The following is a 70,849-nucleotide window of genomic DNA, read 5'->3' on the forward strand; positions in this document are numbered from 1 at the left end:
TCCCCCCAAAAACTCTACTTACAAAAACAAACAGCTGGCCCACCTTCCTTTTAGAGTTGGACATCTGAGGTTCCCAGAAGGAACTTGCCTAACTCCTGTCTAGCAGGCAGTGGAGGCAGATGTGCTGGCTCCAGAGCCCTTTCCACCCCTCCCAGCCTTGCTGTGTGCCTTGCTCCGCTGACACTAAAGAAAGCCCCCCAGCCTTGCAGTTCAGTTCCAAGGGGAGGCACAAGTGGAGATCAGAGCGCAGAGGAGAAGGGAGGGGAAGAGCTCAGATATAAATTCACCAGCTGTTCAGACTGTCACAGCTCCTGGCGGGACTTCTCCATGCACATTACTCTCTCCAGTGTCAGAGAATTGCTTCTGCTGCTTCTCCTTTCAGCCCAGAAAAAACAATTACTGACCCCCGCCTCCACCCCAACTAGCTAGGAGTACTGCACTGTCTGAAGGGTTAGTCACTCAGAATGCAAATCAAAACCACAAAGAGGGCTTCCCGGGTGGCGCAGTGGTTGAGAGTCCGCCTGCCAATGCAGGGGACACGGGTTCGTGCCCCGGTCCGGGAAGATCCCACATGCCGCGGAGCGGCTAGGCCCGTGAGCCACGGCCGCTGAGCCTGCGCGTCCGGAGCCTGTGCTCCGCAACGGGAGAGGCCACAACAGTGAGAGGCCCGTGTACCGCCAAAAAAAAAAACAAAAACAAAAACAAAATTTTTTTACATAGTGACTTTGTAACAGATATATATAAATCCCCTGGTCATTAACTGGAGAGAAATATTACCTTGATAAGGGAGACTAGTAAAGAGTCTTGGTTTAAGATTATCTACGTTGACGACGTGCCTAGAATTTTTAGAGGCTCTTATTTGAGAGGCACGTGTCCTAGATTTAAATGAAAGGGCATTAGAACAGTTAACTTCAACCCTTTCCATGAAGTATACACATTTAACGTGGCTTTGGAAGTAACCACTAGCCTACTCATGTAGAATTGATTCCTCCTGGATGAATGGAAACGTTGGTTTCTTCATTTATATCATTAGTGCTTAAAATACACATGCACTGTGCACACATACAAGCAACAAAATTGCCTGGCTGATACCATTTTGTCCTTATTTACAAAACTAATATGAAAAATGTAGCTGTGCTCACACATGAATCTGTGCAAAGTATGTCGATTAACATAAACGTGGGAAATACAGGAAAATGCATGTGCTATGGTTCAGGCTAAGCCCTGCCACTGACTACTTAGATGACCTTGGATAGTTACTTAAAGCTTAGCCTCAGTTTCATAATTCACATGAATTGCAAATTCATAAGGATTTTCAAAGCTAGTTATTGTCTGAGGTCTCTTACACAAATCAAGAAAATCGGGAAGCAAAATTGCTTGGCTCCTCCTTAATTAAAACAGAGCTCAAACTGATTATTCTTACCTAGGCTTTGATTTTTTTCTCAGTAACCATTTTATTTTGGTCCTCAGCTTCCCCTTAAATATTGTCAAAGGACCTAAAAAATGGAACTGGGCTTTTCAATTCAGGGCTTTGTTCAGAGTCACTTATAATGATTTTGTAATCTGTATTTATGCCCTTAAATTAAGAAGATTATATTAATTTATACGAGTTTATTTTAACAAATGTTTATTGTGTGCTTGCTTCACGAACAATGCAAAGCCAGTGCAGTCTCAGATAATTTATTGTCGATTAAGGGAGCCAGGAGCCAATCACTGTGATGCTGGGGAGAAGAATGTTTGTCTGGGGAGAGATGGATTGTTCTGGGAATGACAGAAGAAGGATGGAGAATCCATCCACCTGTCTGCAGGGCTGGAGTGGCCTCCGAGCGAGGTCCTGGAAAATTGGTAGGGTTTAGATGCAGGCTCCCAATTGAGAAACATTATTTAAAAGTATTAAGGTTTGGAAGTGATACTCTCATGCTGTTTCTCTTCAAATAGATCAGCCTTCTAAATTGGGTTTTGTGAATATCCAGAGACAAAGCTGATTTCCAGGAAAAACAGCTGCATGCCTCTGTTTCCAGGATTAAATGCAATACATTTGTTGATGTTGAGCTGTGCTGTCACTGGTGGCTAGATTGTCAACAGTTTGATTCCATAGGTTTATGATAAAGAAGTCCAAGTCTCTAAAATAGGCCTTACTGTTCAGGAGCCCTTGTTTAGATTTCCTTTGCCAGGCGTTGCTAAACATCTTAGACAAAAATGGCTGCATTAAATCGTAGAATTTTATTTATTTTATGAATCCTTTTTTAAAAGAATTAATAAAAGGCATTTTGTAGTTTAGATGATTCTAGTTAAACTATCTTATTTTTTTAAAAGGAAGGAACTGAGTTCCATGGAACTTCGGTGCCCTGCCCAAAGTCACAAAGGTTTTTAGCACATTGTTAATGTGCTCCTTTTGTGATGAACAGAAGTTCTAAGCAAAGAATCAAAGACTACAAATTATTAGAAAATAAGGGAGTCAGGTTTCTATTTTGTTCCGTTGGTATGTGCCTTTTCTTGTAATGATGCCTTATGTCTGTATATAAGATTATAAAATAATCAGATAATAATGGGGGTCATATATTTTTTCCTTTTTCTTTCTTAAATGAATTCAGATAAATAAAAATAAAAAGAAACTTTAAACTCACAAATCATCAGCTTTTTCTTTACACATCATTTTCTTTTTTTTTTTTGGTACCAGCACAGCAGTAAAATGATAGAACATGAAGATGGAATTTCCTAGTACTTTATTTGTGATTTCAGAGTTATATGCTGTTTCAGTCAAGTGTTCCTTGAGTTTGGCAATAAAATCTAAAAATTTAGAAAAGAGCGTAGCTTTTAGAAGGAAAAAATAAGATCGAAACACAGAGAATTATGAGTGGGGGCAGCTCCCTTCTTACTGAGAGTGAGCTCCTATCCAGCCCTGTTCTGGATAGGACAGAACCCCCTGTTCCTCAGGAAGTGTTATGACACTGCTGGTCTTTAATGCTCCGTATATGATTTTCCTCTCTGAGCTTTTATTTTTCTGTCTTATCATACGTGGTCTTTTCCATCCTGACGTTTTGGATGTATATTTACCTCCAACTTAAACCTGACCCCTGTGGTTAGGTACTGCCCCCGCCATCTCCGAGCACCCGTCTCTATTGGAGGCAGGATTATTTCACCTATCTCATCGGAACATCAAATGAGGGAATGGAAATGAAAAGTACTACACAAGCACAGTTATTAAAGACAATTCAATCAGCAGGTAAAAGGCTTGTTTTAATACTTTATTTAACCTGGAATCAATATCTTGCACTCAGTAGACACTCTTAAAATATTTGCTTAATTGAATGTCATTTTAAAGAGCAATTCCTTTTTTTTTTTTAAAGATTTTGTTGTTGTTGTTGTGGATCTTTTTTTTTTTTTTTTTTTTTTTGTGGTACCGTGGGCCTCTCACTGTTGTGGCCTCTCCCGTTGCGGAGCACAGGCTCCGGACACGCAGGCCCAGTGCCCATGGCTCACGGGCCTAGCTGCTTTGCGGCATGTGGGATCTTCCCGGACTGGGGCACGAACCCGTTTCCCCTGCATCAGCAGGCGGACTGTCAACCACTGCACCACCAGGGAATCCCGTCGTGGATCATTTTTAAAGTCTTTATTGAATTTGTTACAATACTGCTCCTGTTTTATGTTTTGGTTTTTGGCCACGAGGCATGTGGGATCTTGGCTTCCTGACCAACCAGGGATCAAACCTGCACCCCCTGCATTGGAAGGTGAAGTCTTAACCACTGGATGGCCAGGGATGTCCCAAATGAGCAATTTCTTTCTAAGGAAGGAAGAAACCAGGAATATGATAGTGCCCAGCAACTTCACCAAGTGTTTGTCTTCAAAGCTGAGTGAAAAAGAGTTCTGGAGAGTATCACTTTGTAACTTCCCTGCTCCTACAGAGGCTTTCTTGGTTAAGAAAGAATGAAAAAAGAAAGAGAAAACCTCAACAGCAAGACAACAAACCACCTTAGTTTGAGCTGATTGCACTGCTTAACGTCCTAAACCGAGATTCTTTTGGAGAGAGGGTGAGCATGGTTTTGGCCGTAAGAGGGATGGTTGCATTACATCAGGTGGAAGCCTGATTTTACCCTTGACTTCATTTGGAAGTTGATTATGGTTAAAAAGAGGTGTATGTATATATGTGGGTGCCAGGTTGACAGGGGTGGACTGTAGTGGATTCACATGTCAGCTTTGCTAAGTTAGATCTCTGTATGCAGCTTGGGCCACAAGGGACAATTTGCACAAGATCTGGAAGGAAGAAGTGAAGTAGCAGCTGCATTCTTTTCACACTCAGAAAGTCAGTGCAGGGGCATCGAGCTCATGGTCCTGACCTGCTGGCTTCCCTTGTTGGCAGGGACAACAGCTCCTCCAACACCCACGGGTCTTACTGCTCTATGTTGTTTGCAAGCTCTGACTTTTGTATTGGCAGGTCTCCTGCTACCATATCCAACAGCCAATCTAGTACTGGATGTGGTGATGCTCTTCCTTTATCTTGGAATTGAAGTAATTCGACTATTTTTTGGTGAGTGTTGTCCAGAGAGTATTTCCATTCCTTATGAGACGAGCTGGTATCTGTAACCTGATTAACAAGGAAAAGTTTCAATACATAACCTAGGCTCACCATAAGAGATTGGATCTGGTGGTATATCCCGTTACCCCCTCTCTGAAGTTTCAAGCTGCTTCATATTTTGGGTCAGGATTTATCTGTCTGTTGCTCTGCAGGGCCAGAAGTAGGTGGTGACATGAGATATTAGATAATTCCTTCCCAGTTGTCTGACTGCTACAGGAGTTCCTGGTTCCTCTCACTGGTTTGCTTGGGAGAATAGGTTCAGTTGTAACTCCATGTCCAGGGCAGTAGACGCCTATCCAGGGCAGTAAACGCCTGCACAGGTCAGCACTAAGATCCCCTCCACTTCTCTGAATAAGGATTTCTCTAGGACAAGTTTTATATCCCCAGAAATATAGAGCAAGCCCTTATTAGGTAGAATATCTCATCCTTGAAAACGGTGTTAAAACACACACTGAGGGGAAAAAAATAGTTTCAACACATATAACAAAGGATAAAGAAGGCTCACATAAAGTGCTAAGAAAAAAACCTAGTTTTAAAAATTAGCAAGGGGTCGGGGGGGCTTCCCTGGTGGCGCAGTGGTTGAGAGTCCACCTGCCGATGCATTTAGGTTGTTACCTAACATTGAGCAGAGTTCCCTGTGCTACACAGTAGATCCTTGTTGGTTATCCATTTTATGTTATTGTATTTTTCTATTTTTTCAATTTTCTCTATAGTTTACTAATAAGTCAAAAGAAAAAAAATTTTTTTTTAAATAGAAGCATCATAAAACTTTTCCCTCTCCTAGTTCCTGGGTCTTTTTTTTTTTTTCCACACACACACTGTATTTTATTTTTACAAGAGATAGACTGACACCAATTTGTAAATGGATGACCACAACAAAAGCAACAATGATCTGCACGTTGTTTTTGCTCAAAACTCCAAAACGAAAGGCCTGTCTCCTGACACTGAGCACACAGGCAATTAGGTAGGCCAGGGCCACCACAGTGTGACTACAGTGTAATTGTTCCCTCCCCCAGAGTAGGGGGAGCCTGGCTTATTTGCTGCTTTTGCTAAAAAAGGTTCTGAACCCTTGGCCCTGGGCTCCTCAGATGTGGCATAACCCACTGTGTGCACACCACTGGGGCTCACTGTGTCACTCATAGGACTTGGGTACTGGGGAAGCAGGCTGCCATGATGATGCTCCTGCTGTTTGCTGTGCTATGAGTAGTTCAATCTTATTGCCTACTTGTAGCACCTGTGGAGTTGTGGCAGGTTAACCCTTGCCATCCACTACGACAGGGGTCAGCAAAGTTTTTCTTAAAGGGCCAGATGGTAAGTATTTAAGCCCATGGGCCCTACAGTCTCTGTTGCAACTATTTAACTTAGCATGAAAGCCTATAGCATGAATGCAGCTGTATACAAAATGTAAATCTGTGGGTGTGCCTGTGTTCCCCCCAAAAACTCTACTTACAAAAACAAACAGCTGGCCCACCTTCCTTTTAGAGTTGGACATCTGAGGTTCCCAGAAGGAACTTGCCTAACTCCTGTCTAGCAGGCAGTGGAGGCAGATGTGCTGGCTCCAGAGCCCTTTCCACCCCTCCCAGCCTTGCTGTGTGCCTTGCTCCGCTGACACTAAAGAAAGCCCCCCAGCCTTGCAGTTCAGTTCCAAGGGGAGGCACAAGTGGAGATCAGAGCGCAGAGGAGAAGGGAGGGGAAGAGCTCAGATATAAATTCACCAGCTGTTCAGACTGTCACAGCTCCTGGCGGGACTTCTCCATGCACATTACTCTCTCCAGTGTCAGAGAATTGCTTCTGCTGCTTCTCCTTTCAGCCCAGAAAAAACAATTACTGACCCCCGCCTCCACCCCAACTAGCTAGGAGTACTGCACTGTCTGAAGGGTTAGTCACTCAGAATGCAAATCAAAACCACAAAGAGGGCTTCCCGGGTGGCGCAGTGGTTGAGAGTCCGCCTGCCAATGCAGGGGACACGGGTTCGTGCCCCGGTCCGGGAAGATCCCACATGCCGCGGAGCGGCTAGGCCCGTGAGCCACGGCCGCTGAGCCTGCGCGTCCGGAGCCTGTGCTCCGCAACGGGAGAGGCCACAACAGTGAGAGGCCCGTGTACCGCCAAAAAAAAAAACAAAAACAAAAACAAAATTTTTTTACATAGTGACTTTGTAACAGATATATATAAATCCCCTGGTCATTAACTGGAGAGAAATATTACCTTGATAAGGGAGACTAGTAAAGAGTCTTGGTTTAAGATTATCTACGTTGACGACGTGCCTAGAATTTTTAGAGGCTCTTATTTGAGAGGCACGTGTCCTAGATTTAAATGAAAGGGCATTAGAACAGTTAACTTCAACCCTTTCCATGAAGTATACACATTTAACGTGGCTTTGGAAGTAACCACTAGCCTACTCATGTAGAATTGATTCCTCCTGGATGAATGGAAACGTTGGTTTCTTCATTTATATCATTAGTGCTTAAAATACACATGCACTGTGCACACATACAAGCAACAAAATTGCCTGGCTGATACCATTTTGTCCTTATTTACAAAACTAATATGAAAAATGTAGCTGTGCTCACACATGAATCTGTGCAAAGTATGTCGATTAACATAAACGTGGGAAATACAGGAAAATGCATGTGCTATGGTTCAGGCTAAGCCCTGCCACTGACTACTTAGATGACCTTGGATAGTTACTTAAAGCTTAGCCTCAGTTTCATAATTCACATGAATTGCAAATTCATAAGGATTTTCAAAGCTAGTTATTGTCTGAGGTCTCTTACACAAATCAAGAAAATCGGGAAGCAAAATTGCTTGGCTCCTCCTTAATTAAAACAGAGCTCAAACTGATTATTCTTACCTAGGCTTTGATTTTTTTCTCAGTAACCATTTTATTTTGGTCCTCAGCTTCCCCTTAAATATTGTCAAAGGACCTAAAAAATGGAACTGGGCTTTTCAATTCAGGGCTTTGTTCAGAGTCACTTATAATGATTTTGTAATCTGTATTTATGCCCTTAAATTAAGAAGATTATATTAATTTATACGAGTTTATTTTAACAAATGTTTATTGTGTGCTTGCTTCACGAACAATGCAAAGCCAGTGCAGTCTCAGATAATTTATTGTCGATTAAGGGAGCCAGGAGCCAATCACTGTGATGCTGGGGAGAAGAATGTTTGTCTGGGGAGAGATGGATTGTTCTGGGAATGACAGAAGAAGGATGGAGAATCCATCCACCTGTCTGCAGGGCTGGAGTGGCCTCCGAGCGAGGTCCTGGAAAATTGGTAGGGTTTAGATGCAGGCTCCCAATTGAGAAACATTATTTAAAAGTATTAAGGTTTGGAAGTGATACTCTCATGCTGTTTCTCTTCAAATAGATCAGCCTTCTAAATTGGGTTTTGTGAATATCCAGAGACAAAGCTGATTTCCAGGAAAAACAGCTGCATGCCTCTGTTTCCAGGATTAAATGCAATACATTTGTTGATGTTGAGCTGTGCTGTCACTGGTGGCTAGATTGTCAACAGTTTGATTCCATAGGTTTATGATAAAGAAGTCCAAGTCTCTAAAATAGGCCTTACTGTTCAGGAGCCCTTGTTTAGATTTCCTTTGCCAGGCGTTGCTAAACATCTTAGACAAAAATGGCTGCATTAAATCGTAGAATTTTATTTATTTTATGAATCCTTTTTTAAAAGAATTAATAAAAGGCATTTTGTAGTTTAGATGATTCTAGTTAAACTATCTTATTTTTTTAAAAGGAAGGAACTGAGTTCCATGGAACTTCGGTGCCCTGCCCAAAGTCACAAAGGTTTTTAGCACATTGTTAATGTGCTCCTTTTGTGATGAACAGAAGTTCTAAGCAAAGAATCAAAGACTACAAATTATTAGAAAATAAGGGAGTCAGGTTTCTATTTTGTTCCGTTGGTATGTGCCTTTTCTTGTAATGATGCCTTATGTCTGTATATAAGATTATAAAATAATCAGATAATAATGGGGGTCATATATTTTTTCCTTTTTCTTTCTTAAATGAATTCAGATAAATAAAAATAAAAAGAAACTTTAAACTCACAAATCATCAGCTTTTTCTTTACACATCATTTTCTTTTTTTTTTTTGGTACCAGCACAGCAGTAAAATGATAGAACATGAAGATGGAATTTCCTAGTACTTTATTTGTGATTTCAGAGTTATATGCTGTTTCAGTCAAGTGTTCCTTGAGTTTGGCAATAAAATCTAAAAATTTAGAAAAGAGCGTAGCTTTTAGAAGGAAAAAATAAGATCGAAACACAGAGAATTATGAGTGGGGGCAGCTCCCTTCTTACTGAGAGTGAGCTCCTATCCAGCCCTGTTCTGGATAGGACAGAACCCCCTGTTCCTCAGGAAGTGTTATGACACTGCTGGTCTTTAATGCTCCGTATATGATTTTCCTCTCTGAGCTTTTATTTTTCTGTCTTATCATACGTGGTCTTTTCCATCCTGACGTTTTGGATGTATATTTACCTCCAACTTAAACCTGACCCCTGTGGTTAGGTACTGCCCCCGCCATCTCCGAGCACCCGTCTCTATTGGAGGCAGGATTATTTCACCTATCTCATCGGAACATCAAATGAGGGAATGGAAATGAAAAGTACTACACAAGCACAGTTATTAAAGACAATTCAATCAGCAGGTAAAAGGCTTGTTTTAATACTTTATTTAACCTGGAATCAATATCTTGCACTCAGTAGACACTCTTAAAATATTTGCTTAATTGAATGTCATTTTAAAGAGCAATTCCTTTTTTTTTTTTAAAGATTTTGTTGTTGTTGTTGTGGATCTTTTTTTTTTTTTTTTTTTTTTTGTGGTACCGTGGGCCTCTCACTGTTGTGGCCTCTCCCGTTGCGGAGCACAGGCTCCGGACACGCAGGCCCAGTGCCCATGGCTCACGGGCCTAGCTGCTTTGCGGCATGTGGGATCTTCCCGGACTGGGGCACGAACCCGTTTCCCCTGCATCAGCAGGCGGACTGTCAACCACTGCACCACCAGGGAATCCCGTCGTGGATCATTTTTAAAGTCTTTATTGAATTTGTTACAATACTGCTCCTGTTTTATGTTTTGGTTTTTGGCCACGAGGCATGTGGGATCTTGGCTTCCTGACCAACCAGGGATCAAACCTGCACCCCCTGCATTGGAAGGTGAAGTCTTAACCACTGGATGGCCAGGGATGTCCCAAATGAGCAATTTCTTTCTAAGGAAGGAAGAAACCAGGAATATGATAGTGCCCAGCAACTTCACCAAGTGTTTGTCTTCAAAGCTGAGTGAAAAAGAGTTCTGGAGAGTATCACTTTGTAACTTCCCTGCTCCTACAGAGGCTTTCTTGGTTAAGAAAGAATGAAAAAAGAAAGAGAAAACCTCAACAGCAAGACAACAAACCACCTTAGTTTGAGCTGATTGCACTGCTTAACGTCCTAAACCGAGATTCTTTTGGAGAGAGGGTGAGCATGGTTTTGGCCGTAAGAGGGATGGTTGCATTACATCAGGTGGAAGCCTGATTTTACCCTTGACTTCATTTGGAAGTTGATTATGGTTAAAAAGAGGTGTATGTATATATGTGGGTGCCAGGTTGACAGGGGTGGACTGTAGTGGATTCACATGTCAGCTTTGCTAAGTTAGATCTCTGTATGCAGCTTGGGCCACAAGGGACAATTTGCACAAGATCTGGAAGGAAGAAGTGAAGTAGCAGCTGCATTCTTTTCACACTCAGAAAGTCAGTGCAGGGGCATCGAGCTCATGGTCCTGACCTGCTGGCTTCCCTTGTTGGCAGGGACAACAGCTCCTCCAACACCCACGGGTCTTTGGTTGGTCCTCCCATCTGCATCCGTGATGAACAGCTTCTCTCTGTCTTCATCCAAGCTATCCACCAAATGATAATCTAACTTACAAATAGGTCAGAATCAGGTATACAGCACCATGTACTGTCTAGGGTGGCAGACTGCAGATATCCTGGTATAAGAGTAGAGGAAGCGAACATTTCCTGAGTGTTTACTACATGCCAGGCATTTCCCATACATTATTTAATTCTCAAAATAATCCTGCAAGCTCGTAACTTTTACTGCTCCAGTTTTACAAACGAGTAAACTGGGGCACAGAGAGTGTTAAGTAACACGTAGTTTTAAGGTGGTAAAATTAGTACCTAAAGCCAGAGAGCCTGATGCTAGAACCCATGTTCTCAGGTTCCAGAGGAGTGTGCACCTCTCCAGAGCCCGTTCTTCAGAGCCATCATCTGTGATCCTTTCGGCCACACTCTCTGGGTGTGGTTGTTGGGCCATTTCCCTTTGAACAGACCCTTGTATAATGCCTGTATGTGCCAGTCCTGGTTCTAAGCACATTGTGTGTATTTGCTTGTGTAATCCTCAGAACAACCCTGTCAAGGAGGTGCTATTTTCATGTCCTTTCAGATTAAGACGCTGAGGCACAAAGAGGTTAAGTCATTTGCTTAAGACTCCACAGGCTGCATGTAGAGGAACTGGGGTCTGAACCCAAGCAGCTTGGCGTTGGAGTCTGTGAGCTGAAATGGAACATACATACTGTTGTCGTTTATCAAGAATGACTTCGGTGAGAAGCTGTTGAGGGTTCCTCCGTCTTGTATGTGGAGATGATTTGTCCTCAACATGGAATCTTGCAGATTTAGCTCTGCAGTAAATGAGCGTACTGGCCAACTCGTTTGGAATTAAATTCCAAGCAGCTGTAAACAATAAATATTTTGTTTCCAGTTATTTTTGTAGCAATATCAGGAGAAGAGAATTAAGGACCAAAACTTATGGGAGTTTTAAATATTTTTTGCTAAGTCTTTATTTGTGATTTATGGGAAAATGACTTCCTGGGAGACAATTTTTTTTCATTAAAAAGAAAACACCATGTCCGGAGCCTGTGCTCCGCAACGGGAGAGGCCACAGCAGTGAGAGGCCCGCATACCGCAAAAAAAAATAAAATAAAATTAGCAAGGGGGTGCTTCCCTGGCGGCGCAGTGGTTGAGAGTCCGCCTGCCAATGCAGGGGACACGGGTTCGAGCCCCGGTCCGGGAAGATCCCACATGCCGCGGAGCGGCTGGGCCCGTGAGCCACGGCCGCTGGGCCTGCGCGTCCGGAGCCTGTGCTCCGCAACGGGAGGGGCCGCGACAGTGAGAGGCCCGCGCACCGCGATGAAGAGTGGCCCCCACTCGCCGCAACTAGAGAAAGCCCTCGCACAGAAACGAAGACCCAACACAGCCAAAAATAATAAATCAATTAATTTAAAAATTAGCAAGGGGATTGACATATATATACTATTGATACTGTGTATAAAATAGATAACTAATGAGAACCTACTGTATAGCACAGGGAACTCTACTCAATGCTCTGTGGTGACCTAAATGGGAGGAAGATCCAAAAAAGAGGCCGTATATGTAGAGCCGATTCACTTTGCTGTACAGCAGAAACTAACACAACATTATAAAGTAACTAGACTCCAGTAAAAATTTTTTAAAAAATTATCACTAGGAAAAAAAAAAAAATTAGCAAGGGACGCTAATGGGCAATTCACATAAGAATAATGACAAAGGACCAAATACACGTGATAAAGTGCCCGGACTCGCTAACAGAAAGCAGATTGCAAAAACAAGGTAACCTTTTCACCCATCGGATTAAAAAGGTTTCCAGGTTCCCAGTATTCGAATGGCTGTGAGGAACAGGTCTCTATGGTCTCACACTCTTGTGGGTATTTACATTCCCACACCCTTTGGGAATATAAATTAGTACAACCTTTTTGCTAATAGTTTTACCAGGTAAAATTCGTATTCTTAGACCTAACGATTTCCCTTCCAAAACTGGTTGAAAAAGACAGATACTTCTACAGATATGCTAAGATATCTCTATGAGAACGTTTATTGCCATGTATTTTTTAAAATAAATTTATTATTTTTTAAATTTTATTTATTTTTGGCTGTGTTGGGTCTTCGTTGCTGCGCGCGGGCTTTCTCTAGTTGGCAGCGAGCGGGGGCTACCCTGCGTTGCGGTGCGCGGGCTTCTCAATGCGGTGGCTTCCCTTTGTTGTGGAGCACGGGCTCTAGGTGCGCGGGCTTCAGTAGTTGTGGCACATGGGCACAGTAGTCGTGGTTCACGGGCTCTAGAGCACAGGCTCAGTAGCTGTGGCGCATGGGCTTAGTTGCTCCGCGGCACGTGGGATCTTCCGAGACCAGGGCTCGAACCCATGTCCCCTGCATTGGCAGGCGGATTCTTAACCACTGCGCCACCAGGGAAGCCCCTGCCGTGTATTTTTTAACATCAAAACATTAGAAACAACCTAAACATCTATCAGTACAGGATTAGTTAAATAAATTATGGCATTGGTTCAGTGAAATTGTTAATAGCCATTAAAAAAGGGTAAGGTAGTTATGTGTGGAAAGATGTCTAACTATGTTAAATGGTTAAATAAGTTGCAAAACAGTATGCAGGGTATGATTCTATTTTTAGAATAATAAATAGCAATGTGTGACCATACACATAAAAAAGTCTGAAACAGTATACCTCATTCTGTAATAACGGCTGTCTCTAAGGGCTGAGTCATGTGGTCTTTTAGTTTCTATATTTTCTAAAATGATTTTTTATATATTTTTTTCTATTTTTTGCCTGCCCCGTATGGCCTGTGGGATCTTAGTTCCCCAACCAGGCATCAAACCCATGCTCCCTGCAGTGGAAGCCTGGAGTCTTAACCACTGGACTGCCAGGGAAGTCCGTATTTTCTATATTAATTGAAAAGTTTTCAATGATTATATATTATTTTTATGATTTACAAAATTTTTTCTCAAATAAAGAGCCCATTGTCCCTTGACTGGGAGCCAGACTGGAAGGAGGACCTTTCGGCAAATGACTGCAATCCTTTAGCTGCTCCAAAGCCTCTAGTTTTTAACACAGTGGGACCGCATTTATAAATCTGCACACCCCCATTCAGGAGCATTTTCCTCTGCTTGCCAGTCCGTCCCATCCCACCCGCCTTTCCTCTGAGGCCAAGGAAAGCAGGCCACTTGGAGGTGACTCCATGGGCTGTGTCTGACAGGTACAAAGGGAAACCTCTGCCAACGAAAGATGCCGCTTGGTATTAGCATGGCCTTGACCTTCCCGTCTGCCATGATGGCCTCCTACTACCTGCTGCTGCAGACCTACGTGCTCCGCCTGGAAGCCATCCTGAGCGGCATCTTGCTCTTCTTCTGTGGCTCAGAGCTGCTGCTTGAGGTGCTCACCCTGGCTGCTTTCTCCAGGTACTGCTGCTGAGGGACCATTTCCTATCACCTGAGGGTTGGATTCCCATCCCAGGGGGGGGATTCATTGTTCATCTAAAGCCTGAGGGGTCTAGAGGATTTTTAAGGGCAAAAAGGGTGCCCGTGGGACTGCCTTTCCCACTTAGGGTAGATATGCTCCTCGTTCTTTGGGGCCAAGAGGCTTGGACTATAGAACAGTTCCAGCCAGCTGCTCTTATTCACTGGTCTTTTAACATTTTGTTTCTTTCTTTCTTTCTGCCATCAGTCTGGACAGGATTTGAAGTACAAAAATTTCAGCCAGCAGCCCTCACAGGCTGAGAACACACATACCTCTGGTACTTTAGCCATACCAGTGAGAAACGGTGGGTCAAGTCCTGGGAAAGGTTGCAGCTTTTCCTCAGCACAGACACCTTGGGGAACAAACCGAGCATAAGGCCACTGGGCACCATCTTCTAAACCAGGATCATCAGTTCAAGAGACTCTTCTGCACTCCGGTATAGGGAGGGGCAAGGCTGTCGCCATCCTGGCCCTTCTCAGAACCAGTTAATTCCCTTCTGACCTCAAGTTTTCCTCTTTGATCTTCGTGGCCAGAGCATCTTGTGCGGACCGCGTAGGCTCCTTGGGCTTCCAGCAGGACCTGAGCTGCACACTCCCTGTGTGTGCCGTGGCCCACGTCCTGCAGGAGCACGAGGCACCTCAGCAGGGTGTGCTCCCAGAGTGATGCAGAAGCCGCTCATCCCATTTCTCAGAGACTGAGCTCCAGAACTTTCTCTCGAGCTCATAGTGTTATTTTTCTACTCTCATCATGAAACAAAACATTATTTTATAATAAAGATGTATTTTCTGTGGCGGAGGTTGTAGTAGCCTTTTCCTCACGGCACCCGTCCCTAGAATTTCTTCCACTTTAAGAGGAGGTAGAGACTATCCCAGTGGTTTGTTCTCGGCTGTGCTTGGTGATTCAGTGCGGACACAGAGGCTGTGATGAAGGTGTCGCACTGAGTTTCTTCCCACAGCTCCAGCCTCAGTTAATCCCTAAAGGCCCTGCCAGCTTCTGTGTCTTCTTCAGATCTGTCATCCTGACTGCTCACATTCTTCACCTCTGCCCCAAAGCCAGCATCTTGTCTCTCATTCCTCTTACAGATAATTGTCATCTTTCCAGGGTGAGGCATGAGTAATTGGAAGAAACATATTCTAAACTTACCAATATTTTTTGGTCGTTTGTTTTAAAATTTCAAGTTAATATAAAAGGAACACATACTTTTATTCTTTAAGCTGGAGGCATGTTGCCCTAAGTGAGTGAATCATTCCCTTCTCCAAGTAACCGTCTTTAAAACTATTTCTCATCTTGCATGATAGCAGCCAATTTTTTAGCGCCAAGAAGCCATAACAGAAGCCACTTTAGGAAACCTTGAGCCATAAGGCCCATCTGCTATCAGGTGAACCCTAGAATATCTGCTCTTACTCAAAGTAAAAAGTAATTGGCCTTTAAGAATGTCATGCTGGTTTTTAACTGCTTATTTCCTGTGATCAGGCTCATTCTCCTCCTATGTAGGTCTCCACTTTCCAGAGCACTGATGCTTTTTCTTATCTCCTAACCCTCCGTGTCCTTGCCTAAGAGCTGCCTTTGGGGTCCATCCAAAGACTATTAATAGGTCTGATTAAGCATGAAACGGTAACAAAAAACCCAATAGGAACTTCCCTGACATTTCAAACACATATGCCACTAATACCTTAATTTTCTGCTGCTTCTCACACTGCTCGTTTGCCTAGCCCTGCTTTGACGAAATCGCTGGCATCAAACTGGAGAACTCATTCTCCGTGGCCTCTCTATTTCATTTAGAGTTTCGCTGGTTAAGGTCCCCCTCCCAGCAACACAGAAAAATGAATGGGAGGCTCAGTTGAAAGTTTAGAGGTGGCTTATAATTCCAAGGGGCTTTAGAGATCAACTTAATCTCATCCCCAGCTTGGCAGGTTTAGAGATGAGGAAGTAACATAGCCAAGCATCATACAACTGGTTACTAATTGGTTAGAAACTTTGTCTTACGTGTCTCAATCTGGATCAAGTAAATTCCATTCCTGAACAGGTACCACGTGAGTATAAGAATGAATGATTGAAACTGGGGCTAAGATTAGAACAGGAAGTGCTCACATTTTCTTCATGGGTATCTGGAAGCTTAGCGCGTTGTGTTTCCCAGGCGTGGCTCCATAGATGCTCATTCTTCTTATTTTTATTATTATTTTTTTGGCCGCGCCGTGCAGCTTGCGGGATCTTGGTTCCCTGACCAGGGATCGAACCCGTGCCCCCCTGCAGTGGAAGCGCGGAGTCTTAACCACTGGACCGCCAGGGAAGTCCCATAAATGCTCATTCTTCTTGATGCTTGTTGGAGCCAGCTGTGTGGATGCAGTTAGTCACACCAGAGTAGAACATCATGCAACAGAAACTGAGGCAGGGGAGGATGGGAATCAGCACAGCTGGTCTTTCAGGGTTAACGTGTCAGAGGCTGTACTCACTGTAGTGTCAAGGGAAGCCACCATACCCCATACGCACCTGAAGGACTAACATTCTGGGACAGCGAGAGGACTGAGCCGAGGAGCAGGCCCTGGTCACGAGAGCGGGCAGAGGCCTGCTAGGATAGCCACATTCATGCCCAGAACTGTCAGGTGACTGCAGTGGTGGTCTCTAGGGGCTGAGGTCTGGCTCATTTCAGGAAGTACTCAGGAACACAGAGGTGACCCAAAGGCCATTCCCTTCCTATACTGCCATGGTAACCCCTAGGAGAAACCGAGGAACGTATTTGCTTCCCTAAACTAGCAGTCCTCACGCTTTAGTTTATGTAAGTCATCTGGAGCATAAAGAGTAGATTTCTAGACTTCAGGGATTGATGCAGCCAGGAAGGCATTTTAGCAAGCATGGCGCATAACTGAGATGCAGGCAACCGTGGAACTCAACTTGAGAACACTGGTTTAAGTTCTGAGAGGCACTCCAACTATTTTTTTTTTTCCTTCAAGTTTTATAACATCATAGACCCTCAGGGAATTTCCCTTCTACTAAGGGTTACTTGTTTTTATACTGCTCTTACCTTTACTGGTCTCAGCAACACGTTATATGTCATCTGGTTGCTGGTTCATCTTTTTATGCTAACTCTCCTCTTGTTCACCCGACTTTTTAAAAAGCCAGCTTTCAGGAATCCCAAGGATTACCCCGCCAACACTTTGCTAAGCTTTCCAATCTGTACTTCCTTGTATTTAGATAGCACTGCAGTCTACATAACACGGTCACGTTTGTTATCTGATTCTTCAGACGTCCCAATGTGGAAGGCAGACAGCTATCATTTTCATCTTACAGACGAAAGAGACTGAGGTTGTGCTGCTCGTCCCTGGTTAGACAGATTTAGATGTGAAGGAGACCCTAGCCAGCATATCTTCTAACGCCTAGCAGAGGACTCTTCCCTTTATGAACTTGATGACATCGGAACTGAACTGTACAAGGTAGGACATTTAAAAAAATAAAATAAAATTAGCAAGGGGGTGCTTCCCTGGCGGCGCAGTGGTTGAGAGTCCGCCTGCCAATGCAGGGGACACGGGTTCGAGCCCCGGTCCGGGAAGATCCCACATGCCGCGGAGCGGCTGGGCCCGTGAGCCACGGCCGCTGGGCCTGCGCGTCCGGAGCCTGTGCTCCGCAACGGGAGGGGCCGCGACAGTGAGAGGCCCGCGCACCGCGATGAAGAGTGGCCCCCACTCGCCGCAACTAGAGAAAGCCCTCGCACAGAAACGAAGACCCAACACAGCCAAAAATAATAAATCAATTAATTTAAAAATTAGCAAGGGGATTGACATATATATACTATTGATACTGTGTATAAAATAGATAACTAATGAGAACCTACTGTATAGCACAGGGAACTCTACTCAATGCTCTGTGGTGACCTAAATGGGAGGAAGATCCAAAAAAGAGGCCGTATATGTAGAGCCGATTCACTTTGCTGTACAGCAGAAACTAACACAACATTATAAAGTAACTAGACTCCAGTAAAAATTTTTTAAAAAATTATCACTAGGAAAAAAAAAAAAATTAGCAAGGGACGCTAATGGGCAATTCACATAAGAATAATGACAAAGGACCAAATACACGTGATAAAGTGCCCGGACTCGCTAACAGAAAGCAGATTGCAAAAACAAGGTAACCTTTTCACCCATCGGATTAAAAAGGTTTCCAGGTTCCCAGTATTCGAATGGCTGTGAGGAACAGGTCTCTATGGTCTCACACTCTTGTGGGTATTTACATTCCCACACCCTTTGGGAATATAAATTAGTACAACCTTTTTGCTAATAGTTTTACCAGGTAAAATTCGTATTCTTAGACCTAACGATTTCCCTTCCAAAACTGGTTGAAAAAGACAGATACTTCTACAGATATGCTAAGATATCTCTATGAGAACGTTTATTGCCATGTATTTTTTAAAATAAATTTATTATTTTTTAAATTTTATTTATTTTTGGCTGTGTTGGGTCTTCGTTGCTGCGCGCGGGCTTTCTCTAGTTGGCAGCGAGCGGGGGCTACCCTGCGTTGCGGTGCGCGGGCTTCTCAATGCGGTGGCTTCCCTTTGTTGTGGAGCACGGGCTCTAGGTGCGCGGGCTTCAGTAGTTGTGGCACATGGGCACAGTAGTCGTGGTTCACGGGCTCTAGAGCACAGGCTCAGTAGCTGTGGCGCATGGGCTTAGTTGCTCCGCGGCACGTGGGATCTTCCGAGACCAGGGCTCGAACCCATGTCCCCTGCATTGGCAGGCGGATTCTTAACCACTGCGCCACCAGGGAAGCCCCTGCCGTGTATTTTTTAACATCAAAACATTAGAAACAACCTAAACATCTATCAGTACAGGATTAGTTAAATAAATTATGGCATTGGTTCAGTGAAATTGTTAATAGCCATTAAAAAAGGGTAAGGTAGTTATGTGTGGAAAGATGTCTAACTATGTTAAATGGTTAAATAAGTTGCAAAACAGTATGCAGGGTATGATTCTATTTTTAGAATAATAAATAGCAATGTGTGACCATACACATAAAAAAGTCTGAAACAGTATACCTCATTCTGTAATAACGGCTGTCTCTAAGGGCTGAGTCATGTGGTCTTTTAGTTTCTATATTTTCTAAAATGATTTTTTATATATTTTTTTCTATTTTTTGCCTGCCCCGTATGGCCTGTGGGATCTTAGTTCCCCAACCAGGCATCAAACCCATGCTCCCTGCAGTGGAAGCCTGGAGTCTTAACCACTGGACTGCCAGGGAAGTCCGTATTTTCTATATTAATTGAAAAGTTTTCAATGATTATATATTATTTTTATGATTTACAAAATTTTTTCTCAAATAAAGAGCCCATTGTCCCTTGACTGGGAGCCAGACTGGAAGGAGGACCTTTCGGCAAATGACTGCAATCCTTTAGCTGCTCCAAAGCCTCTAGTTTTTAACACAGTGGGACCGCATTTATAAATCTGCACACCCCCATTCAGGAGCATTTTCCTCTGCTTGCCAGTCCGTCCCATCCCACCCGCCTTTCCTCTGAGGCCAAGGAAAGCAGGCCACTTGGAGGTGACTCCATGGGCTGTGTCTGACAGGTACAAAGGGAAACCTCTGCCAACGAAAGATGCCGCTTGGTATTAGCATGGCCTTGACCTTCCCGTCTGCCATGATGGCCTCCTACTACCTGCTGCTGCAGACCTACGTGCTCCGCCTGGAAGCCATCCTGAGCGGCATCTTGCTCTTCTTCTGTGGCTCAGAGCTGCTGCTTGAGGTGCTCACCCTGGCTGCTTTCTCCAGGTACTGCTGCTGAGGGACCATTTCCTATCACCTGAGGGTTGGATTCCCATCCCAGGGGGGGGATTCATTGTTCATCTAAAGCCTGAGGGGTCTAGAGGATTTTTAAGGGCAAAAAGGGTGCCCGTGGGACTGCCTTTCCCACTTAGGGTAGATATGCTCCTCGTTCTTTGGGGCCAAGAGGCTTGGACTATAGAACAGTTCCAGCCAGCTGCTCTTATTCACTGGTCTTTTAACATTTTGTTTCTTTCTTTCTTTCTGCCATCAGTCTGGACAGGATTTGAAGTACAAAAATTTCAGCCAGCAGCCCTCACAGGCTGAGAACACACATACCTCTGGTACTTTAGCCATACCAGTGAGAAACGGTGGGTCAAGTCCTGGGAAAGGTTGCAGCTTTTCCTCAGCACAGACACCTTGGGGAACAAACCGAGCATAAGGCCACTGGGCACCATCTTCTAAACCAGGATCATCAGTTCAAGAGACTCTTCTGCACTCCGGTATAGGGAGGGGCAAGGCTGTCGCCATCCTGGCCCTTCTCAGAACCAGTTAATTCCCTTCTGACCTCAAGTTTTCCTCTTTGATCTTCGTGGCCAGAGCATCTTGTGCGGACCGCGTAGGCTCCTTGGGCTTCCAGCAGGACCTGAGCTGCACACTCCCTGTGTGTGCCGTGGCCCACGTCCTGCAGGAGCACGAGGCACCTCAGCAGGGTGTGCTCCCAGAGTGATGCAGAAGCCGCTCATCCCATTTCTCAGAGACTGAGCTCCAGAACTTTCTCTCGAGCTCATAGTGTTATTTTTCTACTCTCATCATGAAACAAAACATTATTTTATAATAAAGATGTATTTTCTGTGGCGGAGGTTGTAGTAGCCTTTTCCTCACGGCACCCGTCCCTAGAATTTCTTCCACTTTAAGAGGAGGTAGAGACTATCCCAGTGGTTTGTTCTCGGCTGTGCTTGGTGATTCAGTGCGGACACAGAGGCTGTGATGAAGGTGTCGCACTGAGTTTCTTCCCACAGCTCCAGCCTCAGTTAATCCCTAAAGGCCCTGCCAGCTTCTGTGTCTTCTTCAGATCTGTCATCCTGACTGCTCACATTCTTCACCTCTGCCCCAAAGCCAGCATCTTGTCTCTCATTCCTCTTACAGATAATTGTCATCTTTCCAGGGTGAGGCATGAGTAATTGGAAGAAACATATTCTAAACTTACCAATATTTTTTGGTCGTTTGTTTTAAAATTTCAAGTTAATATAAAAGGAACACATACTTTTATTCTTTAAGCTGGAGGCATGTTGCCCTAAGTGAGTGAATCATTCCCTTCTCCAAGTAACCGTCTTTAAAACTATTTCTCATCTTGCATGATAGCAGCCAATTTTTTAGCGCCAAGAAGCCATAACAGAAGCCACTTTAGGAAACCTTGAGCCATAAGGCCCATCTGCTATCAGGTGAACCCTAGAATATCTGCTCTTACTCAAAGTAAAAAGTAATTGGCCTTTAAGAATGTCATGCTGGTTTTTAACTGCTTATTTCCTGTGATCAGGCTCATTCTCCTCCTATGTAGGTCTCCACTTTCCAGAGCACTGATGCTTTTTCTTATCTCCTAACCCTCCGTGTCCTTGCCTAAGAGCTGCCTTTGGGGTCCATCCAAAGACTATTAATAGGTCTGATTAAGCATGAAACGGTAACAAAAAACCCAATAGGAACTTCCCTGACATTTCAAACACATATGCCACTAATACCTTAATTTTCTGCTGCTTCTCACACTGCTCGTTTGCCTAGCCCTGCTTTGACGAAATCGCTGGCATCAAACTGGAGAACTCATTCTCCGTGGCCTCTCTATTTCATTTAGAGTTTCGCTGGTTAAGGTCCCCCTCCCAGCAACACAGAAAAATGAATGGGAGGCTCAGTTGAAAGTTTAGAGGTGGCTTATAATTCCAAGGGGCTTTAGAGATCAACTTAATCTCATCCCCAGCTTGGCAGGTTTAGAGATGAGGAAGTAACATAGCCAAGCATCATACAACTGGTTACTAATTGGTTAGAAACTTTGTCTTACGTGTCTCAATCTGGATCAAGTAAATTCCATTCCTGAACAGGTACCACGTGAGTATAAGAATGAATGATTGAAACTGGGGCTAAGATTAGAACAGGAAGTGCTCACATTTTCTTCATGGGTATCTGGAAGCTTAGCGCGTTGTGTTTCCCAGGCGTGGCTCCATAGATGCTCATTCTTCTTATTTTTATTATTATTTTTTTGGCCGCGCCGTGCAGCTTGCGGGATCTTGGTTCCCTGACCAGGGATCGAACCCGTGCCCCCCTGCAGTGGAAGCGCGGAGTCTTAACCACTGGACCGCCAGGGAAGTCCCATAAATGCTCATTCTTCTTGATGCTTGTTGGAGCCAGCTGTGTGGATGCAGTTAGTCACACCAGAGTAGAACATCATGCAACAGAAACTGAGGCAGGGGAGGATGGGAATCAGCACAGCTGGTCTTTCAGGGTTAACGTGTCAGAGGCTGTACTCACTGTAGTGTCAAGGGAAGCCACCATACCCCATACGCACCTGAAGGACTAACATTCTGGGACAGCGAGAGGACTGAGCCGAGGAGCAGGCCCTGGTCACGAGAGCGGGCAGAGGCCTGCTAGGATAGCCACATTCATGCCCAGAACTGTCAGGTGACTGCAGTGGTGGTCTCTAGGGGCTGAGGTCTGGCTCATTTCAGGAAGTACTCAGGAACACAGAGGTGACCCAAAGGCCATTCCCTTCCTATACTGCCATGGTAACCCCTAGGAGAAACCGAGGAACGTATTTGCTTCCCTAAACTAGCAGTCCTCACGCTTTAGTTTATGTAAGTCATCTGGAGCATAAAGAGTAGATTTCTAGACTTCAGGGATTGATGCAGCCAGGAAGGCATTTTAGCAAGCATGGCGCATAACTGAGATGCAGGCAACCGTGGAACTCAACTTGAGAACACTGGTTTAAGTTCTGAGAGGCACTCCAACTATTTTTTTTTTTCCTTCAAGTTTTATAACATCATAGACCCTCAGGGAATTTCCCTTCTACTAAGGGTTACTTGTTTTTATACTGCTCTTACCTTTACTGGTCTCAGCAACACGTTATATGTCATCTGGTTGCTGGTTCATCTTTTTATGCTAACTCTCCTCTTGTTCACCCGACTTTTTAAAAAGCCAGCTTTCAGGAATCCCAAGGATTACCCCGCCAACACTTTGCTAAGCTTTCCAATCTGTACTTCCTTGTATTTAGATAGCACTGCAGTCTACATAACACGGTCACGTTTGTTATCTGATTCTTCAGACGTCCCAATGTGGAAGGCAGACAGCTATCATTTTCATCTTACAGACGAAAGAGACTGAGGTTGTGCTGCTCGTCCCTGGTTAGACAGATTTAGATGTGAAGGAGACCCTAGCCAGCATATCTTCTAACGCCTAGCAGAGGACTCTTCCCTTTATGAACTTGATGACATCGGAACTGAACTGTACAAGGTAGGACATTTTATTCTGAGAATAAATCTTAGGAACCTGGAAGGATAAAAGATGACTTGGAATTAACTAGGCTGTTTCGACGGCTAAGGAAAAAAGCTAAACCTCAAGGGGCACCTCCAAAGGTTCGCACGAGGTCTCCTAGGAGGTGTGCCACACGCACTACACACGCCCACCATGCAATTCCAGCTGAGAACTCAGGGATTCACTCCCCTCCCAAAGCCTCTACATCAGCCCGCACCCATGTCCCAGACACCTCAACAAATCTATTCAATGCAGAATCCGTGAAACAGCTCACACCCCATTTATTATTTAAAAATATTTTGTTACAAAAGGAAAAAAATACAATGCAGTATAAAAGATTGACAGTGTCATCAAGTTTATTACACAATTTTCAACCTATCAGAAAGACAAACAAATCACCAACAACAGGGGGACGGGGCCTTGGCCTTTTTGAGGGTTGGGTTTTTTTCCTTTTGCTATCAGGAAATAAAACTAAAAATTGTGTCACTGAGTAAAAACAAAACAAAAATGGGGAGAAAAAAATTCTCCGGGTAAACGGCTTTTCTGGTATTCTATATATTTTTTTCTCCTTAAACTGTCACCTTACTTGGTTTTCTCTACATTAAAAAGACACCCGGAGCTGCTCTTGAGGATAAGCACATCACTTAACGCTTGGCCGGCTGGGCGGGGTGCCATATTCTGAAGTGGAGGTGGGGATGGGGTTGGGGGACAGGGGGAAAAAAGCTACAAACCTGTAGCCTCTGTCCCAAGGGAATGTGCCTCTCCAACCCTGGGGGACTCCCTCAGTGACTGAGCAAGGGCTATGTCAGAAACGTGCAGGGAACAGAGCAAGGCTTCGGTCCAGCTGTCTCTCCCCTCTGAGCCAGAAGGGTCTCCAGCGACCCTACATCCCACGTGCCACGTTTCCTGTTCGATGTCACGTGCCCTACAGACGCACCCGGAAGCAGCATCTGTCGCCCCATGGGTACCGCAGGACCCTGTTGCTGCTGCTTCTTTCAGCAGCAGTCGCCTCACAATTTGGATGTTCTGGGAAAAGCAATTCCATTTGCCTGTGTAGAAAACAGCCCCCAGAGTGGTGGTCCTTAGAATTCTGAGCTGAGCTCATTAAAGTCAGGCCCCACTTCCTCCTTGCTCCTTATCAGAGGCAGCAAGTACCTCCAGGCAGAGCGAGGGGAGCTATTAAGTCAAAATTCAAAAGGTGAAAAAATACCAAATTTGTGACTCTACCTACTAGTGCCAGGTTATCCCACAGTAAGTATAAGTATGTACCTGGAGGATGCAAGCCCATGCTCACATCAAACCTGAAAAAAGAAAAGCCTATGGAAGTAGGCCATATCCTGCCCAACTTGCCTCCCTCCCCACTCCTAGTATTTCACAAGGGTTCTTCACTGCTGAGGTCCGATGTCCCCGACTCCCAACGGCAGTACCTTCCTCTAAAACAAGGAAGCAGCCTTCTTGGGGTTAGGGCTCCACATGTGAAATGGAAAAGCCCCAGGGAAAGGGAACATCTAGTGGAGCTGGTTAGAGCAAGAGGCAACCAAGCAAGAAGCAGTAGAGGGTGGTAATTGGCTCTGCCAGGCTCCCCAGCAGAAAGCAACCTCACGGGCCTTCTCTGCTTAGGAGGGGCAAGACCACTGAGCAGGCTGGGCAGCAGGGAGTTAAAAGGGCTTTAGCCCACTGGGAGGTCAGGGAAACAAACCGTCAATAAGTAAGAGGGAAAAGCAAGAACAGGAGAAGCTTTCCATAAAGTAATTTCTGTTCTCATGGTCCCTCCTCAAAGGGCTGGGCAGGTAAAGTAGTTAAAGAAGTGGTATGTTAGCAAGGGGTTTGGACCCTCTTCGCCCCATCAAACCTAGTGCTGAGGGCAGGACCCTGGGCATATTTTGGCACACCCAGTCACTCTTCTAGATCCCACAGGTAGGATCCGTTTTCTCTGGGAAGGATGTCTTCCCATCAACCTCACCACTGAACTGCTCCTGGAGAATCAGAAACTCATACGTTTCCTTGAACAAAGCACCGTTCTCTATGGAGACCAGGGACCTGGACATGGTTTCTTCCTGTCTGCCGCCCTCCCAACCACATGAAGTCTTTAGGTTCTTTACCCTGGCAAACAGGAGTGGGACTGGGAGGGCTGCCAGGCAATCTTCAATCTTGTAGGGCAGAGGGTATTCCCTGTGGGTGTCTGGAAGGGGTTAGGGGCTTGGAGGAAGGGGAAGGGGTGGAGCGGCCTCCGTCCTTTAGTCCTGATCAAGGTGAGGAGATGCAAGTCCATTAAAAAAACATTTGCTTCCAACCAGACTCCTGCAATGAGAACATCAGAAGAGAAGAAAGAAAATACAAATTAGAGGTTACTTTCTGATTAACAGGGGCTTACATAAATTATACTGGCATTTTCTAAACTTAAAACGTATGAAGTAGGGGATGCAGAGAGAGAGAATGCAAGCCTGGGAAAGTAAAAGACAGCAGAACTGTCTGGGAGTGTGTGGCACTGTGAGTAGTGAGGGAATGGCTGGAGGAGAACAGAGGAAAGAGGAGTGACACTTTACTTGAAGGTTAGGGGGAAAAACATAGACAATGAAATGAGGCATCAAAGCAGTTTGACTGAAAAGGAGACTTTGGCTGGAAACTACTACATTTCAAGAAAAGTTGCTCTAAGGGAGCATGGTGAGTTTAAGTACTGTTTCAGAAAATCTATTCTGAGCAAGTCATAGCTTACCTTAAGGGGAAGGGGAAAAATCTGGAAATGGGAAGTACACTGGTAAGAAAACAAGTGTGTATATAACCAAATCCATTAACCCCCAAATACCCAACAGGCCCTTGCAGGGAGCATGTATTTACACAAGAAAACTAAACTTTTTTCCTTCTTTTAAAGAAGCATACACATACACATAGAGCGAGAGATGTTCCAAGTACCACCACTCAAGAGATTCTCAGTCCTCCCCAGATGACAGGTGTGGGTGAGGGGCCAAGAAGCATACTAACACCAAGCAGGAGTGATGTGGTCAGGCCAGAGCAGAAAGCAGAGCACGGAGGTCAAAGAAGATAATCAGCAGTCACCATCCAAGAACACTAAAGGCGCGGTTCAGAACTTCTGCTGAGCAGTGAAGGACTGTTAAGCCCCTTGTCACATCTCGACCTAACTTAAGGCCCCCGGTACACTCAGCCCTCTTTCCAACGTTGTAACATCAATCTGCAGGGGGTGGCCTGGTCAATCTCACCACACAAAATAGAACTGATAGCGAAAAGGAAAAGGGGGAATTAAATTCAGGCTTAGGGTTTCTACTAATGCCCAAATTGGCAACATGGCCTATACATAAATGCTCACCTTTAATGTATGCACTTCTGTAACCTGGAGGAGCTATGCGAGAAAAAATACATCCATAAGCTGCCTGATCCTTCTACACTCTGAAATGGCACCATTTCACCCTGGGGTCCTCAGAATCTGTCATGGCCTCTGGTTTCTCTAAACATCTATGCAGGCAGGTATCTTTCTCATTTTCTATAAGAGGAAACTAAAGCCCTCAGTGGCTCCTCAATTTCATACCATTTGGGTTTCCGAATCTTTGCATTAGATCAAAATTGAACAGAATGCTCAGTTTTCACTGGACCAGGAGGATAGCAATGAGGTGAGAATGACTATATTTCAAGCAGGATAATGTCCGAAAATAATGAGACAACAGCCAACAACTACAAAAAGTCGAAGCCACAGACAACCTAAGAATATCCGCAAACTCCAAAGCGTACACACATATACCACAAAAGAGATGTAATTTGGGAACTGTTGCTTCAAAACAAGACTCAGAGGATAACTAATGCATCAGAAGTAAACTACAGTTGACCCTTGAAAAATACAGGCTCGAACTGCGTTGGTTCACTTATATGCGGATTTTTTTCAATAAATACGTCCTACAGTACAACAGAATCTGAGGTTGGTTGAATGTGTAGATGGAGAACCGCAGAAATGGAGGGCTGACTATAAAGTTACACTCGAATTTTTGACTACGCAGAGGTCAGCTCCCCTAACCCCTACACTGCTCAAGGGTCAACTGAACAGCACCTAATTCTTAGAGGTTATGGCTCCATTTTGGAGGTAATGTTTGAATTGTAGACAGAGGACAAAGTGGGTCAATCAGACTTCAGGTCCCAGAGGTCGTGCCCATCCTGAGGAAGGATGGACACAAAAGGCTGCTGTTTTTTGCTGCCCCTAGATGGAACATACCCTTTGCTCTCAGGGAACAGCCCTCTGTATAGTATAAATACTAGTATTTTCTAACTAAAAGGTATTGTACTCAGAGCTTGCAAAGTTATCAAGGTAAATGAGGCCCAGGCGCCATCTCCTCAACATGACATCTCTAAGTCACAACTTGGTAACTGCAGATGAAGTTAAGAATCCCAGGATGAGAATGTGAGAAATGGACATTTTTGGGGGGTCAAATTCAGTTCTTTTGGACTAATTAACCAGAAGGAATAACCAACATATCTAAAGGGGTGACTCGGAAAAGTGGGGAACTGGAAAACCTGCCTCAAGAGTTAATTTTCCTCATTTGTCATAGGCCTGCACCAGCCAAATGACTGTTTTCTGGGAACTACTGGATTATAGGATTTTTCAGTTTTTCAAATTGAATCATCCTCATAATGGAAGAAAAGTCCCATTTTACAGGTGGAAAAAAAATGAAGCAAGATGACAGCTAAAGTCTCAGGTTCAGATGTTCAATCCCCAAGGTTCTGATGATCAGAGGATCTCACAATTTTTCTACCAAAAGGCTGTTAGGAGCAAAGCCGCCAACAACAGTGACATGCAGTTACATGTTACGACTACTAACCTATGTGGCCCCAGAGACTATAATTCATGCTTTGCACAGACCAAGTACTACCTCCTTGGTCACTCTTATCCTAGTCAGCTCCAAAGGACACAACACGGTGGGCTGCAGGATTGGACGAGGGGGGTGACTGATAGTGAACCTACAAGCAACACTAGCAACTGTGCTAGCTCAAATGAGGGAAATGCTGCTACTGCTACAGGAGGGATGAGATCCATCACAGACCCACGCTACCCACCCTCCCGCCCACTCCCTGAGACTCGGTTAGGCCAAAGCTGTTTAAAACTCCGCTTAAGTTAATGGCAGATGACAAACAACAAAGTAGAGGGCAGTAGGCAAACATAACAAGACTCCTTTCTTATTTGTTTAGTAGGTTGTCACTAGGCAACAGTTTACAGTCCAGCTACTGCTTGTGAACTACAGGCACTCACAAGAAGGGGGGAGGGTTTCTTTTCCTTTCTGCATCCAGTCATCCATCTATCCACCCCAAAGATACCAAGCAGAACTATTCCTACTCACCGTCCACAATTACCATTACTTCAGACCAAGCAAATCAGCCAAACACCAAGGACATTATCCTAATTTACTTGATGTGAAGCCACAAAATTGAGAAGAGACCCCAAAGTCACCTGGGTCATGCAATAGCTTCGGGAACCACAAACATACCATCCCCCCCAGAGTCTCGACTACTTTTACAGATCTCCAAAGAAACAGAGTCAACAACTGCTCTTGCTTGCTTATATACTAGAAACAATCTTTGTTAGAAGCTTGTTTTCAGTTGGGATTGCCAAGCTGGTGGGATGTAACCTGGAGCCTGAGAATGAAAATAACAGAGCTGAAGCCCCGGAACCAGCCAAGCCTAACTCAACTTTTCAGTTACTTAGGTTAATGTAGTTCCCCACCCCTAACTCTCCTGCCTTTGTTTTGCTTTATAAAAAAAAAAAAAAAAAAAAAAATCACTGTTAGTTAAGTTTTTCCAAAACAAATATATCCTGCCATTGAAATATCCTCTACAGTCTCTAAAGCTTTAAAGATAATTTTTTTCAGATCAGCTTTCTCCTCTCTGACTACAGTATCCTGATTTTCAAAATCTTTTTAATAGATATTAATTCTTAAAAATCATTAATGTTGCACCTTGAAAACTTACAAGTAGGCAATGGTCTTACTTTTTTCTGTCTTGGTCAATTTTCCTGATTTTTTCATTTGAAAGTTTGGTGGGGTTAAAGTATAACAATGAGGGACTTCCCTGGCGGTCCAGTGGTTAAGACTCCGTGCTCCCAATGCACGGGGCACGGGCTTGATCCCTGGTCAGGGAACTAAGATCCCGCAGGCCACACGGCGCAACCAAAAAGAAAATAAATAAATAATAAATAAATAAATAAAACATAACAATGATAATAACAATAGCTATCATTTATTGAGAACTTACTATGTGACAGGTACTATGAGTGCTAAATGCTCTATATGGATTAGCTCAATTAATACTCAGCAATCCAATGAGACAGTTGCTTTTATTTTCTTCATTTACAAATGAGGAAACGGAGGAACAGAAAGTAATATGGCTGGAGGAGCTGGAATTCATAACCTGGCATCGACCTGCAGACACTGTGTTCTTAGCCATTATGCCATGTTGTCTCAGATACCAGGTGAAAGCAGTCAAAAAACAAGCAAAAATAGCTTAATCTCAGGTCCATTTCAGGGCGAGACTCCTCACAAACTAGCAGAAAACCTGCCCTCCTGAATTTTTGATTACCTAAATAGGAAGTCTTCCCATACTCTTTTTTTTTTTTTTTTTTGTACGCGGGCCTCTCACTGTTGTGGCCTCTCCCGTTGCGGAGCACAGGCTCCGGACGCACAGGCCCGGCGGCCATGTCTCACGGGCCCAGCCGCTCCGCGGCATGTGGGATCTTCCCGGACCGGGGCACGAACCCGCGTCCCCTGCATCGGCAGGGGGACTCTCAACCACTGCGCCATCAGGGAAGCCCTGTTTTCTTGTTTTAAAAGGAGAGGGAGAAATCTTTCCTATCAATAGTTTTTCTTTCATAAGAGATCATCAAGCAGCCAGCCATGGGGCTTCGTCCCACCTTTCTCAGTGGTGCCGGTCCCGTTCTCTATCCCGGTGTCTCTCGTGCTCTCGGTTCCTTTCTTGGAAATAATCATCATGACGATCTTCATTATGAAGCAGGTCCCGATGCCTCCTGCTGCTTTCCCGGGACCGGCTTGGTGACCTCTCTCGGGACCGATGTCTTTTCCTATTAGAAGGATACTTTTCAGCCTCACTCAGAGGGCTTACCCCATTCTTTCTAAGAGTATTGTGTTTTGGTGTCTTCTACTATTTGTCTAAACCACTCTTCTGTTACTCGATCATGGCCCCTAGTCTTTTTTTGAAAATTAATAACAATTAAACTTGTTGAGATCTTACTAACGTATCAGGCACAGTGCTAAGAGCTTTACATGCATTATCTCACCTAATCTTTGCAACAGGTCTGTAAGATAAGTACTACCATTGTCCCCTTTTTAAAAATAAGAAAAATGAGGCTTGGAAAGTTGAGTAACTTTCATATTCAAGGTCATGCAGGTAGTTGGGAGCAGGACTGGGATTCAAATCCAAGAATGTATGGCTCCAAAGCCCATGTTCTTAACTACATCCGTCTTTCTTCCTAAATAAGCCCGCTGCCTCACCAAACACAGATTTCAGACATTACAACGTTTATTAGTGTAAATGTCTGATTAATGTTTTCCCCTTCAAGACATGAGGGCTAGGTCTGCTCTTTCAGCCAGGTCCTTGCCAGATACCCTGGGCTCCTTTCCTCCCCCTGCCAACCCCTGGAGGAGTGCTGCTCAGGGCTGGCAGGCTGCTGAAGCAAGCGTCAACTCACCTGGATGAGCTCCCGCTGGCACCCACACTGTAAGACTTGGCTTCAATGCCATGAAGACAGTCCTTAAGAGAGGAGATGAGGACACGGCAACGCTCATCATTGGCGACCCGGGACTGTTTGATAACAGCAATGGCTGTGAGCAGCGTCTCAATCGCGTCACTGTAATCCCCTGACAGGGGATGGATGGGAAAGGCCAAGGATGAGCAGAGGCAGTAAACTAACTGATGAAAAGGAGAACTCAGGAGGACACAAACCAAGAGTAACTAGCTGTCCCACAGAACCACGGTAAAATGGATGGGGCAGAAGTGGCAGGTATAAAACTGTACAGCACCTATATTCTAGCGGTCTGGAATCAGACAGATGCTCTCAGATACAGCTAGTGGATGTATAATCCGGCACGTCATTGTCTGTGGGCTATCAGACAGTATCCATTAAAATAAACAATGTACATACTTTTTGACCCAGCACATCTAAAAATTTTCTACTTCTGTTCACAAGTATATAATTTAAACAATGTTTGTTTCAGCGTTGTTTGTTGTATTAAAGAATCAAAAACAACTTAAAGTTCCTTCAGTAGGGTCTGGCTATATAAATTATGGAACATTGGTTCTACAGAATACTACACAGTCGTTAAAAAGCGTGAGGTAAATCTGTATGTAAACAAAGCAATCCATGTAAAGCACTTAGCACAGTGCCAGGCACACAGTAAGGGCTCAATAAACGTTAGGTATTAGTTGATGTTAATACATGTCCAGAATGTATTTTTAAAAAGCTGTGAAACAATATTCCATTGTTGTAAACACAATCAAAATTACATATATATTTGGCTACATGCACAGAAAAAAAATCTGAAGGATAGACACTAAATTGTACAAGGTGGTCTTATTGATGGTCCTCGTATGGAAGCCTTTCATTTATTAACACTGCATATTTCTGTCTGAATTATTTTAAATCTATAACCAAATACATATATACATACAAATAACATATATCTAAGACGTGTATGTTGTGTGTGTACGTGTATATATATATACATATATATATATATATATATATATATATAAAAAAAATATATGCACAGACTCATATTTTTAATTATGCTGCCATCAAGAACTAGCTCCTTCATTCCTCACATGTGAGCAACGTTTGGACTCAAAGATGGTGGTCAGGGCGGGTACTTGCACAATGCTTTTCCAAGCTAAAGCTTTCTTAGCATTAAGGACAAGATGATACAAGGAAAGCATGAAACCAGGCAGGGTCCAGTGACAGTGAGGACTAGCAGCTTCCTCTGTGCAAGGCAGTTAAGAATAGAACAGAGACTGCGGAGACTGCGAAGGACCTGCAATTCTGTGGCGATCTAAGAACACCAGGATTCTGGCTCTACCAGAGTAGGGAATTTTTGCCCATTTTGTAGGCATTCAATAAATATCTGTGGTTTGAATGACTGGAGTGAGAACAAAACAAAGGGAGGAGACAGAGGTTCAGTTATTGATCATCTCAGTGTGAAGGAACTGGTGGAGAAGAACAATGACTGTTTTTCTTTATACTCTGTATATCTGACTTGCTACAATGAGCAAAGATTACTTTTTAATTTAAAGAGATTTACTCTGATGTCAATGACGGTTTCTGGTGGAAAAAAAAAAGAGAGAAAATATACATACTTTCTGTCTTTAGTCCACTCTGCATTCAAATTTTGTAGTCAAAGATGAGAAATTATGGAAAATGGACGATAACAGAGTTAACGTATTTCGGAGGAAATCTGACAATCTATATTTACATTCATGTAGGAAACTCACAGGAAGAAAGTGAATATGATTAGTGCTATAATGTGAAACTTGGACCAGAACCCGGAAACTTCCTATATTCTCTTCTCTTAGGAACCATAGGTTCTGTTCCCCTGGCTCTCAAAGGCATGGCTTCTGGTTCTGCCCACTTCATACTGACAGCAAGGCAAAAGTTAGTTGTAAGAGTATATTATGCCTTAAGATTGACACCCAACAGACTTGTCTCTTTCTAGGATAGGTTACATGGAGGCCACCAGCTCTGCCTCGATCCCCAAATGTAATCAGATTCCATATCCACCGTCATCATCAGTTCTAAAAACCCAAGGTCTACACTTGGCATTGGACTCATTACATAGACAATAGATCCACTGATCAACCACTGAGATCAAGATCTCCGTGAGGCAGGAATTTCATTCTATAACAAACACCACAATGAGTATTAGTTATTTATATTCTAGGCACTAAGTTGGTTTTCATGGGGCAGGTCTAGACACAGGCTAAATAAACAGCACCAGTGGAGCTCCCCAAAAGCCAGGAAACCAGGTTACCATATTGCTTTTCAAAATGTGCCACTCTTGAGAATCTACTAGTGCTCCAGCTTTATCTTGTTGAATTTCTTGCCAATGGAGATGACAAAACAATGGAAAAACAAAAGGTAAGGAGAAGGCAGCAACGGTAAGGATGAGTTACCTGCACTGGCTCCAGATACAGCTTTGGAAATGGCACTGCTGGAAATTGCTCTGTTCCGCTTCATGATCTCTTCAAATTCTGCTTCACTCACTGTAGAGGGCGGAGGGCCCGAATCTCGGCTGCACACAGAAATAATACCACTCCTGACTGCCCACACCCCTTGTTAACTTTACCATACTCTAGAGTACTATGCTATTTAACTATGCTCTCCTGTATAATGTCTTAAATGGTTCTCAGCCTGTTCACATGTTTTATATGTTCATGTTGTCTTCAAAGACAGGATTCATGTCATAGACTTTGGTAACTCTGGCATGACCCAACAGTGTTAGACACTCCGAGCGTTCCCGACGGTGACTTAACGGCACTCCATTTAATCAACTGCCTTAAAAAGGGATACGAAGGACATGGTTTGGGTTGAGAGGTAAGACGTAAACAAAATACCAAACAAAAACATTCTCTAATAGTTAACTGTTTCCCAGGACTCGATACTATGACAACAGTTTCCACACGGGAAAACACAAGAATTCAGTGCTCACTTACTTCCTCAGGGAGAACAAAATGCTTAAAACACTGTCTACCCGACTATGCCTGGCTCAGATCTGAAAGGAACAAGATAGTCCTTACCTGCCATGGTGGTTATAGGGTGCCGAGGCCTTCATGTAAGTATCTGGTGGAGGCCCCACTGTGGCATTTGGTGGGGGGAAGAAGGCTGGATTGAGGTGAAGGGCAGGTGGGATGGCCCCAGGGGGAGGTACAGCCAGATGAGGAGGTAATCGAGGAGGAGGGGGCATGAGATGCTGGTAGTGGATGCCAGGAGGAGGAGGAGGGACCCCAAAGCTTGAGGAGAGAGGTGGTGGGGGTGGAATTGGGGGTGGGGGCAGGCCCATCAGGGGAAGGGCTGAAGGAGGGCGATTGAAGTAGGGCAGCACACTGGGGGGCTTATCCACACGGGCAGATGAGGGTACAAGGTTCTCAGAGGGTGTGGCCCGTCCATCGGCAGAATCACTAGAATCTCGGGAGTGGGCCCGTGGAGGTATTCCTATGAAGCAAAACAGAATTACTGTTACTGCCCAACCTTTAAACATAACCACAGGACCAGGTCATCCTTCAGCAAGTCGTCTGACACCATACTAAGGAAGGTGACACGTAGCTGAGAAAGAAGGTAAAATCACCTACTGTTTTTCTTTGGCCTCAGAGAGAAAGCTCAGAGGCAACCTAGTTAAGACATAAACCCAGGAAGCAAAACCACCCTAAATTCTGTATGTTAAAGAATGCTCTTTATCCAGAACTCTCAGTGCTTCACATTTAAGTTACCCTTAGATTCGTTTTCTATTTTTAAATGCAGAAGGATCCTAATAACCCATGAGAAAATGACAGTGCTGAAGTGTGTTCATTACTGTTCAGCTGGATTCAGGCTGATTTGAAATCCCATTTTCTCTGGTAGGAGTTCAGGGACTCTTTCCTTAGACTAGTAATAGTTAACCTTTATCCTGCTATATACTTGAAATTTTATCTTTGCCATGGCTCTTTGGCCAGGGAATTTGGGGGAAGGGAGGGAAGGGCAGGGGATGGAGAACACTTCCTCTGTCCAAGTACCAAAACTGGTAACTGGGATGGGGAAGAGCCAAAGAACAAAGAGTAGAAGACTAGAGGTTAAATGAGAAAAAATGGGAGACAAGCCAAGGAAAGATCTGCCCACAGAATGAGCAGATGGCACACAGCTGACACCAGGGACTCCTAGCAAAAGCCTGGTACAAAATATGCCTGAAACCTGGGAAACTCCCCCTACATTTCAACGGCCCAAACCCTCTACCCCACAGGGCAGCCTACTAGGAACATCATCGTGGAACAGTGGTATGGTGTTGTGCAAAACAGGGGCTCAAAACATGTTTGTATGCAGCTGGAAACATGGCTCTGACACCGTCAAGTCATTTGGTTAAACTTGTTCCCTCTTTCCAATTTAATAGTCTACTCTAAGCCTGGTTAACGTGGAATCCAACAGAAGAATGTGATCACATGGTCTTGGAAGTCTTGGAGGTAGAAAGATGCCATTAGGAGACAAGTGTGGAGAGAAAGAAGAGTGCTCCTTAAACAAAAACTTGTTAGTCAACACTAACTCCTGATGAAAGCACAAGGTGGAATTCATCCCCTTGGCAACCACCTTGGTTTCTCTAACACAGTATATCACTAGTGCCTACCACAGCATTCTCTTGCTTTTCATGTCTCACACATATGGCAATGTGCTTCTTCCCTGAGTTCTCTCAAGCTGAAGAAAGAAGAGGTATTAGCAAGTGTAATCCTCTGAAAGTTAGCTACCTTCCCAGCTACTGTTCCCACATTAGCAAGGGTTCTTTTTGTATCTATGGCCACAAATCCCAAGAGTAGCAACCACTGTTAAGCAGACTAAGTCAACCAGCTATACTTAGTGAATTAACAGAGCCCCAGTCCATCAACATGACAGCGCAGAAAAACACCACTCAGTCGGCACCATCACTTCAGCAAAGAAAGGTAACATCAAGGAGTGAACAGCCAAGTGGTGCTAGGACTGTTAGGTGCTCAATGCAGCTGTAAAATTATACATCTTAAAAAGTTAGAAGAGGCATGAATCATAGAAAGACTCTGAAACACAATGGACTTTGAAAATCAAGGAAGAAAAGTATGTGCCTTCTAACCCAGAGCAATAGCTCACAACACTTCCGTCTAGGCTCTCAATATAGTTTTAAGAACATAGCTGTTCCTATGCAAGAGTTGAGTGGCCATGTTTCCACCTTCAGTCAACCTATCCAAGGTCCCAGTGGACTACCCATTAATAAATACAAGGCACTATTTTGAGAGCAGGACCTAAGCAGTGACAGAAAGTGGGTAACGAAAACTTCGCCATACCCCCGCTGTAGTAAAAGGGAAGTAATGGCAGTTGACTGTTTCAGGCAGGGCCTTGCAGGGTGGCTGCACCTTCTGAGGTCAGGACAATCCAGGGTTGGTCCCCAGGTTTCGCAGGTTCAGAAACTTGATTTTAACAGTTCACCCAGGGATGACTGGACCCTAGGAGATTGATTCACACTATCCAAACTCACAAGAGACTGATTCATAAACCAGAATGACAATTTATTAATTTACAATGAGAAATATAACTGCCAAGCAGACTGGAATACTTGTGTCGGCTGGTCAGCGCATTCTCTTCCCAGTAGGAGAGCCTAGTTGGGAAACCAAATTAGTATCAGAAGGTGTCTTGGTGAGCACAGGGTCAGAATAAAGGGAATAAGGTGAGCTTAAGGCATACTACCATCAGGCTAAGGTAGCGCGATGCAACTTTCTTTACTAATGGGAAACACTTGCCAAGCAAACTAAAATCACAGGTAATTGAAAGGGTACCCAACCCCCCTGGTCAATGCTGGAGAAACACTGTTAAATTCTTACCCTCCAGCACTCCTCTTGGTCGATTCCTTACAGAGCACCCTTCCAGTGTATGTTTACGACAAGATTACAGCCATCTTTATGTATCAAATTTATATTTTATGGTGGTTGCTTCTTAATAATTTATAGAGACATGTCTTACAATTAAGCCCATTTGCTATACACTTGATTTTTTAGATAGAAACACATAATTTATACTTGACAGGAACTTTATATGTCGCATGTCTAGTTCAAATGGGGAAGTAGGCCCTAAGCAGTAAAGTGACCTGCTCAAGGTCACATAATGAGTTAGGGGCAAAACTGAGCCATAACCTGAAGCTACCTGGCTCCTAGCACATGAGCCTCATTTTGGCTTACCTACTGCCACGCTGCCACCCACAATCACCACCACCCTCTCGCAAACTCTTCCACATTGTAGGCCAAGCCTACAGCACAGAAAACAAACCCACAAACGTCCCCCCCTTCATACAGATGGTCTCCACGTACCCCCTCTTGGGACTCGGACGCACTCACGTTTCCGAGCCTGTGCCTCAAACTGTGACAGGTTCTGGCGGGTGGCCGGCCTCACATCCACTTTTTCTCCATTAAGAACTTTTCCTGGCAGAAGTTCCAACAACTTGTGGACAGAGTTTTCAGAGGCTACCACCACCTCAGCATACCTTGAGGAAGAAAAATTAAAAATGAGTGAAATCTACTAGACAACCAAGAGAGGAACACAGAAATTCTCTTCCACTTTTAGTGAAAACTGGTAAAGCCAAGAATACCTTGCTAATATTTTGTTTTTAAAGATTTTTTTTGATGTGGACCATTTTTAAAGTCTTTATTTAATTTTTACAATACTGCTTCTGTTTCATGTTTTGGTTTTTTGGCCCTGAGGCATGTGGGATCTTAGCTCCCGGACCAGGGATTGAACCCACACCGCCTGCATTGGAAGGTGAAGTCTTAACCACTGGACTGCCAGGGAAGTCCCATTTTTTTTTTTTTTTTTTATCTTTCTAATATTAAACACACAAAACTACTAAAAACAAACAGGTGTCATGCTAAAATTTTCCTATTTATTTCAAATTAGAAATCAGCTTTCTTTGCCTCTCAATGGATGGATGTTCTCCTACATTGCAGCTAGGTCCCCATTCTAAGGTGGTTTGTTAAAACCAAGGCAGTAAACTGGGCCAGGGGTGGGAGGGATTAAATTACAGGGCCAAAATAACAGTGCAGATATGTCATCCCAATGGTTACAAACTAAAAGGGGCTTCTCAAATCCAGACCTCACCCTTTGGACTGGCCATTTGCTCGATTCTCTGCAAATTTCAACTCCACCACATCATAGACTCCTACAGAGCGAATAACCTGGATCAGCTGCTGGTCTGTGGTCCACTGGGGCCGGCAAAATGGAAAAGGAAGAAATGTCAAGAGCTACACCCCCCTCCCCCAGAATGTCCCAAACCCTTCCCCTCAAACCTAGGATTCTAGTCACAATCATGACCTCCCACAGGCAACCCAGAAGGCCATCAATATTTCATTTAGAGCACGTTTTTCCTATTGTCCTCACCCATGCAGAATCCCCAAACCACCCACCCCTGCCCCAATCCCCATCTTTGAGACTGAGAAAATTAAAACCTATTTTAACTTTGACTGCCACTTGGGCTGGCTGGTCATCAGCTCAAACAGTGATTACCAGCAGCTTTTAGTTATAGATCTGATAGGCTAGAATTGATCACTGACAGCAACTTTCCCCTCAGTATATATATTTCTTAATTTGAAAACACCACCTCCCAGCACCAGCCCCCAAACATGTCACACAATAACTTTTGCAGAACAACAATCACCACCTACCCCGAGCGTACTACAGCTATCAAGGTCTTTGCTCCCTCTCACCCATCATTATCATAGGACCATCTAATGACCACCAAGAGTTCAAGGTGTTCACTCTGAAATCTCATCCCACAGATGACCCTGGTAGACATAAAAGCCCCAGGGTCAGGGGCAGTAACAAGATGGCAGAAAAAGCAACTACCCACTTAATCATTGCTTTCTTCGGCACCAGTACGTCCTCAGGATAGTTCTCTTTCAGAGATCAATCCAACCTGATCCCAGGAAAAAGAAATCCAACCCCATCAGAGCACAAAACAGTGCAACAGTGGTTTTTGAAAATGCCATCACCTCCCAGTGCTCTCCCTCCAGCCCACCCACAAGCCTTTTTGGTTACCCACGCTCACCCAGGAGAAACTGCCCACATAGACAGCAGCTCGCCTATTACGCAGGCCACTGTAGGTGTAGAGAATTGCAGGGGTCTTGTTATTGGGCTTGGGAGATGGCTCCTGGCGAACAGGAGGTGGCGGCTCAGTGCTGCTGCTTCTGTCATCTGAGGGCTGTGAGGTGGCTGTCAACACGTCATCATACAGGTCAATCTGATCTGTATTGTTGAACTCTGGGTCCTAAGAGACGAGGGGTTGGCAAAGGTGAGTTTGAAAACCTTTCGTTTTGTTCATTCTATTTTACTCTAATTTACTTACAATCCACGGTCAAATATTTTATAACACATACAAAACTTCCTTGTCCTACTCTAGGAAACTAGGAAGAAAAACTTCCCTATGTAAAACAATTTTAACACTTAATTATACTTATGTAGGTGTTTCTCCTAAGACCCTGCTAGGAGTCTATAGTGTTTCTAGCTTTAATCAACTGTGAGACTCAAAAGGTACATGATGATTAAACAAGCAAACTAAGAATGCACAGAGATGCATCTGCTACTGCTATCAATGTGGCCAGCTTCTCAAGACCACATCTAAGATACACTAATGAAAATTTGTTTTCAACATCTTATGCTATTTCCAAAATCAAGAGTTACACAAAACTTACTCTTCTACTTAATAAGAAATAGAGTAGGGCTTCCCTGGTGGCAAGCCGGTGCGCCACAACTACTGAGCCTGCGCTCTAGAGCCTTTGAGCTGCAACTACTGAAGCCTGCTCGCCTAGAGCCCGTGCTCCGCAACAAGAGAAACTGCCGCAATGAGAAGCCCGCGCACCGCAACGAAGAGTAGCCTCCGCTCGCCGCAACTAGAGAGGCCCAGGAGCAGCAACGAAGACCCAATGCAGCCAAAAATGAAAGAAGGAAGGAAGGGAGGAAGGAAGGAAGGAAGGAAGGAAAGAAAAAGAAAGAAAGGAAGGAAGGAAGGGAGTATATTTACTTAGAAATGGAAATCAGGGGAAACGCATGTTAAAGTGGGAACCAAAACACAAAAAAGAATGGGAGTTATTGGTTTAAACTCTTTGATTTACACAAATGATTTAGAGAAGCTCTAAAACTCATAGTACATAATCCCATCTTTCCATTAACCATCAAAGAAATATCAAAAATAAAATAAAAGGGAAGTGAATAACGGGGGGATTTTTCCATTATAAGTTCTACTTCTCAAATGACATGCAGATCCAATACATTACCATGACATTTACATGAGACATCTTTCAGCAATATCAGAAATGTCCAATGATACACAAAAACAGTGAAGTTCTCTAAAATATAAAGGTCAGGAAACAGGACAAGCACTGATATCATAAGCTGTGTTATAGTAAGCTTTCAAATATGAACGTGAATTCTGCAAGACAGGCAAAATATACTTTTTGCCTATGTGATACATTACTGTTATGGACTGAATGTTTGATTCCCCCCCACATACACTGAAACCCTACTCCCCAATGTGATGGTATTAGGAGGCAGGGCCTTTAGGAGGTAATTAAGATGAGACGAGGTCTTGACAGTAGAGCCCATGAAAGGGATTAGTGCGCTTATAAGAATCAAGAGAGCTTGCCTGCTCTGCTGTGCTCTGCATGATGTGAGGATACAAGTTGGCAGTCTGCAACTGAGAGAGGGTGCTCACCAGAACATGAACCTGACCTCAGTTTTCCAGCCCCTTGAACTGTGAGAAATACATTTGTGTATAAGCCACCCAGTCTTTGTTATTTTGTTATAGCAGCCCAAGTTAACACTTATACAAAAAATTCTAAAATCAAAAGAACTACTACTAAGGGACCTTAATGTTTCAGATTTTGCAATGTCATTATCTCAGAGAGGATCTTTTTATTTTAAGGATCAGACAAGTATATTTTCAGGTAACATTCTAAAACATCCAAACAGTGCTAAAGAGGATACTGCCAAAATGAGAGATACAGGGAGACGTTCGGAGTGTTTTAGGGAAACTATAGCTCATTCATGTCATTGCTGTCTTTTAAAAACCGGAATAAAGAAAGAGCCTATACTAAGGGAATAAAAGAACCCGTATTAGGTAACTTGTTTAACTGCCTGAAGGAGAATCATTTCCCCTAATGCAACTCAGGATAGGAAGCTCCAGTAACTTTCTCCCTTCAATACCATCACGGGAACTGCTGATCCTGAACTTCGACTAGAGAGAAGAGACTAACTACAAAATGCATTCTTAGACCTACATACCGTCAGAAACTTCTGGAAACAATCTTTTAGTTTCTCAGTTTATCTGAAGTACAAGGGAAGAACATGCACATCATAATACTATTGGATTGTTCTGGTATTGAGGCAGAAAGGATTCTACTTCCTGAGGCATGTAACTAGCTTCATATATTACAAATACTCTTAACAAGCCCCATAGGAGAGGAGTCTGAACCTTGTAAAAATCTTGCAAAGAGAATGGCAAAAGGGAGTAAACTTTTTAGGGGCAACTTAAAAGCAAGAAAAGGAATCAGTGAGGCAAATAAGCACAGGAAAACTATTTTAGGTAGTCAAACCTATAAATAAGGACCTTATTTATAAAGGTCCTTATGCATAAAAAAGGATGGGTATGTGAAGAAAGGGAAGAAGCTAACATTGGAGAGCACAGGGTGGATAATAAATTAAAAAGGTGAAGAAAGCTGCGGCTAATAACTCAACATTTTATGTGTAAAATATTTCACAGCCTTATATCTCAAACAATCCTAACTCTAGACAAACCACTTATTTATTTATTCATGTACTAGGTATGATTTGCCCTTGTGGTTCAAGGTAGAGAAAGGACTTAGAAACCACTCAGTCTTCTTCAATGCTCTAATCCTTAGACAACACCACTTCACACTTCAAACCAGGGTGCCTTTTTTTTTTTTTTTTTTTAATAAATCAAGGATTGTGAAATGGAACTTAAAGGGAATAAGGAAACACACCATCTTGGATGGTCAGTGGAACCAAACTGGAATTTCTTCCGTGTAGTATCTGTGATTCAGAGATGTGTGTCTAAAAGTTGTAATACAAAAATTATTGCTGAGAATTGGGTAGAGAACATGCAGACTTGGGCAGCTCAGAGATCAAACGTATCACCAGGAAATCCCCCATACTGTAAGCCTCAACAAACAATCTACTCTTTCAGGGTTCCTTAGAGAATATGACAGACTCAATCCTGGAAGACCCTGGTGGATGGATTACCTTACCACTTTAAGAAACACAAAAGGATACAATGAACACAAAATTGTCACAAGATTCAAATGGTCTCTCTGTGCCACAGAGCCTCAGTTCAAAGAAGTCTGTGGGAACTATTCTGACGCACAGGCAGACCTGCTGAGTATTCTGTTGAAGATTTTATTGAAGAAACAATGTATCAGGTTGTGTTTGGATTTAAATCTGCTAGCAACATCAGTTCACTTTACTCTTCAGTTGCTAAGACAGAAAAACAGATAGGGCCTGAGGTCTTTCAGATTACCAAATGAGCTGGTGTTTCATGCAGTTAAAGAAAAATCTAATTCTACAAATTAAGTGAAAAATACAATGTTTTACAGGCACTGATGTGGAGGGATTCATTTCAGGGAGACTAAAAAAGAAGTATGTATTTAATACTGAATTGATACCAGGGACAATTTTGCGTTTAACAGCATAGGAATAACTGTGATCGTCTCACGAAGCCTCTTGGTTTACAAAAGAGAACTTGCATGATTATGAATTTAAATGAGAACTTCCCCACCCGTCTGCTCAATGTTCCTACCTGCCAGCCCTTTTCCTGATATCTAAGGGGAATAATAAAGCTTAGGATTTATTTTTCTCAAAGCAACCTATTTGATATAATTTTAACTGTAACCAAAGCTCAGTATTTGGCTTTGTAATGACTATTTCCACAGTTCTCACCTCACACTCTCCTTCCGTCACTGTCCACTGCTCTCAACCACCAGGAGTGAAACCTCTTTTGAGCAAAGAAATCCATTTTTTCCTTTTATCTCACTACTTCTAACACAGTGCCTAGCAAACAGAAGTAGCTCAATAAATACTTGTTGATAAAAATGAGGAAAACTGAGCATATTGTGCAAAGTGCCTGTCTAAGCACAAGGAACAGAACAGAGACAAAACACTCAGCAGGATGGCAGCTCTCAGTCTCCTTTCTAGTTGTTCTCCACAGCCTAAGGGAGCAGCTGTGAATCCTAAGATTCCAACTGTAAATGGAGCGAAGTAGCTCTGCAAAAGAGGCTTTTGCAGCGCATGTTTTAAGAGATCCGGGAGTCAGCACGACAGGGTTCCATCTAGGAACAGTGCTTATTTTACCCGGGGAGCAAAGTACACGTGACAAGGTTCTTGTGCATGGGTAAGCTTGGGGTGAATCAATAACATTCTTAAAACATTCTAAAACACAATGTGTACTCGCTGCCTTCAGTCTAAGATTGCTTCCAACAATCCTAGCCAAACAGAGCTTTTACCACTTCTTTAGCAGCCTCCAAGATATACTAAAACCAGCTTTGCTAAAAATTAACTCACTTGTGGGGAAAAAAAGCACCCCTCCCCTACCTTCCCCCAGACATAAGACATTCAAAATCTACACTTTTTTCAACTTACTAAGTATCAAATACTGTCCATTTGATATAAATGTCTACTTGATTTCACACACCATCTCTGGCCTATCTTAGACCCATAAAAAAGTCCTGTTTAACTAAAGAGACCAGAGAACAAATTGTTGAGGCCAATGACTTCTACCTTGACAAAGCAGTGACCATCGGATGAGGCCCATGTCTTGCCTATGACCTACAAGCTGCATTGCTTAAGAAACTATGGGATCTCATTTCTCAGACCAAATGTCCCTGTGGTCAAGGAGCCTGTTCTACCCATTTCCCAAAGTGAATCAGCAGCACTGTTAACAACCCACAGGTAAGGAAATTAGGGGAAAAGAAGTTTTTAAAATTAATAATTGAAAACAACTAAGGGAGCCTTCTTTTCTTGCTATCTTGTACTAAAAAAAAAAAGTAGAAAGTAGTAAGTTTGATTCAAAGTAATATGAAAAACTCAGGAAAACAATGGTTTGTAACTAAATATTCTAACCCTTTCTTTTCATCCATAAATAATTATGACTTGTTTGAAATTTAAAGAAAAATCTTCAAGTATTTACGTTAATCAGTGGCCACATGTGCGTGACTTCAGGTTGCCTGAGAAGACATGGGGAAAATGACTAACTTATGTGAAGAGAAAGAAAGGGCGTATAGCAACTTCTTCTGTTGCTTCATATCCAAGTCAGGGTCCGACCAGAGCACTTTCCTTCCCTAGCCTGTTTTTTTTAATCCTCTTTCCAGGTCCTTACATGTAGCCACTGAAAGATACCAACAGGAAGAACCAGCTTACTCGAGTAGAACAGGGCTGAAAATAATCCAGGCAAGATATTAGTACGTTTTAAATAGAGATCTTGGGACTCTCTTGAGATTTGACCTCAAGAGCTCAGAACTGAACTGTATATGAGATTACTGTTTCAAAGGAGATTACTGTATCATATTTCTTGACATATCATATAGAGATCAACAGATCCAACTCAGAGCATGTGACTGGGTCTATATCTGCTTCGTAACTGGTTTGTCCAACACCTTTACCTCCCCCCAACCAAACAAGTAGATTCATCGATAAAATTTATTACACTAAGATGCCTATGGACTTCTCAAGCCTGGAGTCAAGCTACTTCTGAAAGGAAGGAAGATAGAAAACAACTGGAATGCAGCTGAAATTAAACGTCAAAGTTATCTTTTATACTGTGCCTCTTGCTGCCTTATGCAGGAGGAGACTACATTTCTCCAGGGCCAGTTTGAGAGAATCTCAAAGAAACAGGTATCAATATCGTCCTCATGAATACTATAGCACACCTAATTCTGCTTTTTAATTTTGGTTAGTCTTCGAAGAGACTGACATCCAACTTTGGCTTCCTGGGGGAGCAAGTTCCACAGGTTGATTCATCACTCTATTAAACCTAATTTTTATTTACTCTTAAATCAAAGCTTTTAAAATCAAGCCTGGAGGCTTAAGTTAACATACAGCAGAACGGTCAGAAATCTTGGCAGTCTACGCTAGAGGGAAAATTTTAGATCAGACAGAGGGGTGTTTAGGCCTATAAAATCTTCAAGGACTGACATAGCCTGGAACCACTGCAAGTTTGGTGCAAGTGATTCCTCAGCGGATACAGGAAAATCGCAGCGTTCCCGATGACTCCTCACCTGATTGAACTCCTCGTCAGCATATATATCAATCAAGTCCACTCCTTCTGACATGGCTCCGGAAGGAAGATCTCGAGCCCAGAAAATGGACAAGGTAAGAAAGATGCCACTGCAGTATCCAGAAAGAAACAGGAGTTAGAAGGCATGAGGGTCGCAGGATGGGATGAGGGCATTGGTTGCCAACCTCCCGTCTCCAGAGACGCAGCATCTCGGCAGCCCGAGCTCTGCCCCACCCGCTCCGCCCCGCCCCGCCCCCGGCCTCGCGCCGCCCCTCGCTCTCCCAGGCCACCGGGGCTCGCGGGGCTCGCTGCCCATCACCCTCGGGCCCGACCGGAGTTGCGCCGCAGCTGCCTGGGGCGCGACGAGGAAGTGCAGGCCTCTGCTCCTAGGGGCCCTCGGATGGCGCTGCGAAGAACGATCGCGGCGAAGCCCGCAGCCACAGCCCGCCGCACCTGCCGAGGCCCCGAGCGGCCCCGGCTCAAGTCCCTGCAGGTCCCGGAGCTCCAGCCACCTCCGCTCCCCACCCAGGCCTAGTCCTCGCCCCCCGGCTAGGCCCGCCGCGCTCCCTCCCCACAGACCCGGCCCGACGACCTCGGCCCCCTCCCTCAAAGGCCCGCGCCTCCCGCCGCCCGCCAACTCCGGCTACCCCAAACTCAACCGACCCCCTCCCCGCCTCAGCGCCGTCCCCGAGCCCTCTTCCGGCCCAGCCGGCCCCCGGCCGCGCGCCCCCGTTACCGGGAATATGGCGGCGGCGGTGGCGAGTCCGGACTAGGCCCGAAGCGCGCGAACCGCTCTCTGCCCCAGGTCCCCCGCCGCCGGCGTCACACGCACAGCCACTTCCGCCATACGCGAGGACGCATCTTCCGGCTCAGGTCCTCAGAGCCGCTGTCTGCGGGACTGGTGCCCGGAAGTTCCCGGAAGTGGCCGGGCCTCAGGCTTCTGATGCGGGTCGGGTAAAATGGCGTTGGCCGCTGTGTTCCCGGCACTTGTGCGGGTGAGGAGAGTGGGGCTTCTAGGGTCCTAGGCAGGCCGCAGTGAGAACTGTAGCTCGTCTTCCTCTGAAGTGGAGGCCGAGAGAAGCGTCCAACTGCCTGATAGCCCAGGGCAAGGGCAGACCCAAGGAGAGGTCGATCTTGCAACGTAGGGAGATTCAGGTTACATCCACCCTTGCCTGAACCCACTGTGTGTCTTGTCTCGTAATATCGTTGAATCGTCAGTCTTCGTGGGAGACCCAATTCAGGTTTCACCTATTTCCCAGGTGGAGCTGGCCCGACAGCCTCTGGGCGCCCCTTCTCTCTTTTTTTAAGTCTCTCTGTTCTTTTTAAGTCTTTGGTATCTGTCATGGTTTCACATAGTTTCATAAGATCGTTTTTCTTTTTGAATATAGGCTGTTAACACTGTAAACGTCCCTCTTAGAACTGCTTTTGCTCAGTCTCATAGTTTTGTGATGTGTTTTTGTCTCCAGATATTTTCTAATTCCCTTTTGATTTCTCTTTTTACCCAGTGGTGGTTCAAGAGTGAGAATGTGTTGTTTAATTTTCACTTATTTGTGAATTTTCCAGTTTTCCTTCTGCTGTTGATTTCTAGTTTCATTCTGTTGTGGTCAGAAAAGATGCTTTGTATGGTTTCAATCTTTTTTGTTAAGACTTGTTTCGAAACCTAACATGCTGTCTATCCTGGAGAATGTCCTCAGTGTGCTTGAGAAGAATGTGTATTCTGCTGCTGTTTAGTGGAATGTTCTGTATATGTATGTTCGGCCCTTTTGGCTTACAGCGTTGTTCATGTCCTCTACTTCCTTATTGATCTTCTGTCTGGATGTTTGATTTATTATTGACAATGGCTTTTGAAATCTCCAAATATTATTGTGTTACTATTTCTCCCTTCAGTTCTGTCAATATTTGCTTCGTATAATTGGATGCTCTGATATTGGTTGCATGTGTAATTGTTGTATCCTCGTGGTGAATTGACCCTTTTATCATTATATTATTTCCTTTTAAAATCTCTTTTGACAGTTTTGACTTAAAGTTTATTTTGTCTGATATAAGTAGGGCCATCTCTGCTCTCTTTTGGTTACCTTTTGCATGGAATATATTTCAGACTTTCACTTTGAGCCTACATGTTCCCTTACATCTAAAATGAGTTTTTGTAAGGCATATAGTTGGATCTTGTGGGGTTTTTAAAATCTATTCAGCCACTGTATGTGTTTTGATTGGTGAGTTTAATCCACTTACATTTAAAATAATTACTGATAGGGAAGGACTTACTATTGCCATTTTGTTCATTGTTTTCTATCTGTCTTGTAGCTTTTGTGTCCCTTTCTACTCTTTTGCTGTCATCCCTTGTGTTTCATTGATTTTCTTCTATAGATACATGCTTCAATTCCTTTCTCATTTTCTATTGTGTATAGGTGTTTTCCTTGTGGTTATTGTGGGGCTTACATAAAACATTTTATAATCTATTTTAAACTGATAATAACTCAATTTCAACCTCATACAAAAGCTGCTCTTTTACTCCTTCTACCTTGTTACTGATGTCACAATTACATATTTTTGTTGTGTATCCATTAGCGTATTTTATAATTTTTTGTCTTTGTCTTTTAACTTCTAAGCCAGAATTAAACGTGATTTACCCACCATCATTACAGTGTTACAGTATCCTGTGTTTGTCCTATATATACATTTACCAGTGAGCTTTATGCTTTCATATGCTTTTGTGTTACTGTCTAGTGTCCTTTGTCTCCTTTGGGTTTCTTCAATTTGGATGTCCATTTCTTTCCCCAAATTGGGGAAGTTTTTGACCATTATTCCTTCAAATAAGCTTTCTGCCCCTTTCTTTTTTCTCCTTCTGGGATTCCCATAATATTTATATTGGTCAGCTCGATGATGTCCTATAAGTCCCTTAAGGGTACTTCACTCTTTTTCATTCTTTTTCTTTTTCTTCCTCTGATTGGGTAATTTCAAATAAACTGTCTTTGAGTTCACTGATTCTTCTGCTTGATCAAGTAAGCTATTTAACTCCTGTAGTGAATTTTTCAGTTTGGTCACTGTACTCTTCATTTCCCAAATTTGTTTTTGTTTTTAATATTTCTCTTCATTGATATTCTCATTTTGTTCTTGCATTGTTTTCCTCAGTTCATTGAACATCTTGATCACAGTTATTTTGAGTTATTTGTCAGGTAATTCGTATACCTCTGTTTCCAGGGTTGGTTTCTGGAAGTTTGTTTTATTTCTCTGATTAGGCCTTGTTTTGCCATTTCTTCATGCACCTTGCAACTTTGTGCTTAGATCCATGCACTTGAAAAAACAACCACCTCTCCCAGTCTTTTTGGACTGACTTTGTACAAGGAAAGACTTTTGCCAATCGGTCCAGCTAGAGAATCTGGGGGCCTATCAAACCTTTTGTGTAGAAATCTCTTCTCTAGACTTGTGCATGTAGATTCCCAACTAGAGGGATTTGCTGGCTTTTTTCCGGAGCTCATAATCTCTTTCTCCCTCTGGTGTCTCTTTTTGGTACTACAGGTTCTCTGGAGCTGCCGCAAGCCTCCCTGCTCTCCTCAGCAGCCCCCAGGCTTCAGAGTATCCCAGGTCCCATGAGCGCTGCAGGTTGGCCAAGACGGAAACCAGTCCCTTGTGCAGCTCCTTGAAAAGCAGGAGTTTTGGATGCATGCTCCTCCTTTCTTTCCATTGGCCTCTGTCGGCTGTACCATAGGTCCTCAGAAGCAGCAGCAAGCCACCCAGCTCTCTTTGGTTTTCAGAGATCCCCAAATATCTAGAGTATGCTGGGTCCTGTCAGTGCTCTGAGACAGGCAAGACAGAAGCCATTCTCTCAGGCAGCTCCCCGAAAAGCTGGAACGTAGGACACACATTCTAACTCTTCCTCCCCAGGTAGAAGTCAGGAATTGGGGGTTTTCTTCTGCTTGTTTTGTGCTAAGCCACAGGTAGGGACGATGGTGAGTGAGTGTATGCTAGTCCAAACCCTCACCTGTTTCTCAGCAGCCCCCAACCTGGCACCTTTTCCGTCACACTTAGATTCAGACCAGACAGAAACTAGTCAATCAGGCATCCTCCTGAAAGGCTGCATGTTGGGTGTATGTTTCAGTCTTTTCTTTCCCTTCCAGGGAGAAGCCAGTAGCTGAGAATTTTCTCCAGTTGCACTGGGCTAAGCCAAGGGGAGGAACTATGTTGAATGAGTACCATGAATTTTTCTTCCAGCTGTAGTGCAGCTGGTTTTGTGCTCACCTGAGGTTCAGGAGCCTCTTAGCTGGTTTCTGGATTTCTCATAAAGGGAGTTGGTCGGTGTATTGTTGGGTAGTTTGTGTCTCCGTGGGAGAAGAAAAGTGTGGGACTTCCTGTTCCACCATCTTGCTGATGTCACCACCTTCTCATTGCATCTTGATAGTTTTTGCCCTTCTCTAGATTGGGAGACTGGGGAATTAGGGGCCATACCATCACCGTATGCTCAGATTTTAACACAGGCAGGTGATTAGAATGCAAACCATTTTGTAAGAATTTTAAGGGAATGCAAAGGAAGGAGAAAAAATTTCTGCTGGAGAGGTTCTGGAAAGACACTGGTTAAGAACATGTTTGCAGTCAGGGGTGGGTTTCAGTCTTCACAGCAGTTACTCTTTGGGTGATCTTGGTAAGTCATTTAACCTCTCCGAGCCTCAGCTTCCTAAGCTGTAAAGCGGGGACAGTATCAGCATGACTTCTTCTTTTTTTTAATTTTTTAATTAAGGTATAGTTGATTTACAGTATTTTATAAGTTTCAGGTGTATGGCGTAGTAGTTCACAATTTTTAAAGATTAAACTCCATTTATAGTTATTATAAAATCAGCATAACTTCTTAAGGACTGAAGGAGATCAAATGCATTTTGCACCTAGTAAGTGTTGAGTGAGTGACAAGGATGGTCGTCCTTGTTAAAAAGATGTTTGTGGGGACTTCCCTGGCGGTCCGGTGGTTAAGATTCCGCACTTCCACTGCAGGGGGCACAGGTTCGATCCCTGGTCGGGGAACTAAGATCCCGCATGTCGAGGCCAAAAAAAAGTGTGATATTTGTGGCTTATTTGTTTCAGATGCTTGCTCTGTCAAGGCGCCACCTAGAGTCTCCTTCACTCAGAGTGACATCATTCAGACGCTGCTACAGAGGTGACAGCCCGACGGATTCCCAGAAGGACATGATTGAAATCCCTTTGCCTCCGTGGCGGGAGCGAACTGATGAATCCTTAGAAACCAAAAGAGCCCGGCTGCTCTATGAGAGTAGAAAGAGGGGAATGCTGGAAAACTGCATCCTACTTAGGTAGGGGGATAGGAGTCTGGATGTCACTTCTCTTTGACTGGAGACAGGCTTTTCAACTTCTTTTTCTTTCTTGTTTCTAGCCTCTTTGCTAAGGCACATCTGCACCACATGACAGAGAAACAACTGAACCTCTACGATCGCCTGATTAATGAACCCAGTAATGACTGGGATATTTACTACTGGGCTACAGGTACTAGGCATGATAAGCAACATAAGGTGAAAAATAGGATGACTTGGGCTGATTTGAGTCTGGAATGGTATCCTGGGCAATTTTTTTCTCCTTTTATCATGTAGTAGACATTCAACCCAAACACTCTTCAAATTTTTCCAAAGCGTGCAAAATTTGTTTTATGAGGTAAGGTTCTTTGTTTGCAAGCAAAAGAAACCTATTCTGTCTAACTTAAGCAAAAAAGGGAATTTAGTGGAATTGTATGGGAAGCTTCCAGTATCAAAGGGAAGGTTGAAGAAAACCAGGCCGGGAATGGAGTGGAACGAGACAGCTCGGGCTGCATAGCACGAGGTCTTCAGGAGTCTCACTCTGGCACCACCTTTGTGAGGAATGAATTCTCATTGTGTATAGTTAGGATTAGCTTTGGCTGTGAGTAAAAATACCCCAAACAATAATGGCTTAAAGAAGACAGAACTATGTTTCTCTTTCTCATAACAGAAGTTCAGAGGTAGATCCTCCAGAATGCACAGAGGGATTTCAGAGTCACGAAGGCCAGATTCCTCTTGACTTGCTGTTCCTTCACCCTCCCCCTGTGTAGGGCTACCTCATGACCCAAGATGGCTGCTGAGGCTCTATCTGTCATGTCCATATTTCAGCCAGGGAAAAAGAGTAGGAGAGTACACCCCATTTTTTATGGATCCTTCTCAAGAAATTATACACCGTAATTCCACTTATTTTCCACCTGCCACACTTTAGTCATATGGCTACACCTCACCATAAGGAAGAAATTATGTAGCCTATTCCATGTGCCCAGCTAAATTGGGGATCCTATTATCAAGGAAAAATGGGAGAATAGATATTAGGAGACATCTCATCCATTTCTGTCACTCTGCATCTCCTGTTTTTGTGTTTCCACTCAATACTTGTACCTTAAAATAGAAGATATTCTATAGGTTCCAAGTGTGAAGTGTGACAATACAGGGTCTAGAGGCTTATATAACCATTAGAAAGCCCACAGAGTGTAAAATATTTACTATCTGGCCCTTTATAGAAAATATTTGCCCCTGACTTAGCATAGTGCATTTGACATTCATCCATGTTGTAGTATCAGTAGTTCATTCTTTTTTTTTTTTTTTTGGGCTGCGTTGGATCTTCATTGCTGTGCTCAGGGTTTCTCTAGTTGTGGCGAGCGGGGGCTACTCCTTGTTGCAGTGCATGGGCTTCTCACTGCAGTGACTTCTTCTGTCGTGGAGCATGGGCTCCAGGCACACGGGCTTTAGTAGTTGTGGCTCGCAGGCTCAGTAATTGCGGCATGCAGGCTCTGGAGCACAGGCTCAGCAGTTGTGGCACACGGGCTTAGTTGCTCTGCGGCATGTGGGATCTTCCCGGACCAGGGATCAAACTTGTGTTCCCTGCATTGGCAGGCGGATTCTTAACCACTGCACCACCAGGGAAGTCCCAATAGTTCATTCTTTTATATTGAGTGGAATTGCAGCATGTGGATGTAACAACATTTTGTTTATCTGCTGACCAGTTGGAAGACATTAGGATATGTCCAGTTTTAGGCAACTATGAATAAGGCCTAAACTGTAAATCTTTGCATACAGGTTTTTGTGAATGTAGGTTTTAGTTTTTCTTGGGTAAATGCCCAGGAAAAGGGTTTCTGGGTCACATGGTAAATGTATGTTTAACATTATAGCAAACTTTATCAATGGACATTAAAATTTGAATTTCGTATAATTTTCATGTGTCATGAAATAGTCTTTTGACTCTTTTCCCTCAACCAGTTAAAAATCTTTCTTAGCTCATAGGCCATACAGAAATGGGCAGTATGCCATCGTTTGTCAGAGCAGGGAGGGACTCTGACAAGCTCCAGGAATGGGCCCAGATCCCGGCCAGCCCCTCTGCCCACATGCACTGGAAAAATGTCCAAAGGACAGGCCCCTCGGCCCCCCAAAACAGCCTCTCCATTCCTAATCATGAGCTATAACTGTCCTGCCCACCTCCAAATCTTTATTTATTTATTTATTTATTTATTTATTTATTTATTTATTTTGCGGTACGCAGGCCTCTCACTGTCGTGGCCTCTCCCGTTGTGGAGCACAGGCTCCGGACGCGCAGGCTCAGCGGCAATGGCTCACGGGCCCAGCCGCTCCGCGGCATGTGGGATCTTCCCGGACCGGGGCTCGAACCCGTGTCCCCTGCATTGGCAGGAGGACTCTCAGCCACTGCGCCACCAGGGAAGCCTGAAATGTGTATATCTTAATAAATGTTCCATGTGCATTCATTTGAACACAACATGTTGTTCTGCACTTGTTGATGAAGTTTTCTGTAAATGTCAACAAGGTCAAGTTGGCTGATACCGTTCTTCATGTCTTGTATATTCTGGTTTATTTTGTCTGTACTCTCTATCAATTAATAAGGAGTGTTGAAATCCCCAACTATAATTGTGGATTTGTCTATTACTCCTTTCAGTTCTCACAGTTTTTGCTTCATATATTTTATGGCTCTGTTATTATGTGAAGACATATTTAGGATTGTTAGATTTTCTTGATGAATTGAGTCCTTTATCATTATGTAATGTCTGTCTTTATTGCTGATAGTTCCAAAGTGTCTGATAGTAGACACTCCAGCTTTCTTTTGATTAGTGTTTGCATGGTATATATTTTTCCATTTATATTAGTTTTCTATTGTTACCACAAACTTTAGTGGCTTTAAGCAACAGCCGTTTATTAGCACACAGTCCTGTAGGTCAGAAGCTGTGCCCAGACCGCGCAGCCTGAAATCAGCGTCATCTCTTCTACATTCCTGCCCGGAAGCTCATTCAGGTTTCAGGGAGCATTCATTCCCTGGGGCGTAGGACTGAGATCCTGGTTGTCTTGCTTGCTGTTAATGTCTTTCCGCTTCTAGAAGCTGCTCTTGGGTTCTTGCCACATGGCCCCTCTGTCTCAGCATTGGAGATCCTCCCTCACGTGGAATCCCTCTTATGCTTCAGATCTCTCTGACGTCCCCTTCTGCCACCAGCTGTAGAAAATTCTGCTTTTAAAGAGCTCACGTGATTAGGTCAGAACCACCTGGATAATTTTCCTGTCCTGACTGTGCCATATAACATAACCCAGTCATGGGTGTGAAGATCATCGTATTCACAGTCCTGGGGATTACACAGGGCTTGTACACAGGGGAGTGGGACATACTGAGGGCCAACCTAGAAGTCTGCTTACCACACCGTTCTTTTAATTTATCTTTGTCTTTATATTTAAATTGAGCTTCTTATAGGTAGCATATATAATCATTCATTTTTATCCAATCTTATAGTCTTTATCTTTTCATTGGTGTGTTTTGGCCATTTACACATAATTAATTACCAGTGTGGTTGAACTAAAATCTACCATCTTTTTTTCTGTTTCCTATTTCTGCTGTCTGTTCTTTGTTCTCTTCCCCCTCTGTTACCATGGATTTTTTTGGGGGGGGGTATTTAAAATTTCATTTTATCTCCACTATTGGTTTATCATTTATATCTCTCTATAATTTTGTTAGTGATTGCCATAGGATTTACAGTATACATCTTTAATTAATCATAGTCTACCTTCAAGAATAGTATACTGCCTCATGTATAATGTAAGAACTTTCAGTAGTACACTGCAATTTCTCTCTTCCATGTTTTGTGCTTTTGTTGTCACACTTTACTTTTACTTACGTTGTAAGTCTACACTACATTTCTATTTTAATTTAGACAGTTATCTTTAGAGCAATTTAAAATAAGGGAGAGAATACATTGTATTTTGTAAATATGTAAATTATAACGCATTATATATAAATATGTAAGTAACATATAACACATATTATGTATAAGGTACATTTTATTTACCTTCATTTTAATCATCTCTGGAGCTCTTCATTTTTTTTTTTTTTTTTTTTTAGTACGCAGGCCTCTCACTGTTGTGGCCTCTCCCGTTGCGGAGCACAGGCTCCGGACGTGCAGGCTCAGCGGCCATGGCTCACGGGCCCAGCCGCTCCGCGGCACGTGGGATCTTCCCGGACCGGGGCAGGAACCCATGTCCCCTGCATCGGCAGGCGGACTCTCAACCACTGCGCCACCAGGGAAGCCCAAGATCTTCATTTCTTTATGTAGATCCATGTTTCTCTGATATCATATTCCTTCTGCTTGAAGAACTTCCTTTAATATTTCTTGTAGTGTCGGTTGGCTATTATGAATTCTCTCAGCTTTTGTTTGTCGTTTTCAAAAGATATTTTCAGTGAGTATAGAATTACAGGTTCGCAATTATTTCTTTTATTTTTATTTTATTTTTATTTTTATTTATTTTTTGCGGTACGCGGGCCCCTCACTGTTGTGGCCTCTCCTGTTGTGGAGCACAGGCTCTGGACATGCAGGCTCAGCGGCCGTGGCTCACGGGCCTAGCTGCTCCGCAGCATGTGGGATCCTCCCAGACCAGGGCACGAACCCGCATCCCCTGCATCGGCAGGCGGACTCCCAACCACTGCGCCACCAGGGAAGCCCTATTTCTTTTTTTTTTTATTTTTTTTTTTTTTGTGGTATGCGGGCTTCCCTCTGCCGTGGCCTCGCCCGTTGCGGAGCACAGGCTCCGGACGCGCAGGCTCAGCGGCCATGGCTCACGGGCCCAGCCACTCCGCGGCATGTGGGATCCTCCCAGACCGGGGCGCGAACCCAGTTCCCCTGCATCGGCAGGCGGACGCGCAACCGCTGCGCCACCAGGGAAGCCCCCTATTTCTTTTATTTTTAAAAAATATTTTATTTACTTGGCTGTGCTGGGTCTCAGTTGTGGCAGGTGGGCTCCTTAGTTGCGGCTCACCGGCTCCTTAGTTGTGGCATGCAAACTCTTAGTTGTGGCATGCATGTGGGATCTAGTTCCCTGACCCGGAATTGAACCCAAGCCCCCTGCATTGGGAGCTCAGAGTCTTAACCACTGTGCTACCAGGGAAGTCCCCACAATTATTTCTTTCAACGCTTTACATGGGCACTTTTCTTTTGTGAGGCTGTTAGTATGCAGGATCGAGTCTGTCTGGTTAGGAACTGAGCTGGATTTGGATCTGTGTTTCCTACCTTATGTTATTGTTGGAAATTTTTCATCCATTATTTCTTTATATGTTTCTTCTGCCTCATTTTCTTCCTCTTTTCCTTCTGGGATTCCAGTTACACTTGGTTTAGACTGATATTGTCCCACAGCTTTTGGGATTCTCTGTTTTGTGTCTTTTACTCTTATTTTTCTCTTCATGTATTAGTTTGAGTAATTTGTATTGGATAATATTTATTGACCTTTCTTCCACTTCACTAATTCTTTCCTTGACCATTAAATATTATGATGAGTCCATTCTACTTATGGGCTACTATATTTCCACTTTTATTTTTAACATTTCCATTTGACTTTCACAGTTTCCACCTCTGTTGGAGCTCCTTATCAGTTCATGCACTTTTCCTACTTTTTCCACTAGCACCTTTAACATAATAGTCATAGTTAATTTATTTAAATCCCCTGTCTAATAGTTCTAACATCCACGTCATCCCTGAGTCTGTTTCTGTTGATTGCTTTGTCCCTTCACAGTGTGTTGTTTCTCACTTTTCTTTTGTGTGTGTGTTAGACACATTTGATTAAGTGTTAGACATCATGAGTGAGACAGTAAAAACTGAGGGAAATGGTATTTATGCTTAGAAATGGGCATGATTCTTCCGCTGGGCTGTTGGAATGGGAATCGAGTCATTCTAGTTAGGAGTCAAGCTTACTTTGGATTTTGTTATTGCTTTGGTTCCCTTCAGTTCACCACCAGCCTCTATTGTTACCATGTGCATCTTCCTATATTTCTGTGCTTCAAAGGAAATCTCTCTCCGTGCTCTTGCCCTCTCCCAGCTGTAGAGACCTATTGATTTCCACTTGGTGCTTGTTGGTTTGGGGAAGGGAGGGTATTCTCTATTATCCTGGTCCAGCTTTGGTCCCTGTGGCCATGGGTCTTGGGGGTGGGCTTTCTCATTGATCCTGCTGGTCCCATCAGGGTAGAGGATTTTTTTTCTTTTTCCCTTCCACCAGCCCAAATGTGTCCTCACATGTGCCCTTAGGAGACAGGATTCGCTGATCTACTCCCAGCCCCTTGAGGCTTTTGTTCTTCGGAGAAGGAAGGGCCAGGCTGGGCATTATGCTTTTTTGGGTGGGCGGGCAGTACTGGTTGCTCCCCTCGTCCTGGCCTGTATCACCGAGGGAGGCTTTCTCCAGCTTCCTGCTCTGGACACAGTCTTTGTCGTGTGCATACTTAGTGGGGGATTGTTGAGAAGAACCTGCACATTGGGGCAAATTCTCCTTGTGTCTGTGGCTCCCAGAGATTTTTGTACTCTCATGCTAGCCTACTTGGCTTTCAGCAGTTGATGAACAATTTTAGCTGAATTCTTCTTACCTGTTTGTACGTGCCCAGCGCCTCGTCTTCCTGTGCCCTCTCTCAAGTGAGCATGTGTTCATATCCATTTTCTCCTTTGAGGGGTCTCTCTTTGCTTTAGATTTTATTCTCTTGGGTGCCCTGTGACCTCAGCTCTCTGATGACTTCAGAAAGTTATGATAGTTCTACTTTATCTGACTTTTTCTTGTTGGGATGAGTATAATGTTCTTCCAACTTTCAACATCCTAGGGGGAAGCCTAAACCTCCTTGATCTTATTCTGATCATCACACACAACAAAACAGATGCCAGGCCCACCAGATACCAGGCTGTGTGCCAAGTGAGGGGAAATCAAACTTTGTTTGGAGGAATTCCCTCTCCTAGCATTGTACCCAGTCTTGCTGGGGGGGTAATTCCAAAGCATATCCCCTAAGGTTTCCCAGTGGGAGGCTTTGCTTGTAATGTGAACCTGAAGTGAGCATCTCTCGGCTGGAAAGAAAGATCATCGGAGGTGAACAGCATCCTGCCAGACTCTCTTCCTCTGGCCTGAGGCTGGCATCCTCATCTCTCTGCTCTCGGTGCGTTTGTTGCCTCTCCATGCAGATCTGGTTCTCCAGGTTCATGTTAATTTGGGGGGCCTCTCTTAGCTTTCCAGTAAATTCTTTCATGCTTAAGCTTACTAGAGTTATCAGTCACTGTCACTTACGTGCAAGGATTTTTGCCTCAGGAAATATATAGGCTAGAAGGGAAAACACAGTACTCAGAAAACAACCGAAGTACCAAATGCAGAGCAAAACAATATGGCCAAGATTGGACAGGCCGGGGGTCGGCAAAATTGCTCCTGGAAGACCAGATAGTTAATGTCATCGTCTTGCAGCCATGTGGTCTCTGGCAACTACTCAACTCTGCCATCGTAGCACAGAAGCAGCCACGGACAGTATGTAAACAAGTGAGAGGAGCTGTCCCAATAAAGCTCTTTACAAATACTGGCTGCTATAGGTTGCCAACCCGCGGTACAAGCTGCCGTGTATATCCAGAGGAAGAATGGAGCTGCTCTGTGTATCCACTGTGGTTTTTGGCCAAGGCCAGAGTTTCGCGTTTCAAGATCCTTATACCTGGCAACTGACTGACCAGTGTAATTCTTTGTGCCCATCCTTCTCTTGCAGAAGCGAAACCAGCCCCAGAAATATTTGAAAACGAAGTCATGGCCCTGCTGAGAGACTTTGCCAAGAACAAAAACAGAGAGCAGCGACTGCGGGCCCCAGATCTCGAGTACCTCTTTGAAAAGCCCCATTGAGCTGAGCGCCACTGCCTGCCTGGCCTCAGTCTGCGGATGCTCACTGCTTATGATGGGTATTGGCCTTGATGTCCCGCTTCTCCTTAGACGCTCAGCCCACCCAGACCGTTGGTCCTGCCTCCAGTGATGGACCCGCCTCTCTCCTGAGGACATGTAAATGCTCAGCGTATCTCATTCCAAGACCTTGTCGTTCCGTTCTAAGCCTCAAAGCGGTTTGTCTAAGTTACCCGTGTTCGGGCCCGGCTTTCTGTGGCTCCACAGGAGGGCACTGTAGGGGAAGCGATTGTGCCGGCTGGTTGCTTCAGCCAGAAGTGAGCTCAGTGCAGAGGGGCAGCCAGCTCTTCGTGCTGTGTGGAAAGCTCCCCGGGTGACCCAGGGCTTTGTTCCAGTGAAATTCCCCCTTCCAACCTGGGATGGTTCTTTCTGCCAAGGGAGAAGCTGCTCCACCCCCTGAGCGGAATCCTTCAAAGGCCCGGCACGCTGAATGAGGTCAGCGGGCAGGAATGGTGTGGGCGTGCTGCTTAAGAGCCGACACCCTCATCAGATTTTCTCTAAAGTGCTCACTTCGTAAATTGAACGATAATTGAATATTAAAGAGTATTTTAAAAAGGAAAATCACAACTCCCCAGCCCTCACACAATTATTTTAATTTTGTCCCTTCTCATGTCATCCACAGACATACGTTTATAGAGCTTTACAAGGTCACAATCGTAGGTTTTATCTTCATGCAGCACTATAGCAAACATTTTCTATTATTCCTACAGTCTCCACGATCGTTTTAGTTGACAAACTAATGACGCATAAGAAGTAATATGTTAAAAAAAAAAGAAAAAGAAATAATATGTTAGGATGAATTAGCTGAAAGTGTTTAGCTCTAGGACTAGAACATTTCGACATTGCCAGGAGGGTAGTCTCACTGGAGGAATTTTCCCCTAGGAGCTGTAATCCAGTTAGAACGGCCATCACCAGACTGGGCCGGGACCATTAAAGCTGTGATCGGAGGAAGGCAGGCCAGAATCGCCAGGCAGGCGGTCGGTGAGCACGAGAGCTGCACGCAGGCAGGAAGTACACGTTTCTGGCATTATTGAGCTTCGGGGTTCCCACGGAGCTTCCTCATGGTCCTGCCTGCCCCTCAGTGTCCCTGGCTGAGGAGAGAAGAGCAGAGAACCAGCCCTTATTTACTTACATGGTCTCAGTAGAGCTTCACAGCTCTCCTGCAGACAAGTGGTGTCACACCTATTTTGTAGATGAGAAAGTGGGCTCAGAGAGAGTGATTTGTCCAAGATTAAGTCACTACTCAGTCAGAAAGGCAGAATCCTGCTTAGTTCAGTCTGTCTCCAAAGCTCATGAACTTTCTGCCAGAACATGCTACCTTTCTGGTGGAAACTGTGTAGAAATCTACGCTTTGAGAAGTTATAGCAAAGAAACTGGACGGTTCTGAGCCATGACCTGTGTGTCACATAGGGCAGGGGTCCCCAACCCCCGGGCCATGGACTGGTACTGGTCCACGGCCTGTTAGGAACCGGGCCGCACAGCAGGAGGTGAGCGGCGGGCGAGCGAGCAAAGCTTCCTCTGCCGCTGCCCGTCGCCCGCATTACTGCCTGAACCATGGCCCCCTCCCCCCCACCGTCTGTGGAAAAATTGTCTTCCATGAAACTGGTCCCTGGTGCCATAAAGGTGGGGGACCGCTGACACAGGGAACAGGAAGCTGCCAGGTGCTTCCCAAAAAATAAGCACTTGGTCACCCACGGTAGCTCTCATAAGTGAGGGTAGGAACTGGTTATACAAGTCAGATCCTGACTCTGCCGCTTACGGTCTGGATAAATGAATTGGCTTGAGCCTCGATTTCCTCATCTATAAAATGGGGTTGATGACGCTACCTGTCTTAACTATTTGTGAAGATCAGACATGAAGAGATAAAGCACACGGAGCTCTTCCGTGGTCCCCAACACGCAGTAAGCTCTGGGTAGATATTAGGTGTCAGTGTTAGGTCATGGCCTCAGCCTGAGATTTAGGAGCTGTCTCCTAACACAAATGGCCTGGCATGTCAGCGAGGTCACCAGAGCTTCATGCAAGGCAGAGTCCTGCAGGTAGGAAAGCCAGACCTGTTAAGGAACCATGGGATGTCTTACCAGCCAGTAAAGACTGGAGAGAAAACAGACCCTGGTGTCAAGGACTTCAGTGGAAAAATCTGTAGCACTGTCACCTAAGCAAGGAATGGGAGTGAGAAATGGGGGGCAGAAGCAGACATCGATCGCCCTGGGAGCTCACCACAGACTCTGGCCAATCTCTCGGGCCTCATTTGATGTACTGTGTGGAGAATGTTAAACAGAGTTTATGTAGAGAGATGTCTGGACTGTCAGAAGTGCACGTGAGTTGGGCAGTGACTTACGCATCTATCCTGGACTCTTATGCAACAAATCCCAGCAGCCAAGTATGCAACTTGGGCTTTATCCCCCTGGGGTTTGATCTCTCCTAACCCTGATTTTGTCTTATTTGACATAACGTTCAGCTGCTGCCACTCTGACCTGGGAATGGCATGCTTCTAAAGGAGTTGTTTTCTTCCCAGGCTGCTGTCTTGTGTCATCTCTGAAAGTGAAGGATCTTGCTTAACTTCAGCTGCTCAGTGTCAGACCAGGGGTGCTATGTAAACAGTTTTTCCCTTTATTAGGCATTAAGTAAAACTAGGCCAGCCACAGGACATTTTTTAAAAATTAATAAACATATTGCAAGGGCCAGCAGCCCCTCAAGGATCTGTGACGAACAAAGCTGGACTTATTCCTCTCCCTGTGACACATCTCTGCTCACTGACCTCATTCAGAGCCTCTGTGGGGCACACAGGCGTCTGGCCCTGCCCTGTCCCATCTGAAGTGGTCTCACAAGACCTGTCGCACAGACTCCCACATCAGACGTCAAACTGGGGCAGTAAGAGCTGTCCTCTCCCCATCATTTCCTCTCTTAATCATTTTAAGTCTTCAGAATCCATAAGCCAAATCCCTTTTGCCCGACCCTGAGCCTTAGATGGGGCATATCTGTCGGGGTCATCGCAGAGGCACCTCTGACTGGTGTTGGCCATTGTCTGGAGGTCATCTGCTCTGTCTCCCCAGCTCAGCAAGGGTGGCACTGACCCAAACCTTGTTCATATTTTTAAACATCCCCAGGAAAAGATTCCACTGGGGGTGGGTAGAGAGTCTTACTTTTATCTCTCCATCCGTCTGCTGCTATCGTGGCTAGACAGGAAGTTTCCATGATGGGGAAGTTCACGCAGCCTTAAATGGCAAGCAGGGCTGGGAGACCTGCGCCGACAGCATCTTATTGGTACAGCCCGTCGTATCTGAGGATGGAGGACTTGCCATCCTGCAGCTGTCAAGCCGAGGGTGCTGATCAGCCCCCAGTTAAGCCACCTTGTTCGGTTTCCCAGTGAACCCTCTGGCATTGAGGACCGGCGTTAGGCTCTTCCCTAGACAGGTGACACGGCATCGGTGAGACAGGTGACCTGAGGCAAGGAGTGGAGTGCTCCTTTGCCTTTAAGAAACAAATGTCTGTCAGCAGTTGGACATTTCAGGGCGGATGGTGGAAAAGTTGAAGCTATCCAAGATAACATCAGGTGTCCAAGGAGAAGACATGCAGAGGAGAAATCTCCCTCCTCGTAACCTGAGAGGTAGTCTTTTGCTAGGTCCCGGGTCTCGCCTGGATCCAGATACTCCTGCCAAGGAGGAGAATGTTCTCTTTAAAAGGACAATGTGAACACATTTTACGTAACTACACATCACAGCATGTAGAGTTAAAAAAAGCAAATTAGGATGTTAAGATGTCCATTTTGTTTTGCAGTGGATTTCAGTTAAGTTAGCATGTGGTGAAATGTTCACATTTGGTGATGCCCTGGGACACGTGTTGGAGAAATAGAGCAGAGCAGCTCAGGGCAGCTGCTTGGGGGTCAGGCCTAAGGTAGAGTCCTGGCTCTCCCATTGGTCAGTTGGGTTGGTCACGTTGTTTAACCTCTCCACGCTTCTGTGTCTCATCTGTAGAAAGGAAAGTCAAAGAACCACCTAACGTGTGGGTGTAAGGACTAAAGAAGTCACCTGTGTGAAGCGCTCAGCACAGTATCTGGCACCTGAGTGACACTCGTAATCACGGCTAGTGGTGGTGTTGGCCGAGGGCACACCCAGCACCGCTAAGAGCGTTCCTCGAATGACGTCACTCAGGCCTCACAACAGGGATATGAGACAGGCACAACTATCATTCCCTTGGCCAGGTGAGGAAAGTGAGGCCTGGTGAGATGAAGCTGCTTGCCGGAAGCTGCAGGCAGGAAGCGTGGGAGCTGGAATTGGAAGCCAGGCAGTGGGCCTCCAGGGCCTGTGCACCGAGGCCCCGTCTGCTACCTCGAAACACGGAACTGTCGTCATTACTCTTCTGCTCCTGACTCCTCACCTGCATCTTGTCTTGGTCCATGGAGGACTGCTGTGCAGAGTCCTTCGCGGAGACCCCCTCTCGGTTCCCTATAGGCTCCCCCCTCCGCCTCGGGCCCTGACTCTTGTAGAGATGATATCACAGCCTCAGCAGTTCCAGCCTGAACACCTGAGCCCTCCAAGCAGGACAGGTGCAACCTAGCTCTCCAGGTGACGGTCTGGAGTTCAGAGAGACTGCCTTTGGATTTTCGGGGGGCCAGGGGCAGGGCTCGATCTCTGCCCTGCTTCAAGGCTTTCATCCTTACCCTGAGCAGCAGAGATGAGGATGGAAGCTTTCTGGGTCTTGCTGTCACTATCCGTCTTTTCCTTCCAAGCCACAGGCTGTCTCAGAGCTGGATGTGGCTGGTCGGAAAGACTGTGAACCCCATTCCAGGGCCCCCAGCTGAGCTGTCCAACCTCTGTTGGGTCCACTGGCTCCAGCACTTTTGCTGACAAGCCACTGCTGGTTGCTCCTAAGAGCACAGGCTCTCCCCTGCTCCCCTGTCTCTCTTTGCAGAGTCATGCAGAGGTGAGAAGGTTTTAGTAGATGTTATACTAGATGCTGTTTCCTGCGCAAATAGAAACAGCGGTGGGCTTGGTCCAAACAGGAAGAGTGCTGCTCAGAAATCTAATTAGAAAGTTACGCTGTAATGGTCTTCACTAGATGCTGGGGAGCAGAGGAGGATTTTTTTTTTTTTTTTTTTTTTTTTGGCCACGCTATAAAGCGTGCGGGATCTTAGTTCCCTGACCAGGGATCGAACCCATGTCCCTGCAGTGGAAGCGCAGAGTTTTAACCACTGGACTGCCAGGGAAGTCCCTATAACTTCACTCTTTATTTCACTGATTCACAAGCGGAGGTTGTGTGCCAGGCCCAGGAGACGGAGGTGAATGAGATACAGCCCGTGCTCTGGAGGACCTTTGAAGGAGGGATAAGCGAACAGAAGAGAAGTGAGGGTTGGGCCGTGTGTCTCAGGCGCTGACTCAACTGGGCACAGGCTGTGGGACATCCAGCCTCATGTGACAGGTGCACCTCCACACCAGGCTGTGGAGCTCTGAGACACCTGCTTTTAATATCCTAGAAATAGCTTCCCTTGTTCTGAATTCACCCTCACCGATGAATTTTATGAGGGTCTGGCAGACTCTTAGCCCTTGTAGCCACTCCCTTTGCTGTGATTTTGCAGGGCCCTCCCCTCTGACCCTGGGGTCAGCCAGGGCCTTGCTTGGCCAAGGGGATGTCGGTTATCATGAAGTAAGCAGGGCCTTGAAAAGCACTGGCACAATTGGGCTTGCCGGAGCTCTTGTACCTCTTCTGCCACCACCTGAAAGCCTGCCCAGCTTAGCTTTCCGGAGGATGAGAGTCATGTGTCCAAGTCATCCCTTTTCCCTTAGCCAAAGTCAGCTGGTAGGTAAGTGAGACTAGTCAAGACCAGAAGCATTACCCAGCCAAGCCCAGTCCAAATTGCAAACCCAAAGACCCTTAAGCTAAATAAAGTCTTATTATTTTAAGCCACCAAGTTTGGGGGTGATTTGTTACGCAGCATTATAGCTGCATACAGTCACCAACAGTATTATAGCTGTTGGTAACTGATAACAGATGGTAATTGGGCGTCCAGTGTAGATTTGCTTATAGAGAAAAAAAAAAATCACCGACTGACCAGCATGAGTGAGTATCCTGTCCCCTGGGCAGGTGAACTTTTCACTAGAATACTATTTAAAAGGAGGCTGCTTAGTATATCAGACTCTTGTGAACTTAGTATCAGTCTCACACAAACACATGTAATTCCTCCTCGACTATTTAAACAGCCAGCATGTACCAAGTGCTTTTTCCAGACCACACGTTGGGCTAACACACACCTGCATTGACTCACTCAGTTCCTATGACAGCCCTATGAAGTAGGTTGTACTGTTATCTTCATTTTGCCAGTGAAGAAACAGGCCCAGAGGAATTGAGTTACTCGCCCGTGATGGCATTGGCTTAGCACTTGGGCAGAAGTGATCAAAGTGATGTAGGACCCTTGAAAAGTAGGAGTTCTGTGTTCTGCACTAGCAAAACACTGGGTAAAGCTAATGCCTGCTCTGACTGGGGAGGTACACTACGTGTTTTCCAAGCTGGCAGCCCACAAGGAAGAGGCTGGAAAGCAGAAAACCAGTCATCCCTGTTGGCTACTGCTGGCTGCATTTGGTGAGGATTTAGAAGGATGAGATGAGCTCAGCAAAGAATTACCTGGTCTTCAAGTAGGAGTGAAAGGAAATAGAATCCAGAAGTCTTGGGCCTTCCAGGGTTAAAAATCTATACGCTAAATAGAAAAAGATGAGATATAAGCAATGCTTTGGGCAACAAAGGCCCAGTAAGACTTTTGCCTTAGATGAAGCGTCTCAGGAAAGGATCAGATTAAAGGCCTGCCTCCTATTTATTGTTCTAAATGTGCCTCAAGATAGACACTGAGCAGGGAAACCAGCAAAACAAGTTAGGCTCAAGAATTAGGTCTAGGGAAAGGCGGGGTGAGTGGGGCCACTGGCACATGAAACCTTTTCCTTTTCTGCTCCTCACAAGTCACCTTCTCCGAGGGGTTGACTACACTCATTTCCACTTCCTTGTCTCCTTTCCTTATCTTATCTTCACCTCTCTAGCTTTCCACCTCATTATTTGAATGAAAGCATCTCTCAGGAAGGCCACCAGGACCTCCATATTACTAAATCCAGCGGACATTATTCAAAGCTTTACTTTTCCCTCTGACCGACGATAGGAACCTCCCCGTCCCTTGGTTTTCATGATTCAGCATTTCCTTGCGTTTCCTTCTGCTTTTTCAGCCACACCTCTGCCTCTTTGGAGGCATCTCAACCCCACCCCACCCACCCCCCCATCATTAAATTTGAAGTTCCTCATGACGCTGTCCTAGGAGCCCTCCTTTTTTCTCTCCGTACTCCCTCTAGTGAGCTCACCCACACCAGGGCATGGACATTTTTTTTTTTTTTTTTTTTTTTTTTTTTGGCCGTGCCGCGCACCTTGCAGGATCTTAGTTGCGCCAAATCCTAACCGTTGGACCGCCAGGGCATTCCTGACAATTCTTAAATCTATGTTTCAAACCATACTTTCCTTTGAGCTCCAGCCTGCACATCTAACTGCCAGCTGGACTCCTCCAGTGTGTCTCAAAGGTCTAGCAAACTCAGCACATCCAAAAGGGAACCAGGCTATTCCCCTTTCCTGACCCACCTCCCAAAAACTCCCTAGTCTTCCTCTGTAGTCTCTCAGTGAAGGGCATCAGTATCCATCCAGTCACTCAAGCTAGGAATTGTTCTGAACCCCTCCCTCTCCCTCCATTTCATCCCCAAGACTGGTTGACTTACCTCCAAAAAGGCCCTTGAATCCATCCACTTCTTTCTGTCTCAGCATCATCACCATGGTCAAAGCTACTCCCATCCTTCAGCTGGACAACTGCTACAGCCGTCTGAACCCACTTTGAATCTGTTCTCTACCTGCAGCCCCGAAATCAGTGTATTCCAATGCATTGGTCTGACTGTGGCTTCCCCCTCTTGAAAACCCTTCAATTTCTCTTAAATAAAAATGAAAACCCTTAACATGACCTTTAAGGTTCCTGCCTGCCTGGGATGCCCACATCTTAAACCTCATCTTGGTCCCACTCTCAGTTTCTGTGCTCCAGCTCCTCCCCGGCTCTTTCAGCCTCTCATCCTCTCCATGACCTCTCCCACCACAGGGCCTTTGCACGGTTCCCTCTTCCCAGAGAGCTCTTTCCTCCCTTTCCTTCTTCACTCCTATCCTCTTTCAGGTCTCTGCTCAGGTGCCACTTCCTCAGAGAAGCCCTCCCTAACATCTCAATTTTAAATCCATCACTCTCTGATCAATGACTGTCTCCCCATTGGACTTCAAGTTCCATGAGGACAAGGACTAGATCTATTTTTGTTCACCTGAGATCCGTAGTACCTGGCACATCACTTGGCATGTAGAAGGTGTTCCCAATTATTTAAGAAATGAGTAAAAAAAAAAAAAATTGATGTGTCAATCTGATTGCAGAGCTCAAAGCAAACCTTCCCAACAGCAAGAGCTGTGGGTCTGCAGGGGTCAGAGGCCTCTTGTGTCTCCTGCTATCCTGAGATTTTTTTTTCCCCTTCCCTAGTTCCAATGGTTCAGTGTGCTTGAAGGATTGGTCCCCTTCTTTCCAGGTGGGTGGATGCCCTCGGACTGGGGGAGAAGGGTTTTAACGAATAAGATCTGTCTTTCTCACTGTGGAAAGTGGAGAGAGTTCTTGGTTCTCTGCCCAGGCGTCTGGAGGACCTGAGATGCTAAAAGAAGCGAACTCCCAAAGCCAAGCATGCTTCAGGAAATAGATGCACCAGAGGGCCCTGGAGCCGGGGCCGCTGGGGTCCATCCTCCCCTGCTGAGCGTGGGCCTCACATTCCCCACAAGGAAGCAGAAGTAGCTGGGACTCGTGTCTGCGTGGGTGCTCTGTACTTGCTCGCTCTCTGCTTTCTTACTCCCCGTTCAGTGTGGTGGACCTTCTTAGAATCTCCCCCGACCACTCGTCCCCACCAAGCACGCATACTCCCTGCCTTGGTTATATCCTTCAAACTGTTTTCCCAGTAGCAATGTTCTCCACCCTTCCCAGATGCAGGGAGGCGGGTGGCGCTTACTGTGGCCTCCCAAGCCAGGCTTTCCCTGGGTCGTCTCACAACAAGCCTCCTTTCAGAGATCGCATTATCCCATTTCTACACGAGGAAACTGAAACTCAGAGAGGCTTGCCCTCGGCCACACAGCTGGCAAGCAGCAAAACAGGGTTTAAATCAAGGTTGCCCCAGAACTTGTGTACTTCCCAGCACCCCACTTGTCCCAGACTTACGCTGTTCACTCATTGCCATCGTGAGCTCTGCCGTATCCATGCACCATCTATACTAATATTCACTTGCTAGCTTTCTTAAGTTGAGCCCCTTTTTATTTAAACAAATTAATTTTATTTTATCTTTTTTAACTTTTTTTTTTTCTTTTGGCCACGCCACGCAGCTTGTGGGACCTTAGTTCCCCGGCTAGCGATTGAACTTAGGCCCTGGCCGTGAAATCGCCAAGTCCTAACCACTGGACCACCAGGGAATTCCCTAGACAAATTAATTTTAAAAGGAAAGTTTACATCATCACTGTAAATGGAAAAAGTCATATCAGTAGTGTCACTTGCCAAAATTAAAAAGGTAACTGTAAAAATAAGTACATAAAACGTTATTGAATTTTTCTAAATTATAAAAAATTTCAAACATACAGCAATGTTGAACGAGTTTTACGGTAAGCACCCATATATCCAGCACTTAGATAACCATTAACTCTTCACTCTACTTGATTGGCTGCATGTCTGTCCATCTTTCCATCCCTCTTTCCACCCATTCATCCATCTACTTTTGGACGCGTTTCAAAGAAAATAACAGACATCAGAACACTTCCCCTAAATACTTCAGAATGCATATCATTAACTCGACTTTGATACTTTGTATTTAAAGTTTTTTTCTCTTTTGCTGTAAAATGTACACACAGTGAAATGCACAAATCTTAACTCTACGTTTGCTGGGTTTTGACAAATGCTTGCATCAACCTCCTGTCAAGATGCAGAAATTCCCATCACCCCAGAAAGTTCCTTCATGCTCCATCCCAGTCGGTCCTCACAGCACGCCTCCCCACAGCCCAAGCAACCGTATCTCTGATTTTTTCTCTGCCATAGATTAGTTCTGTCTGTCGTAGAATTTCATATAGATGGACTCATACAGTGTGGACTCTTTTGCATGTGCCTGCTTTCATTCAGCTCAGTGTTTTTGAGGTTCATCCATGTCATCGCACACATCAGTATTTGTCCGTGTTTAATACTGAGCATGTGTATTCCGTCGTCTGGCTCAGCCACAGTTAGTCCATCCATTCGCCTATGGATGGACACCTGAGCTGTCTCCAGTATTGGGCTATTATGGATGAGGACACTACAAACAAGTCCTGTGAACACATGTTCTTATTTCTCTTGGTGAACATCTAGAAATAGAATTGCCGGGTCATAGGAAGGTATATGACTGGTTTAAAAGTGACTGTCAGGACTTATTGATGTACCATTTTACACTTCCACCAACAACGCATGAGACATCCAGCTGCTCCACAGCCTTGCCAGCATTTGGTGTTGTCAGTGCCTTACATTCTAGCCATTCTGGTAGGTATGTCCTGGTGCCTCACTGTGGTTTTAATTTGCATTTCCTCGACAATGAATGATGTTGACTATTTTTTCACATGCTTATTAGCCATTCATATATCTTCTTTTGTGGAGTATCTGTTCAACTGTTTAGCCCATTTTATTTTATTTTATTTATTTATTTTAAAATTTTATTTATTTTATTTTTTGGCCGAGTTGGGTCTTCGTTGCAGCACACGGGCTTTCTCTGGTTGTGGCGAGCGGGGGCTGCTCTTCATTGTGGTGTGTGTGCTTCTTATTGTGGTGGCTTCTCTTGTTGTGGAGCACAGGCTCTAGGCACGTGGGCTTCAGTAGTTGTGGCTTGTGGGCTCTAGAGTGCAGGCTCAGTAGTTGCGGCGCACGGGCTAAGTTGCTCCACGGCATGTGGGATCTTCCCAGACCAGGTATCGAACCCGTGTGCCCTGCATTGGCAGGAGGATTCTTAACCACTGCGCCACCAGGGAAGTCCTGTTTAGCCCATTTAAAAATTTGGTTCAGGCTTCCCTGGTGGCGCAGTGGTTGAGAGTCTGCCTGCCGATGCAGGGGACGCGGGTTCGCGCCCCGGTCCGGGAGGATCCCACATGCCGTGGAGCGGCTGGGCCCGTGAGCCACGGCCACTGAGCCTGCGCGTCTGGAGCCTGTGCTCCGCAACGGGAGAGGCCACACAGTGAGAGGCCCGCGTACAGAAAAAAAAAAAAAAAAAAAAAAAAAAAATTTGGTTCTTGTCATTTTATTACTGAATTGTAGGGGTTCTTTATATGTGCTGCATACAAGTCATTTGCCAGATGTATGTTTGCAAATCTTTTTACCAAGTCTGTGGCTTGTCTATTCATTTTCTTAACGTGACTTTTGGAGAGCGGAAGTTTTAAACTTGGATGAAGCCCAGCTTATCAGCTTTTTCTTTTATGGTTATTGCTTTCTGTGACCCGTTCAAGAAGCCTTTCCTTATCCCCATTTCATGAACAGATCTTTATATCTTGCATGAATTTTTAGGTATGGTGTGAGGTAAGGCTTGGGGTTCTTTTTTTTTTTTTCCATGTACGTATCCAGTTGTTCCAGCATCCTTTATTAAAAAGACTTCTTTTCCCATTGGATTGCTTTGGCATCTTTGTCAAAAATCATGTCTGTGACTGTAAAAACAAACAACAACAATGTTATTAAATTTTTAAAAATTTTAATAAAATGTTTAAATGAAAATTAAGTGCACGTAAAAGTAGTCTAATTGTTGCAAAAATTCATATTTAAAAATAAGTTCCTCACTGAGAAAAATGGAAGTGGTTACACTCATGTGTCATCAAAGGATACTTAGTTTAATATCATTTAAATCTAAAATGAAGGTGAAATTCTCCGCTAAGACAATTTCCTTTTTAAGCTGTGATATTAACCAACTCTGAGAATGCCAACAGCCATATGCATACAGGTGGAGAGTTTGAAAGAGTTCAGTTGGCTTCTCCAATACAATTATCTATTGGTTTGTCCCATAAAAAACGGTTGTCAATGTTCAGGCATAATGTTTGCTGTGGTGGCCCCCCGCCTGTGCTGTGCACCGACCATGTGGCAGGAGAGACAAGCCGTCACGTGGTCGGTGTCCTGGTCTGTGTCAGGAAGACAGCCGAGACCATGCTTCTTTTAGCTTTATCCTGAGACTAATAATAGATGTGCTTATCGTGTGAAGCACCCTTCTAATTTAGCTTATTTACGTCTCATAATGAAAGGTAGAGGCACTCTGACCATCCCACTTTAACTGGGAAAGGGGTGCAAAAAAGTCACGCCCCTGGCCAGTCAGCTGGTGAGTGGGGAGGTGGGACAGGATGCCGGCAGTCTGGTTCCAG

General features: G+C 44.6%; 3 protein-coding genes across 6 annotated transcripts in view; 2 read left to right on the forward strand and 1 right to left on the reverse strand.

The window, feature by feature from the left end:
• TMEM216 (transmembrane protein 216) overlaps positions 1-14,687 on the forward strand; it is a 16,992-nt gene extending 2,305 nt beyond the window's left edge. For both annotated transcript variants that reach the window (XM_024133105.2, XM_024133104.3), the window contains exons 3-5: positions 4,436-4,528; positions 13,634-13,835; positions 14,101-14,687. In XM_024133105.2, coding sequence (XP_023988873.1) covers positions 4,483-4,528; positions 13,634-13,835; positions 14,101-14,116 — 264 coding nt within the window. In that variant the 5' untranslated portion in view covers positions 4,436-4,482 and the 3' untranslated portion in view covers positions 14,117-14,687. The remainder of the gene's footprint in view (positions 1-4,435; positions 4,529-13,633; positions 13,836-14,100) is intronic.
• Positions 14,688-23,498: 8,811 nt separating this feature from the next.
• Positions 23,499-46,049, reverse strand: CPSF7 (cleavage and polyadenylation specific factor 7). Of its 2 annotated transcripts, none has more exons than XM_007106199.4 (10): positions 45,934-46,049; positions 45,199-45,307; positions 38,964-39,182; positions 38,018-38,121; positions 37,261-37,406; positions 33,958-34,372; positions 33,334-33,452; positions 30,860-31,028; positions 30,065-30,232; positions 23,499-25,461 (listed from the first exon to the last, which is right to left on the reverse strand). In XM_007106199.4, exons 2-9 carry the CDS (start codon positions 45,250-45,252, stop codon positions 30,070-30,072), a joined length of 1,389 nt encoding a protein of 462 aa, XP_007106261.1. In that variant the 5' UTR covers positions 45,253-45,307; positions 45,934-46,049; the 3' UTR covers positions 23,499-25,461; positions 30,065-30,069. The 2 variants fall into 2 exon arrangements, with proteins under 2 accessions (XP_007106261.1, XP_007106259.1); XM_007106197.4 differs by having other exon boundaries at positions 37,234-37,406.
• Positions 45,526-58,975, forward strand: SDHAF2 (succinate dehydrogenase complex assembly factor 2). 2 transcript variants are annotated; one of them, XM_007106200.4, is made up of 4 exons: positions 45,526-45,690; positions 50,271-50,494; positions 50,575-50,684; positions 58,230-58,975. In XM_007106200.4, the coding sequence occupies exons 1-4, from the start codon at positions 45,598-45,600 to the stop codon at positions 58,358-58,360; spliced, it is 558 nt and encodes a 185-aa protein (XP_007106262.2). In that variant the 5' UTR covers positions 45,526-45,597; the 3' UTR covers positions 58,361-58,975. The 2 variants fall into 2 exon arrangements, with proteins under 2 accessions (XP_007106262.2, XP_007106263.2); XM_007106201.4 differs by lacking the exon at positions 45,526-45,690 and adding an exon at positions 46,065-46,192.
• Positions 58,976-70,849: the final 11,874 nt, after the last annotated feature.

This window comes from Physeter macrocephalus, chromosome 16, assembly GCF_002837175.3.
Source record: "Physeter macrocephalus isolate SW-GA chromosome 16, ASM283717v5, whole genome shotgun sequence".
NCBI lineage: Eukaryota > Metazoa > Chordata > Mammalia > Artiodactyla > Physeteridae > Physeter > Physeter macrocephalus.

Coding starts and splice junctions, on each gene's coding strand:
- CPSF7 (XM_007106197.4), bottom strand. CDS start 45,252: ATGTCAGAAGGAGTGGACTTGATTGATATATATGCTGACGAGGAGTTC. Junction 38,122..38,963: donor ATGTGGGCAGTTTCTCCTGG/GTGAGCGTGGGT, acceptor TGCCGGCCCCAG/TGGACCACAGACCAGCAGCT. Junction 30,233..30,859: donor GCCAGCGGGAGCTCATCCAG/GTGAGTTGACGC, acceptor TCCTTCTAATAG/GAAAAGACATCGGTCCCGAG.
- SDHAF2 (XM_007106200.4), top strand. CDS start 45,598: ATGGCGCTGCGAAGAACGATCGCGGCGAAGCCCGCAGCCACAGCCCGC. Junction 50,495..50,574: donor GAAAACTGCATCCTACTTAG/GTAGGGGGATAG, acceptor TCTTGTTTCTAG/CCTCTTTGCTAAGGCACATC. Junction 50,685..58,229: donor TATTTACTACTGGGCTACAG/GTACTAGGCATG, acceptor CTTCTCTTGCAG/AAGCGAAACCAGCCCCAGAA.